Raw genomic sequence first — 65,384 nt, forward strand, 5'->3', positions numbered from 1 at the left:
CTCCTATATGATAGGAGGCCTCAGTCCAGCTTTCAACACCTTTGTGACAGTCCATTCCTTCACTACACAGGACCGGGAGCTGAGCTTCACTGACTTTCAGTCAGAATTACTCAACCATGAGATGCTACTAGAAAACCAGCAGCAACATTCTGCAGGAGCTGGAAACTTTGCATTCCAAGCCAACAAACCAGGTCAGTCAAGCATTCTCCATCAAAACTCCTTTGCATCTAGGAGACCCCGGTACCCTCCAAGACCCAATTCTCGTTTTCCTCCAAGAAACAACACTGCCTACCAACCTTTCTCACAGAGGAACAACCCAGCACCACCTCACCGAAGCAATTCTTCCTTTCCCACCAGAAATCACCCTGCTCCAAGTCACGAGCCTCCTCTCATAAACCATGACATTGGACAACAACCTGCAAACATGAATCCACCTCAGTTCAATGCTAGACCCGTATGCCAGATATGTGGTAAGAATAATCACACTGCACTTGACTGTTATCACCGGATGAACTACTCCTTCCACGGCAAACTTCCACCTAATGAACTGGCTGCCATGGTTGCACATCTGAATGATGAGTATGGAACTCAAAAGTGGCTTGCCGATTCTGGAGCTAATGCTCACATCACAGTAGAAGCAGCCAACATACATGAGCCTCAGCCATTTGAAGGTGCAGACATGGTGGGAGTAGGTAATGGAACAGGTTTGCACATCAGAAATTTTGGATCTTCGATTGTTCACTCCTCTTCTACTAATCATCCACGTTTGTTTCTTAAAGACATTCTACACTGTCCAAATGCATCAGCTAATCTCCTCTCTATTAACAAGTTTTGCAAAGACAATAACTGCTGGTTTGCCTTAACTGGTTCATGTTTCTTTGTGAAAGACAACCAAACGGGACAGGTGCTGCTCCAGGGACCTAGTGTGAATGGACTCTATCCTATTCCCTTACATCCAAAGCACCTAAATAATCTGAAGGGGTTTGCAGCCTACCTTGGAGTCAAGACCACAGACCAGGTTTGGCACCAAAGGCTAGGACACCCTTCTTCCTCCACTGTCCAGTACCTTTTGAAGAACCAAAGGCTTCCTTTGTCTGGTTCCATAGACAAGACTCGAGTATGTGAGTCCTGTCAGCTTGGTAAATCCAAGCAACTCCCTTTTGTTGAGTCAACAAGATGTACCTCTACCCCTCTTGAACTTATTCACTCAGATGTATGGACTTCCCCTATTCCTTCTCTAAGTGGGTGTAGATATTATGTAATCTTTGTTGATGACTATAGCCAGTTTACCTGTCTTTATCCTATCCTAAATAAAGCTGAAGTTTATCAATACTTTGTCAAGTTCAAGTTACTTGTTGAGAATTTGTTTGATACTAAAATTAAACAATTTCAATCAGACAATGGTGGGGAGTATACCTCCATTCAGTTCAAGCAACTTCTGTCTCAAAATGGTATCTTTCATAGGCTAACTTGTCCACATACCTCTCAGCTATGGCATAGCTGAGAGGAAGCATAGGCATATTGTTGAAGTTGGTCTAACACTACTAGCACAGTCGGGTCTCTCACCAAAATTCTGGGTTGATTCTTTCCTCACAGCCACATATCTTATCAATCGGCTCCCTACACATGTTTTACAACAAGAATCCCCTTTCTCCAAGTTAATGAAGAGAGACCCTGATTACACCAGCCTAAGGGCTTTTGGATGCCTATGTTATCCTCTCCTACGGCCTTATGCCAATAACAAGCTATCCTTTCGTAGCAAGCCATGTATCTTCATTAGATATGGGGGAAATCAAAAAGGATATAGATGCATGGATCCAACAACTCACAAGGTTGTACTCTCTCGAAGTGTTATCTTTGATGAAACACAATTCCCTGCCAAAAGCAAGTCCATCTCACAAGGTCCCTGAAATGTAACAGCAGCAGCACATGACCCCCTGGTCTTCTTGCCTAATCCTCAACACAGCTACCTAAATCCTGCCCCTAGACCACTCATCAATGATTCAACCACACAGCCAGCAGTAAATACTACACACCAAAATTCCATGTCTGAATCTGGAAGCACTGATAGTGATCACTCTCCACAGCCTAGTCCAGATGTTCATCTACCTGATCTTGCACCTCATCAACTTATGACCACCTCATTCACCACATCCAATGATCCTGATTCCTCAGATGCAGGAACAACTCCTGCTCTCTCCAACTCCCATTCACCCCTCACTCAATCACCTATTAACCGGATCATTACTCGATCTCATACTGGCAACCTGAAACCCAAGGAGTTCCCTGGCTTCAAACTCTTTCATACCCTCAAATACCCCATTTCAGCCCTGCAAGTCACAATGTTACCTCAAGAACCTTCTACCTACAAGCAGGCAGCTTCCTCACCCGAATGGATTGCAGCCATGGGCCATGAATATGATGCTCTCCTCTCCAACCAAACCTGGACTCTGTGTCCACGACCCTCTCATCACAATGTAGTGAGAAACAAATGGGTATTCAAGATTAAGCAAAAACCGGATGGCAGTGTGGACAGGTATAAGGCTCGGTTGGTTGCAAAGGGGTATGATCAATTAGGTGGTGTTGATTTTTATGAGACATTTAGTCCTGTTATCAAAACTGCAACTATCCGGCTAATCCTAGCTCTTGCAGTCCAATTTGACTGGCCAATTAAGCAAATGGATGTATCAAATGCCTTCCTACATGGGGTCCTTGCTGAAGAAGTTTACATGGAACAACCACAGGGCTTTGTCCATCCATCCTTCCCTGACCATGTTTGTAAACTGCACAAGTCCATATATGGTCTCAAACAGGCACCTAGAGCCTGGTTTACCTGGTTGTCTCAAGCCTTGCTAAACCTTGGCTTCAAGGGTTCTCAAGTAGATCACTCTCTCTTTATCTATCACTGTGGCTCTGTGCATGTATTTCTCTTAGTCTATGTCGATGACATTATCCTCACTGGAAATCATGCAGTCACTATGAACATGCTGATTGCCAAGTTGAAGATAGATTTTGCCATGAAAGACCTTGGGCCTCTTGGTTACTTCCTAGGCATCCAGGCCACAAGAGACACTAATGGCTTGCATCTTAGACAAACCAAGTATGTTCTTGATCTCCTTAACCGAACTCAAATGGCAGAATCTAAGCCTTATCAAGCACCCTGCACTGCTGGCTCTAAGATGTCCAAATATGATGGGGAACTTCTACCGGATCCATCTGAATACAGGCATATAGTAAGAGCACTCCAATATGTCACACTTACTAGGCCAGATATTGCCTATTCAGTCAACCAACTATGCCAACATATGCATGCCCCTACATCAGTACACTTCACAGCTGCTAAAAGGGTCCTCCGCTACCTCAAAGGAACTCTCAATTCCGGCCTAAACTACTGCAAAGGACCAATTAACCTCACTGCCTACTGTGACTCTGATTGGGCAGGAAATCCAGACTACAGAAGATCCACCACCGGGTATGGAGTGTTCCTGGGACCCAACTTGATCTCATGGTCTGCCAAGAAACAACATGTTGTCTCAAGGTCCAGTACTGAGGCTGAATACAGATCCCTCTCTCTCACCGTGGCTGAACTATTTTGGCTTCGAATGCTTATGAAGGAGCTCCACCTTACACTATCCTGCCCTCCTACAATCTGGTGTGATAATTCAGGTGCCTTAGCTCTTGCCTCCAATCCGGTTTTTCATGCCAGAACCAAACACATTGAAGTTGATGTTCATTTCATTCGAGAAAAGGTAGCTAATCATGACATTCAGCTGCACCATTTGTCTACACTTGAACAACTGGTTGACATTTTTACTAAGGGGCACACAGCCGATCGTTTCTGCTTCCTTAGAGACAAACTGAGGATTGTTCCTCCCCTCAGTTTGCGGGGGGGGGGGGGGGTGTTAAGGAAGAGAATCAAGATGATCCAGATGGTCCACACCTCACTCAGCTGGAAGAAGATCCTCCCAACAGCATGCCAAAACCAGTCCAACAACACTCCAACTTTCCCCTGCATCAGCAGCCGTATGCACAGCATACCATATACAGCATTCATCTTGGAAGTCAGCAGCCTCCTAATCAGTCTGCAATGAGCAATCATCTTGGAATTCAGCAGCCTCTTAATCAGCCTGACACTGTAGCTAGAAGCCGCCTACAATCCAGGATTCCAGGCCACATGGTTTCAGCTTAACTTCACCCAATGCATTCAGCATTGGATCCAGTTATTTGTTTGTTTATTATGTACACTAAGTTTCATACACTTGTCTTATTAATAAGCTCAAGAGCTAAACATGTAATGAATTCTATATAAATATAAACATAGCCTCTGCCTTGTCTTTTAATCAAGCAGAGTTTCATCAATCTTTTCAGAGAAGGGTCCGAGAAATAAGGGCAGGAAATAACGTGGCTCTCACTAGAAAAAGAAAGCAAACTGAAAAAGAAGTGGCTGGACTGGATGCTTAGGGGATTCAGCCAAAGAAAAGTAGGGCTATAAGACTAGGCTAGGATAATTTGGCATTGGGGTGGTGGCTATGATGCAGCCCCGCTCGCTACAATGATTCTGCTAAGCTGGAACTGCCGAGGGTTTGGGAACCCTCAAACAGTTCTCGACCTTCACCAAATGGTGAAAGAAAAGAAACTCTGCTTCATGTTTCTTATGGAAACTTTATGCACAAAGACGTATGTGGACAGATTAAGGATAAGGCTTGGCTTTCAAGACCCTACACACCATAGACAACCGATTGAAAGGCAAGGAGGGGTTCATGGCTTTAAAGTTCGATATGAGTAAGGTCTATCACTGTATTGAATGGGATTTCCTAAAAGCTATGCTCTAGAAGCTGGGGTTTGCACATAGGTGGATCCAATTATTAATGGCATGTGTGAGTACGGTATCTTACTCTATACTTATTAATGGCCAACAATATGAGGCATTCGGCAAGGAGACCCACTATCACCTTACTTTTTTTATCCTTTGTGCGGAGGCTATGAGTTCCATGTTGCATCATGCCGAGAGGGAATGACACATTACATGTATTCCTATAACTCGGGGTGGTATAAGGATTAATCATCTTTTTTTTTGCAGATGATAGCTTGTTGTTTTGCCAAGAAAACACCCAGAATGGGGTAGGATTCAGGCACTCCTTATCAAGTATGAGGCAGCATCGTGGCAGAAAATAAACTGAGAGAAAAAATTGGTCTTTTTCAACAGGAATACAAAGGAGGGTGATCGAGAGCTATCATCCTAAATGCGGCCGGGGTTAGTCACACCCAACAATATGAGAAATACCTAGGCCTCTACGCTCTTGTGGGAAGGTCTAGGGTTTCCGCATTCTATGGGCTAAAAGAAATAATTTGGAGCAAGCTTAACGGTTGGAAGGAGAAATTTTTATCCCATGCAGGGAAAGAGATTCTCCTAAAGGAGGTTATCTAGGCCATACCCACATACACTATGAGTGTATTCATGCTGCCTAAAACAATAATTCAGGAAATCAACTCTTTGATGAGTAGATTATGGTGGGGGTTTAAAGATAATACTCATAAGATAGCCTAGATGAATTGGACTGGGTAGGAAGGAAGCGAGACAGTGGAGGTTTGGGTTACTGGGAGTTGGAGTGCTTTAATCTAGCCATACTAGCTAAGCAGGGATGGAGGCTTCTACAACAGCCAAATTCTTTGGTAGCTAGGGTGATCCAGGAAAAGTACCATGCAGTCGGATCTTTTTTGCATTTTTAGCTAGGGAAGAGGCCTTCTTATGCCTAGCAAAGCATCAGGGGTGCAAAACAGTTATTACAGGAAGGGCTAATGTGGAAAGTGGGGGATGAAACCCACATTCAGATTTGGGGAGATAAATGGGTGCAATCTACACATTCTAATATGATTCAAGATCCAGCCAGAATACTAAACCAAGATGTTACAGTATATGAGATTATTGATCATCAAGCAAATTGTTGGAATGTACGTCTCATTGAATAAATTTTCCCCTCTGAGATTGTGAAGAAGATTTGTGGCATAGCTATCTGCCCTCGACTACTGACTGATAGACTGATCTGGAGTGGGATGACTACGGGGTTGTTATCTGTTCGAAGCGCCTACCATTGTACCACTTCCTTCTCTCAAGGAAGCTGCTCCTCTAACTTGGCTCTACAACCGACTTGGACTGCAATATGGCAAATGCAGGTCCCACAAGCAGTACAGTTGTTCATTTGGTGGGCATGTAACGACATTCTACCCACAAAAGAGAAGTTATTTAGGAGGAAAGTGGTGGAAAATCCGGATTGCCCAATGTGTGGGCAAGCAACTGAGTGTGGTCATGCCCTTTGGTGGTGCAGTGCGTCTCAGGTGATATGGGCAGAGGCTAGTAGAAGACTACAGAAGTGTACTAGTGATAAAACTGATTTTCTTACCCTTTTGGGGTATTTGAGCAGTCACTTGGAGCGCGAAGAGCTGGAGTTGTTCGCCATGGTTGCACAACAGATTTGGCTACGAAGAAACCGAGTTGTGTTCGAGGGGCTAGTCTCTAATCCACAATCACTGGTGAAATCTGCCACTAAGACTCTCCTAGAGTATCGGAAAGCTCAAGAGAAAAATCAATATCCACCATCGGCAACCACGACCCGCCAGCCCCATTGGTTCCCACCACCCTTTGGTTCCCTCAAGCTGAACTGGGATGCCGCTATTGATGGGCAACAAAACCTCATGGGAATGGGGCTACTAGTGCAAGATCGCTTGGGTCAGGTCCATGCAGCCATGTGTACTACCCAACCATATATTTTAGACCCAGCCATTGTTGAAGCGTATGCAGCAAGAAGAGGAGTGGAGTTCTGCAGGCAGCTGGGCTACCGTTCAATCATTCTGGAAGGAGATGCCCTGGAGATCGTCTCAGCTTTATGTAAAGAGGAGGGTTGGCCGATCAAATATAGCAATTTCATGGAGGAGGCGTAGAATCTATTGTCAAGTCTTGATATACAGGGGACTGCCCCTTCTTTTTATTAAATAAGTGATTTTTAATGAAAAGTGTCCTTTGATCCCATCAAAGGACATTTTGCATTAAAAATAATTTGTTTAATACAAAGAGGGGTTGGCGGACGGGTACTTGTCCCCACAAATCATTTCTCGTGCAAATTATGTGAGACGAGAGTGCAATGTAGCAGCACACTCACTTTCCCAATTGATTGTAAAGCATCGTCTCCACCACGTTTGATTTGACACGTGGCCACTTAGTGTATCTAGAATTATCTAGAACGACCAATGTAATTCACTCAATATATAAAAGAGAAATGATTTCTACACTCATTTCTCACAACAGCCCCACAACAAGCTGACGTGGCTGGTAATATTTTATTATTTTTTTACAAAAAGAAAAGAAAACAAAACAAAAAAAATAATAAAATGTTACCAGTCACGTCAGCTTGTTGTGGGACTGTTGTGAGAAATGAGTGTAGGGATCATTTCTCATATATAAAATGACAGTTTCTTCACAAAAAAAAAAAAAAAAAAAAAAAAAAAAAAAAAAAACACCATATTCAACCCCTCTCCAACAAATTATATAGAAATTTTATTAAAAATGTGATATTTGGGATATTCAATAGATATTTAATTGGCTTTTTTTTTAAAATACCTTTTCTTTTCTGTCGTTATAAAAGATTTTTTTTTTTTTTTTTTTTCGTTTTGCATTATACAGTTTTGAATAATGTTTGCTGCACAATATTTGTACACACTTTGTACAACAAAGTTGATGTGTCCAGAATTTTTTTTTTCAAAAAAAAAAAGTGAATGTTGGACACATCAGCTTTGTTGTACAAAATGTGTACAAATGTTGTACAACAAATATTACTCTACAGTTTTTATTAAGATACCGAGAAGAGTAATGTTTGCTGCACAACAAATGTACACATTTTGTACGACAAAGCGAGAAATTTTTATTTTTTATTTTTAAAAAAAAAACTGGACAAATCAGATGGGGGGGGGGGGGGAAATTAGATTTTTTTTTTTTAAAAAAAAAAATGAAAAAATATTTCCACATTAGCTTGGTTGTATAAAGTATGCACATTTATTGTACAGCAAACATTACTCTACCGAGAAATATAAAATTACATCTCCCACCACATTTTTTTAGGAAAAATGATACGGGTACATCATTTATACATTTTCATACAATCAAGTTTTAAATTCATAATTAAATTTGTAGGACCCATAAATTCAACAATAGATTTGAAAATAAAATGTATAAGAGATATATTTAAATCATTTCTCTTCTTTTAGTAAGAATAAAGAAATAAAGAAAAAAAAAATTACATAAGGAATCCTCCAGAGAAGATCCAACAAAAAAATGAACTTATTCAATGGCTGATTTGTAATAACACATTAATAAAATTGGATAAAAATATAATAAAAATGTGGTTTAAATCATTTTCCTTTAAGCAATGCCAACATTACACTAACAACAAATGCTCCAAAAAAAGATACAATATCAATTATAGAATAAATATTTAATATAGAAATAATTTTTTTTACCTTTAATTGTATATATCGTGTCATCTCTTTTTAAAATTATTATGTAGATCTCTAATAAAAGCAACGGTGAGTCACAATGCGAATCAACTTTAAGAGAAACAACTGGCAGCTGCCCGTTGAAGTTGACTGAATCTAACCGCAAATTTAGGTAGGGGAGATGACAACCTTGATAGGAATGTAAATGAAAATCCGAAAAGGGTAATCAGAAAAAAAAAAAAATTAAAGAAAAATATGTGGCTAAAATTAATAATAGTAACAAAAAATGTACTTCCTATGCAAGGAATTGTAAGGGCATGTTTGGTAACCTATAATTTTTTATTATTATTATTTTTGGAAAACTTGTTTGTGTGGATTTTTTAAATTCAAATTTTATCTAATTTTTTAAAATTTTATCTGAAGTTTTCTAAACCATTCAAACATAATTTTAAAAAATAAATTTCATTTGTATTTACAATTTTGAATATAATAAAAAATAGTAAAATATAATACAAAAAAATACACAACCGAACAAGCTCTAAAATTCTACTAAAAATTATCGAAATATACCAAATGATACCCGGGTCATTCTTGCTTTATTTGTTAATATGTTCTGGAATTTTTTTTTTTGTTATTTATTTGAAAATTTTTTTGCTGTAATATAAATATGAAAATAGTTTTAAATATTTTATAAGTGTTTTGTGTTTTAAGTTGTTTTTTAATATTTTTGTTATGAGAACAGAAAAAAAAAAAAAAAAAAAAATTACCAAATTTTCTGTGGAAATTTGTTATTTATATTAAAAGTTTAAATAGATATAAAAAAAAATTAAATTTAGATATTTAATTAATATTTTAATACTCTTATTCACGTATCGGTTTAAATTTCCATTAACAAGTGAGGCTTAATGTGTGGAATATTTAACCATTAAATCATCACTCATTCAAAAAAAAACTTAAGCTATTAAAAAAAGAAAGATAAACTTAATTAATATTTTAATGCTTTCTTTAAGTGGGGCTAATATATATGGGCATTGATACATGCACGTGGGTCCCCTCCAATGTGCCTTGAAGTTGTGCGCATGTAATGCACTTGTTGTAATTTTAGTATTTCCCAATATATATATATATATATATATATATATATATACCTAATTCATGGTAGGGGAATTTAATAGTACTGATTATATATTTGGGCTAGATATATATGGGCGAAAATTAAAAAATACGAAATTAGTGTGGAGGATTTTGAAATACTCATAAACTGTTAAGAAAACAGGTTAAAAACAGGTAGAAAATGGTGGATTGACAGCCTGTGGTGTATCTAATTTAAGGTAAATTCCAACAAGATTCTGAATCTACGTAGGTAAAGTGTCCCAGATTCAAATCCTGAATTTATGCCGTGAAATTAACTAATTATTCTCTTATATATATAATCAACAAATTAACCTCATTTGGAGCCTGCAGAGTCCTAACCTTGAAAGAGACACGTCTTGGTACGCTAATGCTTCTTTTCTTTTCGATCATTTTTCTTTCTCTATTTTCTTTATTCTCTTGAATATTATTATAATGTGTTGATTCAATGTTTTTCTTTTTATAATTAATATGATATGGAGTTCCTGTTCTAGTTTTGTTTGAGCAGATCGATCTTATAGTTTTATGTGTTTTGAATTTCTGCCAAACGAAGAAAGAAAAACCCTTCTTCTCTTCTTTTTTTTTTTTTTTTGAATAGTAATAAGAATTAATTGATGTGGTATAAAGATAAAAGGAGTTTCAAATTTTTTGTAAGAGAAAAATGAAGAAATTTGTTTGGTAATGGAAAAAAAAAGAAGTTTGATTTTCTTTTTTAAGAGAAAAAAGTGAAGAAAGAGTTTGACATTCTTTTTAAGAGAAAAAAAGAAAAAGAAAAAAAAAAAGTGGGTTGCCAAACGAGCTACTTACCTTTCCAACAAATTTAGGATTGAGAATGAGAGGCTATACATAATTTTAGTAGGGAAATGCAATATGTATATATTTCAAAAACGGAGGATCATGCCCCTCGGCCCTTGGTTCTTATTTGGATTTCCAATAATTTACTATTTGGATTGCTAACCATTCGAATAGTAAATGTAACATACTTTCTGTAATGTCCACCGACTCCAACAAAATTTACTTAGACAATTAGGTTCTCACATTTATACGAGCAACAAAATTACTCAGAATCTATTCATTTTGTATACTGAGAAAGTATTAGACAACCGATCATAAAATGCATACCATATTGCTATCACAATCTTAATGTCTTTGTTTCGCATTCGCTTTAATGATCATGTTCTTGACAATGTTTACGTTGACTCTTGCATGGATTTAGCATCCCATACAATTTGTCATCTGTGGGAGCATGGCGGTCACCGCAACAAACATGGCCGTTATTGTTGGCGTACTCGGCGTGATCTCTTTCATCTTGGGAATTTTGGCCGAAACTAAGAAGGTATTTGTATGATTGTATCTATCTCGCTCTCCGTTTAGTTTAGCAATTTCAAAACGATTTTATAGTAGCTTGCTTGTAAATGTTTCCGATCAGTTTTTGTATCATGATTCATACTTCGCGTGCGATTCATCTTACGTTTGCCCTGATCGAGGCACGTCTTACCCTTATAATTAGGGGCGTGTATCATAGATTGTGCCCAATACGTACAATAATTTAATATCCATGTAGCACGATGATGACTTTGGACTTGATTATCTATTACACGTGTAGGATGCACTCGGGGTTAACGGGATGATTTCGGGCTTAACCCGACCCTCATTGTTAACATATATAGTAACTGGATTTCTATCATCTTGTTCCTCTTTTTAATATTAATTTGATTTGTGTTTTATATATATAGCCTGCAGCTGGAACCCCAATTACTGGTAAAGGTGTGGTGATCTGCAAGTACCCATCCAGTCCCACAATTGCTTTGGGATATCTCTCATTTCTGTTTCTTGTAGCTACTACCATTGTTGGCTACTTTTCACTCTTTTACCCTTACAAAGGCAAATCCATTCCAAATTCCTTGCTGTTCAAAAGCACTACCTTCACCGTCTTCTTTAACATTGCTGTGTAAGTGACAATTCCTTTCTAAATTTTCATATATACCCTCTTCTATTATTAATTTGCTTAATTTATAATGCATTTTTCATTGCCCTAGCTTAAGGCTTTAGCAAAAACCGGGCAAAAAAGTAGCCCCATCCGACTAGTCATTTGAGCTAAAAAAAAAATGGCTAGTTGATAGGATGCTTAGCAAATTGTAGCTCATCAATGCATAAATAAACTAGTAAAAAAAATTAATCTAATTATCTTTCCTCTTTAAGAATAGTGAAAGTAGATAAAGGAATAATATTTAAAATAAAACAATGAAAATCGATAGTTAAAATAGAGAGTAGAATATAAATGCTTAGGAAACGTGAGTAGTTAAAAAAAAAATGATTCTTCGGCTAAAATTTGCTAAGGCAGGTGTAAATACTCGTTCATGTATAGAAACTTTATCAGTTGCTTGTTAAATCGACAATGGTGAAATTGTAAGTAATAATTCTTTTGTAAAGTTTAATATATAGGCTCTTTTATCATTCGCTTTATAATCCGCTCATATATGACTCTTTGTTTTATGAAACATTTTTTTCTACTTCTTAAAACTAAGTTGAAGGAAATTCTTTTAACTTAGTCTGTTAAATTGATAACTGTTTTTAGAGCACGTGATTCTTACGTGCATGTTTATCGGATGTTCGTTAAACTGATGATGGCGGTGAAATTGTGTAACCCGGCCAGGTTTACAACTGGTTTAGGAGCAACTTTTCTGTTGTGGCCTACCATTTCAGAGCAGCATCTCCTGTCACACAATGTACATAACGATCTGGACACAACTTGCCCCACGGCAAAAACAGGGGTCTTGGGTGGTGGGGCTTTTGCTTCCCTAGATGCAGCTCTCTTCTGGATGGTTGCCCTTATGCTTGCTATCAATGCACGAGAGGACATCTTAGAAGACATTGGTCAAGAATCCGTTAAGGATGATCATGGGGATGTTGTCACAAACTATATATGATGATGATGATGATAAATGACGACAATGGTGGACGGTGGTGATGGTGAAATGTGGGTCTCATTGATGCTTGTACAGAAGGCTGCAAGGGGTTGGGTTAGTTGTCATCAGGAAGCTAGTGGATTTGTAACTTTCATTGTTAATATCATTAATTATTGTCAGTTTGTGCTCTCTACAGATTTCTTTTGACGTTGTTATTGTTAAATTACCAAATTTCATAAAAGTTAATAGAAAGAGTTAAATTTAATCATACTTTAACAATTATTAGTGTCTTCATTGCTTTCTAAAACAGATTTCACATTAGATACTTGGTGGGAGAGGATTAATTGTTTGCCCAATTGCCTCATTTTGTTCTAATTTTAAGTACATTATTAGATTCTATTTAAATTAGATTCACTTGAGGGGTAGTGGTGGGGTTCATGGCGGAGCAAGAAGGACGGACGACAGGCGACAGTCGAAGGAGGGTGACACTGAGAGAAGGGAGTGATTAGGTTTCTTTGTAGGGATGACATTCGGCATAAGAGAGGTAGGTTAGAACGAGGTATAGGGTTGGCAATTTTTGACACGACCCGCGAACCCGACACGAACACGACACGAAAAAACCGGGTTTGGGTTTGTTATAATCGGGTTCGGGTCATAATCGGGTTGACCCGATTATGACCCGATTATAATCGTGTTTGGCAGGTCAACCCGATTATGACCCGATTGCACGGGTTGACCCGATAACACGATTACCCGCCAACACGATTATAACCCGATTACCCGGGTTGACCCGCCAACACGATTATAACCCGATTAAAAAAAAAAAAAAATTGAAGGTTGAAACATGTGAAAACAGTGAAATTGATGCCGTGTCGGGTCGGGTCGTGTCGGGTAAACGGGTGGCACGTTTTTTAGTCGGGTCGTGTTCAGGTTACCCGATTATTAATCGGGTCGTGATCGGGTCACGTGTCACAACCCGATTAATAATCGGGTCGGGTTCGGGTTGACACGTTTATATAATCGGGTCAGTCGGGTTGACCCGAACCCGACCCGTGAACCCGAATTGCCAACTCTAACGAGGTAGGGGGATGGTGGCTGAGAGGTGAGGGGAGTAGCATTGAGAGGGGAGAAGGGGGAGCAATTGAGTTTCTCTACGAGAATGGGTGGTGCAGAGTAGGATCCTCTTCGGTTCATTTAAACTGAAGAGTATCCAATTCCTTATAGTATAAGAATATTTTAATCCAAAAAAATATAAAAAGATAAATATACCCTAAATTATAAAGAACCAGAGAGGATCCGTTTTCAGGTGGTGCTATGGTTTGGAGAAAGTAGTGACAATGACAAATTTGTTGTTAACTCACAAATAATTTTTATTTACTAATAATTTTTGCCTGCATCAAATACAAAAAAAAATAACAAAAATGAAAAAACGTTTACACCAAAAATAAAATGCAGCCTAAGATTTGATAGATTTACATTCCTTTTTGGTAGACTACTTTAAAGTTAATTATTTAATAACGGGACGAACTCCATCTCCTTAAGAGTCCACTTTTTTGGTGTGATAAAAAAAAAAAAAATGGTATTTTGTGAATTTTGACAAGATTCAACAAAAAAAAAATATTGAAAGATGGATACTCTAAATTGACATTTTATAAAATTTGGGTATCTTTTTCCTAAAGTAGTAAAAAATCATGAGTTATAAGTGGAGTTCTCCCTTCTTTTTTTTTTTTTTTTCTTCCATATTTTCGTTTTAATGTACAAAGCGTCTTCATTGGAGAATGATTCTTTCCATTTAATTTAAAATGGATTTAAACTATTTTATGGTCTATATTAATTTTTTTTTATTTAATAGTATAAATGGTTTATATAATTGAAAACATTTAAATGATGTACACTATTAGATCTATAAAATTTAATCTCAATCGTGAAATGAAGGAGATTCCATTTCCATTTAAAATGACAAAAATAAAACCCAAGAGGAGTAAGGATCTGTTTGGATTTACAGTTTCAAAACGTGTAATTTAAAAAATAACGATTTCAAAAAGTGTAATTTAATAATTTAATTTGGTAAAATCTTAGTTAAGCATATGGTAAAATTACAGTTTAACCTTTAAAATTATACACTTCTTTACTCTTTTTTTTTTTTTTTTTTTTTTTTGAAAGATATACACTTCTTTACTTGCAATCGGCAAATTACAATTTTTTAGAAATGAATTTCCAAACTATATATAAATATGCTACACTTCTATAAACCAATTACTGGGGGAAATAATTTGTTTTTTTTTTTTGTTAAGTAATTGACTAGTGACAGGAGAAACGTCTTCATCCCCATTTTCTATAATGGTATATTCCTCTTTTGATTTGAATAATAAGTGTTTTTGTTATCTTTTTAATTATAGGTAGGGTAGGCAAGTGCTAGGCCAGTCCAACCTGCCTTGCCAGTTGGGTAATCTTATTAATAATTAAGTGAATCTAAAATGGTGATTGGCCTATTGACTGTTGGGGGTCATTTTGTGCACAATTATCTGTGTGTCATCGCTCAATTAGTTTTAGGAATGAGTAAGATTTCTATCTTATTTTATCATTTTAAATTTTTTAAATGGGAAATAGTTTTTAAAATTATTATTATTATTATTATTATTATTTTGACATGTTCACACAAGAGGGAGGGAGAGGGGATTCGCTTCATGAGACATGGTCCCTAGCCGATTGAGCTACCTCTTGGGGACATTTTTAAAATTATTATTGAATTTATGATGGATTATTATTAAGCTTTTATCTCATGGTGATTTTAAAAATTACGTCACATTTTAAAATAAAATGGGGATAGAAGTATTTCATATAGCATTACTCGGAACGGAAAATGTTAGAAACTATATTTTTATCCTGTCATTATTTTATTATGTTGATGTAGTTTTTAGGTTTTTTTTTCATTAATTGGCACTGCTACATAGTATGAGGAGATAGTGGTAGGATAAAAATGTGGTTTTTAGAATTGACATTCATTTTGGAGGCCTCAATTCATACACTCTTAAAGTAATGTTATAAACCATATAAACACAAAAAACTAATGAAATTATACTAAATTGTCATTGGTAACATGACACATTTTTAATAGGTAGCATTTTTCAAACCATTTGACGCAAGGAACATTGTGGATTAGGATTTACATAATTTTAGAATTTACAATTTCTTTAAAACAATAAGGGATTTTGATCCGGCATTGCGTGGGTCTTCAAATTTTTTTCCACACTATATACATATATATATATATATATATATATATATATATATATATATATATATATATATATATATATGTAGAAAGCTCTCTATCGTGCATGTTGCCTCCTGTCACCTCACCCGCTGCTTCCGCCTCTACTACAGGTCTCATGGAGTGGTCTTTTGTCATCCGGCCACTTTGAGCCGGAGCATCACCAGCTCGCGTCGGAGCATGGGACAAAAGGCAATGGCCTTATGTTGGTCCTTTATGATGGTCTTGCTGTGTTGCTTTTGTTTTTTTTTTTTTTTGGACTTTTTGTTGTAATTTTGTTCTTAAATTTCAATCTTTCCCTTTATTTATGTGTATTTGCTGTCTCTATTCCCTTTTAAGCATTTGGGTAGGGTTGAAGGGTATCACAAAAGTTATGTACCTATCTAAATCTCTTTATCTAGGAGTTTGAATAGGATTGAAGGGTCTTGTGACAGTCATGCCACTATCCAAATGCAATTCAATTGCCTTTTTGGCATTCTCATTTCTTTGTGTTCGTGCCAAAAATCAAAAAGGTTGCATCATTCCTTTGATGAATTCCTTTTTACTTCATGTTTACTTTTATTTATTTGGTACTTTTTGTTGGGTTGTCAGCCCTAATATGTTATTCTTAGTTGTAATTTTTCTTTATTTTCTAAGATCAAATAAAAAATAAAGCAAGTGGATTGCTTATAAATTGGTGTGGGTTACTACTAATCACATAATATATTCCTACTCTACAAATTTTCACAAAACCAATTCTTATTCCACAAGATTTGTTGCCAAATTTCACAAACCAATTCATATTCCGCTTCGCACAAGTTTACCAATAAAATAAGAATAATGTTATTTATCACAATCATGTCACTTCGATTAACTAAGCAATTAATTTCTGTTCTGTTTTTTATTTTATTTTTACGTCGGATTAGATATAAATTTTTAAAGACTCTTTTACTTTTGATGGATTTATCTATTTTAGTGGGTCACGACTTTCATATACTGCATTTTATAGTGTGTTTGGTTTGAATAAAATATAGAATAATATTTTATTTTAAAAAAAAATAAATCATATTTTATTCAATTTTTTAAAATTTTTTTCAAATTTGATCTCACAAAGTCAAACCTTATAATTTACGCAGTGAATTAAAAATAATATTCTGATTCAAAAAAATTCAACACCCAAACAGACCATAGTAACTTTTACCTTTCTGATTTCTCTCTAGACTTTGAGGTTTATTGAGTGTTATCTTGTTTCTGTTTTTTTTTTTTTTTTTTTTTTTTCTCTCTATTTTGTTTATGTAATTTGTTGGCAGTAAAAGCCAAAAAAAAATTGACGAAACGATTAATAACGTCAATTACTTGAAATATATGGGCTTGTTTGGCAAGAGTAAAAAAAAATTTCCTTCTCCTCTTTATTTATCCCAAAAAAATCAACTTTAAAACATTCTAACTTTATATCACATCAATAATATTTTTTTTATTATTTAAATAAAAAAAAATTATTACAATACAAAATTTTTTTACTTTTCTATACAAATTCATTTTACTTTATATTCCTTCTATACCTTCAAATTCTAACTATCGATTCTCCTTTCTCCCACCAATCAAGGCCATTATGTGAATAAGTGTGAGAGAGACGCGTACATCATTGCTCATCATATAAAATTCCACAACTTGCATCTTCATGATTCGCGATGCTGGTTCCTCAATTTAAACGCCTCTTCTCATCCAATGGGATTGTAGACGTTTGGGACCATCTCCTTCTACCAAAAAGTCAAAAGTATATATGATTACTCTATTTTAATATTTTTTTTACACGCATTAATTAGACTATTGAGGAGAAACCACCCCATGCCCTTGGGGTGGTCCAGCCAACCCCTAAACCCTTAATTATTTTTTTTTCTTTTGTTTTTTGACCTTTTAGAGGTGGCCGGACCACCCCCAAAGCCGACTGGGGTGGTTCGTCCACCCTAGATCGGCCAAGGGGTGGCTCCAGCCACCCCCTTGGTCAATAATGGGGTGGCCGGCCACCCCTTTAGTTTTTTTAAGTTTTTATATTTTTTGTTTTCAATTATTATTATCATTATTTTTATAATTTTTAAATTTATTAAAAAATTTGCAAACTTTTTTAAGTGGAAAATTGTACCGTTTCATGGAAAACGGTACCGTTTTCCACTACAGGACTCATGCAGTAGTTTTAAACTACCACATGGAAACCGGATTCCTTCATATAACCAAGTTTTAAATTTATCATTGAATTTGAGACTTAAAATTTTACGGTAGATTTGATAATAATATGGTTAGGGAATAAATGCTCAATATGTCCCATAATTTGCAGAATTTGAAGGTTTACCATGTTAAGTAGAATCTAAATGGTACGGCTCATTGACTTGCAAAAGAAGTTTTATCTTTATGTGAGTTTCAATGTAGTCTTGAGACAATTTCTCATTGTATTACTGATATTATTGTTGTTAGACGTTGTACTTAATTTGTCTTCCACTAAAACAAAATAAACCACCAGGACCAAGATTCATTTTCAATCTCAAACTATGTTGGTATTATCCAATAGAGATGTGAATGTAGGAAAGAGATATGATACATTTACAATTTTTTTGTACAATTCTTACACAACTTGAACAACTTTTTTTTTAAAAAATCAATCATTGGATATGTATATAAAACTCACATATAGGAAAACAGATCCAATGAATAGTTTGAAAAAAAAAAAAAAAAAATTATTGGAGTTGTACAACAATCATTTCTCTATAAGAAAACAGATCTAATGGCTAGTTTTAAAAAAAATTGTTAAAGTTGGATAAGAGTTATACAACAATAATTTCTCTGTCATATACCGATGACATGATAAATAGAAAAATGTTAGATTTACAATACCAACACAACAATTGTACAACAACCCCTCACATGAAGGTGAGTCCTACACACTGGGGCCCACCTTCACGTGAGGGGTTGTTGTACACTTGTTGTGATGATATAGTGTAGGAATCAAATCCCTGATAAACAAGAAAGGAAAATGTTAGATTTACAACACCAATACAACAACTGTACAACAACTCCTCACATGAGGGTGGGCCCCACACTGAGACTCACCCTCATGTAAGGAGTTGTTGTGATGGTGTAGTACAAGAATCAAATTTCAATAAGAAAATTTAACTGGTAGATTTAAAAATGAGATTTGATTCCTGCACTACACCATCACAACAAGTGCACAACACCTCCTCACATGGGCACATAAGGGTGGAGCCTATGGGAAAATGTTAGATTTACAACACCAATACAACAACTGTACAACAATCCCTCACATGAGGATGGGTCCCACATACTGGGGCCCACCCTCATGTGAGGGGTTGTTGTACAGTTGTTGTATTAGTGTTGTACAAGAATCAAATCCCGGAGCCTATGTGAGGAGATGTTGTACTCTTGTTGTGTTGGTGTTGTAAATCTCACATTTTTCGTTAAAAATAATAAATTAAAATCGAAGGAATTGAAAAAGATTCCCAAAGTGGACGCCACCAAGGGAGTACTTTCCCAGGAAGATAAGGAGACAGAGAGAGATTCCTGTGAAGACTTTTGAATCTCACAAACAACCAGAACCACACGACGGTTTCCTATTTAACCCGCCGTCTCTGAGCTTCTCTCTGTGTACTGACTCTCAGAAGCAAAGAGAGAGAGAGAGAGAGAGAAAAGGGGGCGATTCTCTTCAGTTGGCTCAGTGCGTTTCGGTTTTGTCCGATCTCAGGTCAGGTATAATCAATATTATTCTCCTTTGGAATTTGTTTCAAGGATATTTATTCATGGAGATAATTTTCCCGGGAAAATGAGAGGATGTAGAGCTAATTGAGGCGACATGGTGAATTTTCAGGAGAAAAACTTTGATTTTTCTGACTGTCAATTACTCATCCTTTGATATTTGATTTATTGCCATCAAATTCGTACTATAATCAGAAAAAAAAAAAAAAAAGATTAATGTTTTGTTCCCGTGATTTCTTAATTCCGGTGTCGAATCAAGTCTTTTGAATCCGCTGGATTGATAATTTTTTTTGTTTTGATTTTTTCTCGTCACTGTCCGATTTTTTATTTTTATTTTATTATTATTTTTAAAAATAATTTTTTCGTGGTCTGAACCTTCGATGCCTTCGTTTGCAGGTAGTCAGCGAAGTTTCTGTTAGAAACAATGGCTGTTTCCGTGAGATTAATGGGCATGATAGTAGCTCTTTGTGGTGTAGTTTCCTTCATATTTGGAGTTGTTGCTGAGAACAAGAAGGTTAAAGATTAATGATATTATAGAATTCATTATTGTGCTGCTTGTCACGCTATTTATTTGTTTGGTTATCAAATCGTGTTCTATGCGTGGAAGTTCGTTTAACTGTTTTGTCTGTGTAAAGAAGCTCGTATGCTGATGTAAAAAAATCATCATTTGGTTGTGCTCTTCTATGGATATGATCAGTGGTCGAGCCAGATATTATCTTTTCTTTGGGTGCCACATAAAATTAATATACGTAGTAAAGAAAACGAATATATCTTGGTATTATAGAGTTTTAATGTCAATATAGCAACCTCGTAAAAAAATTTGAAGCCAAGATTGTAGAATGCTCTTCTTTCATGAAAATAGATGGTTATTTCGTTTCTTTTATATAATTATCTGGAGTTTAATTTGTCAAAAATTTATTTCAGTTCAATATAAGTATGAAGAAAGATTTGTTCAAATATTTTGATCAATTCCTAATCATTGTTTTGATATTTTTTTTTATCTAATTAATTTCACTAAAATCAGTAGATCTTAGAGGGATTCATTAATATTGTTGAATTTCTAAGGGATATAAGAGAATTGTGGAGACTTTGGGTTTCCTGGCCTCCACGCCACTGGATATGATGGATATTCTGGTGATTTCTCTTGAAATTGATTAGTTTCATTCTTACATGGTTTGACACGAGTGTCCTAAGCCACAAGCATCAGTGATGCAGTCAGAACACAATGATAGATTTGTCTTCCAGTAACCGCCACAAATTTCTATAAAATTGATGTATCATCTTTCTACCACCCATAGTTTGCTGTCTGCGTGTTTGTTCAAGCATATAGATGGAGGCAAGATTTTTGTGCTTTTTACTTCCCTTTATCACAATTCAATTTTTCGGTAGTTCCTACTTTGTAGCCCCCTATGTCCTCTTTTTAAATTTATTTCACTTTATTTTGTTACTCAGAGAAATGCTTTAAAGTACATTTCATAGGAGTTCAAGAAGTGGAGCACAACTAGCTCTGACCTTTAGTTACTTATTTTTATGCTTTGAATGATTTGTCCATTGAAGCTAAATATTCTCCATTCTTTTAATGATTATATTGTTTCTTGGTTACTGTCTGAGTATTTGTCTTGTTCTCTGTGATCTCTCCAGCCAGCAGCTGGAACTGCAATAACAGGGAAAGGTGTTGTTATCTGCAAGTATCCCTCTGATCCAACTGTCGTTTTGGGGTATTTGTCTGTAGGATTTCTCATTGCTACTACTGTGGCTGGGTATTTGTCTCTGTTTTACCCTTACAAAGGAAAATCTGTTCCACAAAGTGCTTTATTTAGAAGCACCAGTTTTGTTGTATTCTTCAACATTGCTATGTAAGCATTCTTTTCTCAGTTCTCACTCTCCCATTTTTATTTTATTTTATTTTATTTTATTTTATGTTGATATCTTGAAGAGATAGGTGGTATCGAATATTTCGAATATGAATAATATTCAGAATCTGATCACGGATTTCAAGGCAATGAAAATGTGTTTGGATGTTGAATATAATTTAGATTCTTTTGAATATGTGTTTGGGTGTTGAATTTGGAAGATTGGAAAAAAGTGTTTTATAATAGTATAAAGTGATTGGAAATGATTAGATTGTATGAAAAGTTGTGTATAATGATTGGTATGGTAAAAAATAATAATAAAAAATATATGATGGGTTTTAAAAAAGTGTTTTATAATAGTATAAAATGATTGGAAATGATTGGATTGTATGAAAAGTTGTGTATAATGATTGGTATGGTAAAAAAGAATTAAAAAAAATATATGATGGATTTATTCAAACTATTCAAACTTTATTCAAGTGACCCATGGGTTTTATTCAACTTGGATCCGGGTATGGGTTTTTGAATAAAAACCCGGTTCGAATATTGAATATCACTACGAACCAAACGCACCAAAATGCTCATTTTTCACCCTTTTAACACATGCATGCACAGATATATGTATGCGGGTGAAAGTGGTCATTTATCAGCCCAGTTTCCAGTAGGTTAAGTGAAATTGAATCAAAAGGTGTTTCACATGGACACCTTTAAAAAGGAGAAGCTGCACTTCATCTGAATTATTACTACTTTTGAATGTCAAAAGGAGGTGCAGTACTAGAATTTCTTTATAATTAAAGTTGACCAAGTACTAGGAAACTGAGGTGGTCGTTTAATCTTGTCGGTCCATTGGAATTTTGGTGTCAGTTTCAACAAACAATGATACTAAGTTTTTGTTATAACATAGGTAAGGGAAGGTTGTGAAAGTTTATGTTATGGTTGTTTTAGTATGTCTTTGCAGCCTGTAACTGTCAAACTCTACAGGTAGGCGCCCTTCCCCTACTGGCCAAAAATTATATAAAAGAACATTGGTTTTTTTTTTTTAATTGCTTGCCATTTTAGTTTGGTGGCAAGCTTCTTGCAGCAAATCTACATTTATTGAAAATTAGAGACACTTATATCTTTCATTTTTGGAGATAATTATTTCATTAATATAAATGAAAAATATACACTATAAAAGTAATATATACTGCCGTTTGAATTCACTGTACTGACAACAGAACCTGACAAGGTGCTTGGACTGATGAACCAATCATCCAGCTGCTCCGCTTTTTGGATCAAGCCATTGGAAAATCTATCTTCGTAGACTTGCTAACTGTCTTTTTCATATTTGAAATCTATTGTTTTTTACATCAGTTATACCTTGATTCCAGTGAACCTTATAGCTTAAAATCCCCGTTGCTCACCATTTTACTATTAATTATTGAGTTATTGACCAATATTATTATCCCAATTTCATATGCATATTATACATCAAATGCAGATGCCTCACTTAAGTACTTGATTATATTGGAGATGCAATCTTTCTGTTTAAATTTCTTGCTATCTCTTTCTTTAATGAAATGGGTGGTGGTAACATTGCTCAGATTTACTACTGGATTAGCTGCAACAATGCTATTATGGCCAACAATCCAAGAGCAGATTCACCAAGCACGCAACATTCATAAGAATCTCGGCACGGATTGCCCGACAGCCAAGACTGGTCTCCTTGGTGGTGGTGCTTTTTTATCCCTTGATTCATCCCTTTTCTGGCTGGTTGCCCTTATGTTAGCTGACAATGCTCGAGAGGACTACCTTGATGAAACAGGAAAGGAGGGTGTGGTTGAACAAGGTCAGGTTTTCATAGATGATTATGATTCACGTCAACCTGCCAAGGGCAGTGTGTGAAGGAAATAATATGCTTTCGCTTTGGGTTTAGGCTTGACTACATATCATGCATAATGATCAACGTTATGTAATTGGTGTTGGATTGTAAATACTGTCTACTATCATTCTGCTCTCATTTGTCTTCTCTTTTAAGCCGTGGACTGGGTTCTACTTTGTTGCATAATAACTTTCTATAAGGTCGACTCTATATTGTTTCTTCATATTTTTTCCTCAATTTTTTTTTTTTTTAAATACTCATACTTATCCCGCGACTATCCCGCTATGCAAGGTCCACATCAGCGTCGTGGGATAGTCATAGGATAAAAGTGTGGTTCTCTAACACTTTATTTTTATGAGTAATATTATATATTATACTTACATCTCATTCGGCTGATGTTGAGCGCCCATCAGCAACGTCAGCCCTCACTGGGCTGTGTAATATACAGCATTACTTGATGGTGTAGGCCACTTTTTTGGGATAAGGTTTTGAGAATTTTTTTTTGATACGTTTAAGGGTGAATGTGTTGCTTAGAGAGGGTTGGATTTATCATTTTCTTCACCGGCAAAGCCCAGAAGAAATGAAGCAAACATTCAAAAAAAAAAAAAGAATTTTGCAAAAGAACCACCATATGGGTATGAGATTTTGTAAAAAAAAGTTTGGAATTTGTGATTTTGCAGAAGAACCACTCATTCCTCGTTCTCTCTTTCTCTCTCCTTTAATCGTGCTTCTACCTTTATTGATTGCCATATGAGCAATCTTCGAAAAGTTACTCAAATGCGAAGAAAGAACAAAAATAAGTTATTTTGTTGACTACCGGTTCACGTCACTTCATAGCTGAGAGGAAGCATATGGGTTTAAAAAAAAAAGGCAGCCAGTCAGGATGTGGAAAGATGGGAGTAAACAATGGGCGTAAGTGTAGCATTGCTCATTATACTTTAATACACCAGCCTAAACTTTTTTGAGTTCACAAATTTATAGGTATTATAGGGATATTTTGATAAAAGTAACTTTTTTTTTTTTTTTTTTTTTTTTTTTTTTTTTTTTGCATATTTTGATAGTTTGATGGGTCATTTCAGTGCAATTGAAAATTTAGGTGACTATTCTAAAATCGATTGTTAGTTCGGATGCCTTTTTATATATATATATATATTTACCTTATAATTTCGTTAGTTCATCTTTCAGATATACTTATTTTTATCTATGCCCCAAAAAGAAAGAAATTAGAGTTAAATACAAGCTGATATACTATGTTTATCTACGCCCTAAAAGGAAAGAAATTAGAGTTAAATACACTTAAGGTCTTTGGGCTAATAGCCATTTTAGAATAGAAAATAGATTTAGCCTCTCAACTAACAATCATTTTTTATAAAGTCTCACGAATTAACAGGTGTGACACTTAGGCCCGTCAAACTACCAATTTGTTTTAATTAAGCTCATTTGTTAGCGTTGACCCTCTATTTGGATGTAAAAGTCATATTTGACCAAAGTCTTCCAAAAATACTCTTGTTTTGACACTTAAAAAACCAAATTTACCTGTTACAATTTTTAATCAATAAAAAACAGGCAAAAAAATACACGTATTCCCCTCAAACTATCACCTTATTGTCAATGTCCCCCATAAACTACAAAAAAATGTCAATGTCCTCTAATTACAAAAATGCCCTTCATAAAATTATAAGAAAATAAAAATTATAAAAATGATAAATGTCTAATAAATCCTTGAGTCGAATCGCCATTTGAATTTGATTCCTCACTTTTTAAAAATCAGTATTCAGTGCTTAACTTTTTCGCGAATTTGAAACAGGTCATTTCGTGATTTTTTTCGTCCATTTTTGCAACCTCCATTAGTGCCACGTCAGCATTTTCGCCACATCTTCTTAAAATATTATTTTTTTTATTTAATTATAAATTTAAAAACTTCAAATTTATTTTATTTTTTTTTTTTTAAAAAAAAAAAAAGAAAAAAAGAAAAAGAAAATAAAGGGTTTGGGGGTGGCCCGGCCGGTGCCACCCCTAGATCCAAGGGGTAGATTTCGGGCCAGCCCTAGATGGATCTAGGGGTGGCCGCACGACTCCCCCCCGGTCCCTGGGGGTGGCTTGCAGAACCCCTTATTTTATTTTTCGTTTTTTTATTTATAAAAAATATAATAAGTTTTTAAATTTATAATTAAATAAATAATAATAATATTTTAAGATGATGTGGCACTAACGGAAGTTGTGAAAATGGACGAAAAAAAAAATCATGGAATGACCTATTTCAAATTCGCAAAAAAGTTAATCACCGAATACTGATTTTTAAAAAGTGAGGGATCGAATTTAAATGGCGCTCCGACTCATAAATTTATTAGACATTTAACTTTATAAAAAATATAAAATAAAACAAAAAAAAATATAAAATTAACAAAATTGAAAAAATGAAAAAAAAAATTAAACCAAAAAAGAAATGGGGGTGGGTGGGCTTGGGGTGGCTGCGAACCACCCCCACCTTTTGCGTTAAAAAAAAATCATTTTTTAATTTTTTTATTATTATTATTTTGTTTTTTTAAAAAAATGAAGAATATTATTGTTGTGAAATTTTATTGTAACTCGCAAGTGCACAAATTGTTTTGAAATATAGTTTTGCAAGTGCGAGGTCGAACTCACATGGAATTGAATTAATTTAAGAAAACAAAATTGATCTAAACCAATTAAATCTTAATCTAGATAGAAATATTGGTGATTTTTAATTAAACTAAAATTGATCTTAAAACATGCAACAAATAAAATGAACCAAAATAATTAAAAGATACATATTTAACAAAGACAATTGACTAAGGTTTAGGAATCCACGCTCATCAATTCATAGCAAAATATATTTATGTTCATCAATTTTCTGAAACTTTCTTCGTAACAATCTTAATTTTCATCACGTTGTTATGGATATTATTCTCATTAAGGCTCTATAAGAATCTCATGCATGTTCTTCTTAGCTTAAAAGAATAAAATGAAATCATCCAATGTATCTATTTATAAAACAAAGCACATTGGATATCCAATTTTAATATTTTTACATGGATTTCCAAGCAATTAACTAATAGAAATCATCCAAAATCATGAGTGATTGAACTCATATCCAGGACTCATCTCATTAATTAAATTGAAGTAAGAACATTAAAACATTGAAGTTCATACATTCTGCAAATTTTAACTCACACAAATACATAATTGATGATCATTGATGATGCTTCATCTTCAACCTTAGTTGGGGATTTAGCTTCTCATGGATATAAAAATAATCACAATCATCATTAGATCACACACACGTTCTTTTTTTTTTTTTTTTTTCTTTTTTCTTTTTTTTTTTCCCCTTTTTTGGCTATGCCTCCCCCCTTCCCCCTTTATTGCTACATTTGTTAAATTACCACTTATCACAGAAGCTTAAGCTGATAAGATGGGTAAATTTAATAATTTAATCAATATTTTAACATTCCCCTCACGTATGGGTTCAAAATCCATTTTAATAGGTGATGTTTAATACGTGAAATATTTAATTGAAATGAGAGGTAAATGAACGGAGTCAATGTTCGAACTCAAGATATTTGGTTCTGATACCATTTGTAATGACTCAGTAAAAAGCGTTAGCCACATATGCATTATCACCCCAAAATGACTAGTCAATTTGAAATTTTTCTAAAATTCCTTATAAAGCTCAATTTCATCTAATAACTAGGCAATGTGGGCCTTAGCATTTAGGACTATCTTTATAAACCACTCACTTTATGTGGGCTACTCATCTTCCCAATATAGGAGTGGAGTGTTACAAACTTCCCATCTTAAACTCCTGATGTCCTCGTAAGGGACAAGTCATGCACCGCTCCAATACCCCATGGCCTAGCGTTACTAGGTGACTCTGATACCATATTAAATTACCACTTATCCCAAAAAGCTTAAGCTAATAAGATGATGTAAATTTAATCATTTAATCAATATTTTAACAACGTTTGATCCTTTTCATAAGAGAACAAAACCTTTTATTTTTTTGTTTTAAGCTGCAACGTCAATCATTGTTTTATTTTATCAGACTTCTATCTTCTTTAGGCTTGCTTTCTTTCATTTTGTCTTATGCAGCCACGTAGCTAGTAGATTTAATATGGGTATTAAATCCCGAATTTACTTGGCTATATTTCACACTTGGTTTTGGCCCTCAATACCTTAAAATTGGGTATTCAACGTGAAATAACAAAATGGTTGACATCGTTTAACGCCAAATGACGAAAATTAACGTCATTTCACTGTAAAAACAACATTAAAAAAAATCTCGACCTCGGGTTTGACATCGTTTGATAAACAACATGAACTAAACGATGTCAACCAATTGACTTTGCTTATTCGACTGTTTATGATGTTATTCAAACAATGTGAAATGCTTTGTTTTTTGTAGTGATAGTTTTTCACTAACTTCTTGTTGTACCATAGTTGCTTTGCTTAGCTTAATGGTTTATCCTTTTCAACTTGATTGTGGTCTTAGGTTGAACTATCAATATCACTTATCAAAATAAAAATTAACTGAAGCTTAGCTTACTAAGTTCAAGCTCAAGGGTTGGTTAATTGTTTTGTTGTGGGTTTACAAGGTTCTTCAATTTTTAAAAGTTAAGGTTATAAAAACAATTGCATGTCGGTGGAAACCTGGTTTACTAGCTTTTGTGCCTTTTGAAGTCTGAAATATTTTATGTGCAGTCTCATGTTTATCATACTTGTAGGTCCTAGAAAGTGAGATAATGAACATTCTTATATTGCTGACAATCTTGTTTTTATATATCAACCATGTAATAAAGCAACACAATGCAGGTTACAAGCACAAGCACAAGTACAATGTTCAAACGTACTATCAACAATTTCTATCAGACCCTCCGTACTTTGACAAAAACGATTACATTTATTGGAAGATTCACATGAGAGCCTTCCTTAAGTCCTTGAATTATAATGTGTGGATTTCAATGGAAAAGAGATGGACAAGGCCACCAGATGCTTATGTTGACACATGGTCCAAGGGAAAACATGTTGAGTGTAATTGGAATAGTGAGGGGCTTAATGCAATCTTTAGGGCCGTATCGCCTGATAAATTCAACAAATCTCGTTGTGTGAAATCACCAAGGAAGCTTGGGAAATTTTATAAGTCACGCACGAAGATAAACAATATGTTAAAAAGTTAAAAACTCAAAACTTCAGATGTTGTCTTCCAAATTTGAAGAGATGGAATGCAAGAAGCTTTAAAGATCAAGAGATCGACACCACTTATCCCCACATCACCACGTAAGTTGCACATTTAATCTTCAAATAGCGCGTCTTGTTTCTTTTTTATTAGAAGCATAGCAATTAAGCACCCTTTAGCGTGTGAGGGTAGGGGGTGGTGCGTGAGGATCAGTGTGGAGGTCAAGCATCAGAATTCTGTTCGTCAAGTTAGCTTTTGGCACTAGTAATATCTTGGTGGAGAAATGGGTTACTTAGGTTTCTGTTATGTGGACTCTAAGTCCTTTGAATTTCGGTCTGATGTTAGCAGTGGAGTGCGACTGGCCGAGAGGAGTAGAAGCATTTTCCGGGCAGTCATCCCTGGGTGGCCAAGCATAGTATGGTTGATGAAAGCAAAGGAGGGATTCGCTAAGGGTGATGAGTCCAGTGAGAATTGGCGAACCTTTCGTCAAGGAAGCACTGCTTATGTGGTGCTGCGAAGGAAAAACAAGCATGGTCGTTATATTGAGTTGTTGGAGTATGGAGGGAGAGGAAGACGTAGTTTTGTTGCCTGTTATTGCAGAAGGCAGCAATGTGAAGGGTTGGATGGATTGTTGGGTTCAGTTGTAGAGGCTGAGAGTCTAAGAAGGGGAAGACTGGCCAAGTTATCAGGTGCCATAAGTGTTTAGGTTTTGGACATATTAGGATGAGTGTCTTAACTACCAAAGGTCCAAAGGTAAACCCATGAAGGTCACTTTAAGTGATGAGTTATCTGATGACTCTGATTCAATCTAATGGTAAGGAGGGTAACTTCATGGTATTCATCCCCTCTTTGAGAGGTGATAGTATACAACTTCAACATGAGTGCAACCACAACAATTCCTAGAAGCACAACATCACCCGCTTCCAAAGGTGTCCCACCTATGGTCACACTACCATTGCATCAAGCCAATCCAGCCCCACTAACAAGTGGTGGCTATGATAATCTCAATGCCAATGACAATGCCCAAGTAACTGAGACTAATCATTATCTTTGAGAAATTGGTTAGTTTTACTTCTGTCTAATAGCTATATGAACAAAATATTTAGTGTATTACAAATTTACAATGGTGCCTATGGGACACTAAGCAGTATGAGAATTCATTTCATACAAATAAATCATCAAGTTATGTTTCTATTTGATAAAATGAGACTCAAATTTTTTTCCCTGATCTGTCTCTGTCATTACACTTTTATGAATAATAATAATAGTAATAATGGAATTCAAATTTATCTTATTGAGTTATAATAGGAAAGAACGTGGCTGCCACAACATGTAATGGCCTCACCTAAAATTTGAATATATTAGAGAAAATTGACAAAATTGTGTCAACTTGAAAATTGAGAAATATATCGGTTTCTAAATTTATTAATGAATCATTTCAAGGGTTATACATAGATGCTAGTCTATATTTAGATTTTGTTTCTATGCTCTCCTGGGTGTATTATAGACAGAATTTTCCTACAAGCCGATTTGTAAGAAATTTTCTACAACTCACATATAAAAATAGCATGTGTACTTTAAACATGTAAGAAGCACAAGTTTTTTTATTTTATTTTATTTTATTTTTTTATTAAAGCTATTAAAAAAGCATGTGAGAAGTACATGCTTTTAAAACAACATGTGCTTCTCACATGCCAATAGACACATGTCAAAATTATATGTGGGATGTAGAAAATTTCCTACAAACCGATTTGTCCGTGTATTATTACCATGACTGTACATACATGATACTTATTGATGAAGTTCTTTGACTTGTTAATGTTGGAGTACAGGAGGATGAGGGAGATGGAGGATGGGGGTGAGGGAGATGGAAAGGAGTGCGTATTTTAATTAATGCTTGATAATAAATTGTAGATACAAATTTGTACATCACTTTGTTAGGCATTATTCTTGTAATCTAAGCAATGACCATGATGCTAAGAATGAGAATGAAATAGTCATGTCGCATAAGTGACTAAAGAAAGGTAAGAGTGAGGAAACAGATGAGAGAAGTTTCACATAAAAAACTGAACTTTTAGCAAAAGAGGTTGGATGAAGAAGAGAAAGAAGAAGACAGGAGGACTCTTAAGGCATTGTCAAATGAAATTCCCTACATTATTATTTTTATTCAGTGACTTTTCAAATGAACACCTCAGTTGAGATGTCCATCTCATGGTCTTGTAATTTTCACTATGTAATGTTCTTTAAGAGCTTGTTAGCTGATGCTAAATGGAAAGAATATTTGTTAAATATGATTTTTGTAAACATTATATATCATGGATACATTTCTACTTGTAGCCACATGAAAAATTTCGCTTCTGCAGAATTATTATTTAATTTGACTTGCTCTTAATGTGTAGGAGAGATTGTTGCTTGAAATATGTATTTGGAAAGCAATTTGCAAGAAAATTTTATTGTACTTCTCTTTGGCTCTGCCTTTTGCAACCTCCACTCTTCCCAGTAAGGACCATTTCCTTATTTATGAATGACACTAGGCCTTGAGAATAAATACTACAGTAAGATTCTTGGTAAGCTTGTGGCATGTTTTTCAATTAGGATCTAGAATACATTGAAAGAACATATATGCTCATGTATTTATTTTGGATATTAATTTTTTTTTAATAATAAAAAATGCTCTAATGGGCCTTTTGTGCTGATCAATAGTGCCTTATCATGCCTAGCCTTTTGTTTTGATCTTAATGATTCTTGGTGCAAAAAGGAGGAAGAGAATGGTCTTTTTGTTTTTTGCTTACTACTTTAACATTGATTTTGTTAACTTGTGGAAAAAATTTCATTAGCGCAGTTAAATCTTCTTGTTGTTGAAACTTATGTTCCAGATTTCAAGTATTTGTGTAAGGTCACTTTAATCGAAACTTGCTCATCCTAGTGGTAGAAACTATCATAAAACTATGACTCGATCAATTCATTGCATCTTGCAACTGATATTATGCTATAGTCAACATGCACCTTAGCAAGTGCTACATAGACTTTTGTGATTCTGTTCATCAGCTTAGCACCAAATTGGATCTATGAAATTTAATTTGGACCATAGAATTGATCCCAAGTAAAATGGAGAGGATCATCACATGTTCGGACATCATAATAGCTCTATAATTGATACTTTGATATTATTATATAATTTTGAGGAGCTAAGTTGTGGAGGACTACACTGCATCTTCATATGCTACGCTTGAATCATATCTTTCTTGCTTTAGTGTTTATTTTAGCATTTCTCTATTTTTTTTTTTTTTTGGTAGAAATCTCACAAAAATGGCCATTTAATAAGCTCTCTTATCTCTCTTAATCTTAATATTTGTCAGACTCACTCCTCAAATATCAAGAGCCAAAAAGTGAAAGCCATTTAATTTTTTAATATTCTTTCGTTTTGAAAGCTAATTAGTTTCTCTCAATCAAAAGTGAAGGCCAAAAAGTGAAAGACATGTAAGGAGAATAAAAAAAGAATATTTAACTAAAGTAAAGAAAGATGTAGAGAGTTTGATGTTTAGTTCATTTGAAAATCGTCTCTCCAAAATATAAAAAGTGCGTTTTCCTTCCTAAAATTAGAGAAAATTTAAGGAGTTCACTAAAAATGCTCTCAACATTGAATAGAAAACAGAATAAATGCACCATGTCAAACATCGTTGTTGTAGCTAGAGTTTGAGAGTAGAGATATGCTAGTCCTGAAGGTTCGATTGAATTGAGAGTTTAGCCTCATTCCTTTTGACACTCCTCAACCTAGTGTTCGACATGTGATCTTTGCCAATGAATTGAAGACTACTTGTTTCCCACTTACACGCCAACTGATGATATTGTAAATTACCGCCAAACCTAGGTTGAGAGAGTTTGCAAAGGAGAAGATAGGTGAACATGAAGGCTTGCTTGGTGTGCGGAATGTGATTCCTTCGATGCCTAAGTTAGCAAATGATACTAATATGAAGAAGACCTAGACAAAGTGTAGAAGAATAATGGCATAATGGATCATACATGCATAATGGCTATTCTCACCTTGCATATGCGAAGGGTTTATCCTTCTATATGGCTCAGGTCACGTGTCACTCACTTACGAGTTTGGACCCTGTTATGGCATGACATCAGTTGGTGTCCTTCAGTGGGGCGTGTCCCATGTAGGGTATTGGCTTTGCGTCTCAGCCACCTTCGCCATGTATGCCTAGTGTAAGGCTGTACCACACATTGTTTTGTAGCATTTATGATTGTTATATGCTTCCTCAACGGGAACACACTAGCCGTATGTTAAGGTGACATTAGGGGTGATTCTATACTTCAAGCCTCCTCCTACTCTTTTAATTTGAGAGATTAAAAGAGTTGGGCATGGTTGGTTGCTATTACTCGGCATAGTGCTTGGTTTTGATAGGAACCCTCAACTCAAGCCCAGTATGCTGGATATTGGTACATCAATAACAATTTTATGTTTTTTTTTCGAAAAATTATTAATAAACTATTTAAAACATAAAATACTCTTATAAGGATTCTATAAAAAAACACTTTTATATTTGCATCATATTAAAATATTTTTTCAAACCAAAATAAAAAATAAATTTTCAATGTCATTATCAAATACCCTGTCTTGAGACTCTCGGTGGGCTTTAATCCGATCCAACCCCACCCACTCGGGTCGTCACATTGTTTTGGTGAAAACCCGCCCGCAAGCCCCGCCCAAAACCCTAGTTCCCAGCTCCTTTTTATACGGAGCATAAACATTTCCAGTTCACTTGGCTTCAATAAAAAACCCTACCAAAACCCTCTCAGCTTCTCACTTTCACATACCTCACCCACCATTTCTCTGCCAAACGCATAGAAGCTTCTCTCTCTCTCTCTCTCTGTCTCTGTGGGATTACAGTTTAAAGAAAATGCCTCTAGGGGAAAGGGCAGGGAATAAGGAGTCTCGGTACTGCGGGGTGGAGACTGAGTTCAACGATGACGTGCCTCAGCTTTTGGCTTACAATATCTCTTCCGGTGGCTTCGATTTCGCCGTGGCTCCTCTGGTTCGTGCTACTACTGTTGCTAGCTACCATTGATATTCTTTTGTACCTTTTCATTTTAATAGAAATGTGCATTATCATTATTGTGAAATCATTGCTCACTTTGGTTTATTCTTCTGCAATCGCACTCTACACGCAAATGGAAGTTATCTGTAATGTATATAGTAGCGAATTAGTGTATATATAGATTTTTGATAAGTAAATTAGTGTATATATAGATGAGCGCATTGCGTTTGTATTTTTGGTATGGTGGCTAATTAGCCAGTCACATGGCAGCTTCATGGCTGTAAATTTTGTGTGAATGGTCAGTAAGCTCACCTAAAGGAAAGTTTTTGTTAGTGGCCTTTGACAGTGAAGCTGTTGGGCTATGGAGTTTCACTGTGGGGCTGTTAAGTACATTCATATCAATTTGTACTTCTTCTATGTTCTCCGTTAAGAGTAATTATTGATGTGTGTGATTGTAAGTTATGCTTTATTGATTACGAGTGATGGGGAAGAAGATAGGTTTATGCTGGATATAGTGGCGAATTAGTGTATATATAGATGAGTGCATTGCGTTTGGATTTGTGGTATGGTGGCTAATTAGCCAGTCACATGGCAGCTTAATGGCTGTAAATTTTGTGTGAATGGTCAGTAAGCTCACCTAAAGGAAAGTTTTTTTAGTGGCCTTTTGATAGTGAAGCTGTTGGGCTATGGAGTTTCACTGTGGGGCTGTTAAGTACATTCATATCAATTTGTACTTCTTCTATGTTTTCCGTTAAGAGTAATTATTGATGTGTGTGATTGTAAGTTATGCTTTATTGATTACGAGTGATGGGGAAGAAGATAGGTTTATGCTGGATATAGTGGCGAATTAGTGTATATATAGATGAGTGCATTGCGTTTGGATTTGTGGTATGGTGGCTAATTAGCCAGTCACATGGCAGCTTAATGGCTGTAAATTTTGTGTGAATGGTCAGTAAGCTCACCTAAAGGAAAGTTTTTGTTAGTGGCCTTTGATAGTGAAGCTGTTGGGCTATGGAGTTTCACTGTGGGGCTGTTAAGTACATTCATATCAATTTGTACTTCTTCTATGTTCTCCGTTAAGAGTAATTATTGATGCGTGTGATTATAAGTTATGCTTTCTTGATTACGAGTGATGGGGAAGAAGATAGGTTTATGCTGGATATAGTGGCGAATTAGTGTATATATAGATGAGTGCATTGTGTTTGTATTTGTGGTATGGTGGCTAATTAGCCAGTCACATGGCAGCTTAATGGCTGTAAATTTTGTGTGAATGGTCAGTAAGCTCACCTAAAGGAAAGTTTTTGTTAGTGGCCTTTGATAGTGAAGCTGTTGGGCTATGGAGTTTCACTGTGGGGCTGTTAAGTACATTCATATCAATTTGTACTTCTTCTATGTTCTCCGTTAAGAGTAATTATTGATGCGTGTGATTATAAGTTATGCTTTATTGATTACGAGTGATGGGGAAGAAGATAGGTTTATGCTGGATATAGTGGCGAATTAGTGTATATATAGATGAGTGCATTGCGTTTGGATTTGTGGTATGGTGGCTAATTAGCCAGTCACATGGCAGCTTAATGGCTGTAAATTTTGTGTGAATCGTCAGTAAGCTCACCTAAAGGAACACTTTGTTAGCGATGTATGTGATTGTAAGTCATGCTTGCTTGATTTCAAGTAATGGGGAAGAAGATAGGCTTACGCTTGAGGTGAGGACTTACACTGAATTGTTGATTGTGTTCAATAATGAGCAAATATACCATGTCAAACTTGGTATTGATAATAACTAATTATGTCACTCTATGTCACTTCAAGTAAGTTCTAGCTTTGTAATGATCATGTTGTGCATGTTTGGTTATTTACCCAGAGCTTGGAGATATTATATGCTTCTGGTGGCCAATTAGCCAATCACATATTGCCTTACGGCTGTTATTTTATGTGAATGGTCAGTAAGCTCACCAACAGCAGCACTGTGTTGGTGGCCTTAGATGGTGAAGCAAAAAATTGGTTTCACCTTTTTGGCTAACAACTACATTCTTATGTGCAATAATCATGCTATGGCTTCCTTTGGACCCACCATCTTTATGTTAGTGCCGTCTTCTTGAAACTATATATGTATTATTTTCATTAGCACTTCTGCCACAGTATCTGATACTTTGGATGGGTTATTGTAATGCACCAGTATTTGGAACTGGTTTATTTAGTCACATATCATTAGTGATGTTTTGGTCATGAATTGAAAATAATTGGTGGTGTATTCTAGATACTTTGCATGATTACAACAATATTTGGTAAAATGGTTCATGGTAGTAGTTGAGTTTCAAGAAGGTGATTTCTGTTTTACTTAGCTTCTGGTGGCTAGTTAGCTATTTACATGTTGGCTGAATGGCTTTCATTTTGTGTGAATGGTAGTAGACTCACCTATAGTAATTTGTTGCTAGCCTTTAATTGTGAAGTGAGCCTTTCATTTAACATATAGGTTATTTACTTCATTGTATGACTTTTAAAAAGTTGTATAGTTCTGCTGCATGGTCTGTTCTTGTCTAGGATTTTTTAATGCAATAAATTCTGCATGAATGCTAGTAAGTCTGCAATATGGGCAAAATTCTGCAGTTGTTAAAGCGTTGGTAGACAGAATTCTAAATCATTGTGGGTGGACCGAGGTGTTTACAAGTATTTAGTTTGTGGTGAATGATCATCAATACCTTTAACATGCAAGATCAGTTATGTACTACGAAGGAAGAAACAAAATCCAGAAAGCTTGGTTTTAAATACTAGTAGAGAGGTAATTCATAAAAATAAAAAAGTAATAGAGGAGTAAGATAGAAAAATTCTTATGCTAGTTCTCTAAATGTGGACATATAAATGGATCCTGCATTTATTTTTGACAGATGGTTAGAAAGGGTTCCCAAGCGTCTTTCCATGAACTTTATTCTATAGTTCTTGACAAAGATGTCTTAGTGTCGGATTACTTGGACTCCTTCGGCAATTATCAGGGTAGTTCAGGATTGGGACCTGGAGTCCCTTCACCTATTCCTCGACCTATTGTACTCCTTGAAAACCCATCCGGGGGAGCTGGACAAAATGTTGTGGACCCCATCATGCAATCACGGGTTCCTTCAGCGGTCTTGCCGGTGGCTGGAGCTCTTTAGTTCAGGTTGGTTACTCTAGTTTTGCAGTCGAAGAATGCGATCACTCCCCTCTTTGCAGATTTCACTAGGGAGGTGGTGGATTTGGTTCCCTTTTCTTCTGGGCTTTTAGACTTTCAGTGGTGAACCCTTGTGGCATTAAGCCTAATCGGGTCTGGCAAGGAGGGGTAGATGGTTCTGTTTCATGAGAATCCAAAGTGAAGGAGGTCTCCAATTTTTTCATAGAATTTCCTTTTGAAGAGTCTTTCTCTAGAGGTGATACGGGGGGGGGGGGGGGGGGGGGGGGGGGGGGCAATGCTAGGAAAAGGATAAAGGTGTGGAGTTTTCTGACGCCATTGGTACCTGGCCTTGTCTGGAGTTGGATATGTTCTTGGTGGTGGAGCCCATTCCATTGAACTATTGTCTAGCAGTAAAAAATAAGAAAAAAGCTGGAACGTTGCCTTTAGACTGGGTTTTGTAGATTGTAAAAGAGATCCGCTATTTTGTGGAGCTTTCGTGTGATGGTTTTGAAGAGGAGCTTCTGGCTCTGTTCGTGGCCATTGAAGTGAGCAATTCTTAGCAGGGAGCGGGTTCTTGTTCGAATGCCCAAAAAAAAAGGTATTAGTGAGCTGAGAAGGTTATCATGTTCCATTAATTTTGAGTGGACAATGGCAGTGCTTGTCGTGGTAGGAACAAGGGGAGGGTTGAAAGTGGTTTTTTATGAAACATAAGTTGCTTTTCTTGGAATGTGAGAGGGTTGAATGAGGGTGACAAGCGGTTGAGAGTCAGAAATCTCCTTAGGAAGTGGAAGGCATCCGTTATCTGATTGCAAGAAGCTAAACTGGAGCTCATTTCTAGTGGTGTTGTGCGAAGCTTGGGGGATGTCAACATGTGGATTGGTGTTACTCAGCTTCAAGAGGGAGAGAAGATTGATGAGTGTGTGGAGTAGTTTGTTGTTTGCTCTTCATTTAGAGATGTAGAAGATGGCTTCGCTTGGGCTTTTGCAGGGGTGTATGGGCCTAATTTTGATATCGTTTGAAGGTCTCTTTGGGAGTTTGGTTGGGCTAATTAGTTGGTGGGATATGGTGTGGTGCATTGGAGGTGATTTCAATGTCACCATTTTCCTAATGAAAGATTGGGGGATGCTTGTTATTGCCCTGCTATGATGTTGCTTTCTAACTTTATTTTTGAGCAAGGCCTCATGGATCTTCCCCTTGTAGGGGGTCTTTTACGTGGTCTATAGTCTAATAATCGGGATTCCCCCTCTTGGTCGAGAATTGATAGATTTCTTGTTTCTCCGGAGTAGGAAGTTAAAACTAGTCCGTTCCCGAAGATGTTACATAGATTGTGCTTAGACCGTTTCCCCATTCTCCTAGATTGTGGTAGTATGAAGGGGGGAAAAGACCTTTTAAGTTTGAGAATATGTAGTTTAAGGCTAATAGTTTTGTGGATAGGGTGAGGCGAAGGTGGTTGTCTTATTGCTTTCAAGGCTCTCCTAGCTTCATCTTGGCTCAAAAGGGTTAGGTTTTGAAGGCTAATCTAAAAAGATGGAACGAGTAGGTGTTTGGTAATGTGGAGTTGTCCGCCCCAGATAAGTTGGAGGAAGAGAGAGCATTAGTTGTTGAAGAGAAGTTGAGGAAAAGCTTGGTTATCAATGAGTTGGAAAAAACTCCTTTATTGGAGATTATTTGGAGACAAAAGTCAAGGGTTCTTTGGCTAAAAGAGAGTGATAAATGCATAGTTTTTCCACCGGGTCGCCAACTCAAATAGGAGGTTCAATTCCATTGAGTTGCTGTCGGTAAACGGCTCAATTTCTCCTGACCAACCGGTTATCACGAACCATCTTGTTTAGTACTATGAGAGTCTATTTTTAGAATTGTTTATTTGGCGGCCCAAGTTGGATGGCCTTGCTTTCTGCTCTATAGATGTTGAGGAGGCCTTTTGGTTAGAGCATCCGTTTGAGGATAGGGAGTTTAAGAGGTGGTGAAAGGTATGAATAGTGATAAGGCTCTATGTCCTAATGATTTTTCTATGGCTTTCTTCCAAGCTTGCTAGGATGTGATAAAGACAAACATCATGGGGGTGTTCCATGACTTTCATGCTTGTAGTAAGTTTGAAAGAAGCCTTAATGCCATGTTCATTGCTTTAATCCTAAAGAAATTTGGGGCTATTGAACTACATGACGTCCGGCTTGTTAGTCTTGTGAGTGGAGTTTGTAAGATCATTGTGGAAGTCCTTGCTAATAGGTTGAGAAGGGTTGTGGAGAAGAAGGGGTCTTAGTTTAGTTAATTGGTGCTATCTTTGCAAAAATAACCATTGTGAGTTTGCCTCCGATCTTTGGCACTTGATCCTAAATTTATTTGGAGTCTCGTGGGTTATGCCTAGCTCTTTTTAGTATAGTGAGGAACAAAGATGCGATGGTGCTGGATAATTTGGCTGTTCATAATGGTGTAATTCAATGGGATGTTCTCTTTACGCGTCAAATTCAGGATTGAGAAATGGATATTGTCCGTTCTTTCTTCGATCGACTATACTCCGTTTCGGCTCGATATGGAGAGGGCGATAGGTTAGTGTGGAATCCCTCCAAAAAAGGTTTATTTGAGGTGAGATCCTTCTATGAAGAGCTTATTAGGAAAGATGGCCCATCTTTTCCTTCTTTTCCCTGGAAGAATATTTGGCGTGTTAAAGGCTCCAACAAGGGTGACTTTCTTCGTTTGGTCAGCTGCTTTGGGCAAAATATTGACGCATGATAACTTGCGTAAGAGAAATGTTATAGTGATTGAGTGGTGTTGTTTGTGTAAGAAGAGTGGGGAGTCTATTGATCATTTGTTGCTTCACTGCGAAATCACTTGGGATCTTTGGAGCTACATTCTTATTTTATTTGGGGTAGAGTGGGTTATGCCACGATCGGTGTTGGAGTTGTTGAATAGTTGGGGGCCGGCGATAGGGTGTGGTCGTGCTAAAGAAGCTTGGCGGTTAGCTCCTCTATGCTTATTGTGGTGTATTTGGAGCGAGCGAAATGCGCGGCTTTTTGAAGATGTAGAGACATCTATGGTGGAGCTACGTAAGCGGGTGCTCAATATGTTATATATTTGGATAGCGTCCCATCATAGTTTGAATGTTTTTACTTATGTAGACTTTTTAAAATTATTCTCTGTTCGTCTTTTTTAAGGGTTCTCTTGTATACTTCCCGTGTATAAGGGTTGCGCCCCTCTGCGCTTTTTTTATAAATTGCAATTACTTATAAAAAAAGAAAATTCTAGAGTTGCTACATTGTTGGAAGACTCAAGGACGAGGACATTCCAACGAAGCAATATGGAAAGTCATTATTGCACTATTAATGTGGAGCATTTGGAGAGAGAAACCAATGCCTTTTTTAGGACTGCGAGTCTAATGTGATTTGTTTAAAATCCTTCTTCGTGAGTTCTCTTCTAGACTGTAGTGTAAGTTTCTAATTTTTCCTCAAGTCTTGTAGATCCTGTTCACTTTTTAGACTTCAGACACCATTAGGGTGATTGTTATCCCTAGTATACTTTTTGTGTACGAGGGCTTTACCTTTCTTTTGATAAATTATTATTCATAAAAAAAAATGTTCGGGTTTCCATATTTAATTTGTGTACCGTCTGTATGACATAACCTCGTTAGTTTGTGCATTACCCAAAAATTTTCTTTCGATGCTGATAGTTGTTATATTTGTCCTTTGTGATTCTATGTGGTTGTTTGAATGTGCCCTTCCCGGCTATATATCTCAAATAATTCTTTTGTTGGGTTATTTGGGTCCTTTGTTTGTTTGGGCTGTTTTGTGGGTGTTGGGTTCTTTTTAGTTCTTGTTTTTTTTTTTCCCCTTGTTGTATACTTTAGGGGTGCCTTACGCTTTTTTATAAAATGCGCTTACTTATTAAAAAAAATATATCATTTTCATTTCAGGATTTTGCTTTCTGTCCATAGCTTGGCTTCATGCCACTCAAATTAATCTTACTTATCTGCTGATATAAGGATAAAACATGGGAAATATTTTTTTTTAATAAGTAAAAACATGGGAAATACTTATTTGGGAAAAATATATTTTACCCCCCTCCCCCTCCTCAAGTTTCACCACTTTCTCAATTTTGCCACCAATGTTTAAAAATTGACAATGTACCCCAACCAAGTTTTAAAAATTTTCAATGTTGCCCATTTGTTACTTAAGTCTCTTTTTTTTTTTTTTTTTTTTTTTTCTTATGAACATAGACCCATGTGCGGCACACGTGGGTTTTTAGGGACAAATGTCCCCAAATTACTCCTAAAAACAACAATTTTTTCTTTTTAAAAAAAAACTTGGGGGTGACCGAACCACCCCATGGGCTATTTGGCCACCACCTTCGCCAACCCCCATAGCCTATTGGGTTGGTTAGGCCATCCCCATGTGGCCAAATAGAGCCACCCCCCATTCGGCCGGCCTGGTGGTGGTGAACCACCCCCAATATATATATATATATATATATATTTTAACAATTGCATTAGATGTAAACTTGTTACTTTTAAGTTTTCCCATCAATGAATAAATAATTTAATTGAAATTTGATGCCCATCAAAACCACATTTCAGTTTTTAAAGAACTATCAGGATTCCGTGCACTATAATTTCTGATTAATTTGCTATTTGGTCTGCGGGACAAGTATGGATTGGACATCTATTCCTATTGTGGGATTGTTAAAATGTGGATTTTGCAAGTGTAAACGTGATTTATGGTGTAAGAATAGTCAATTTACTCCTGTTGCATATTGATCACACATTTACACACTCACTCTTTGATCAAAGTCAAGATTAGTATGTGAAATTTGATTTTTGACTAGGGAATAAAAGACACATTTTCTTGTATATTTGAACTCTCAATGCCAGTTACATATTTATATGACATAATGGTGTAGATGGATCCTGCTTATCGACCAAGCTTAATGGAGAAAGACACTGGTGGATCTGGTGTTCTGCCATTTGCTGGGTCAGACTTGGTTTTGAGCCCATCCCAATGGAGTAGTCATGTTGTGGGTATGAATTGTTCTCTACCATTATTTATAGTTAGCAACATGGTGAGATCTTGTTAAATCATTGTTACTCGTTATAGAGAGATTATTGCTGATGAATGCCTTCTGAACTGTTTAAGCCAATAGTTTCATTTCTACGTATTTTATTTATTGCTCTTTCATTATGATGTGTGATGCGGAATAAATTGGACCTTTAGTTTATTTAAAGTATTAGTTTTATTTTTATTTAATTATGGGCTTGGCCCAAAATTAGTCATATTAGTTTAATTTATATGTAATCAAATAATGGGCTTGGCCCTTCGTCACATTAGGGTTAGAGTTAGGGTTAGGGTTTAGTCTATGAGTCTATTTAAGTATAATATTCTATTGTAATAGACAGTTGATGATAAATGAAAAATTGAGCGTGCACCACTATTGTTTTCTCCCTATTTTCTCTCTGCTTTCTTCTTCCTCTCTTGATTTCTGTTTCTTCTTCTCTCCTTAGGCTTGTTTCTCTCGGCTTCTACCTCTCTTCTTAGTCTATCTCTTGATTTATCTATTCTATTAAATCTGTCCTACATCAAATTTGGTATCAGAGCCAGGTTTTGATTGTTTCCTACCACAATCACGATCCACGTTCAATTTTGTCCCCTGTTTCAATTTTATTCCTGAAATACCCAAACACCCAAGAGCCTCCCAGAACTTGCACCACTTCTCATCTCCTCGTCAACCACTGAATCCATCTCATCCAACAGCCTCATCAAAACTCCATTCAACCAAAGACCCAACCAGAAGTAAAAGCCCCAAACATAGACCCACACCCCATGAAGACCCAATCCTTACCTTTGAATTTGCACAAATTTGTTGTGTTCTGCCTAATGCAGTAACTATCCAAACATGAATTATTGGTACTATGAAGATCCTGATCGTAGTTGATCTCCCGGGTATTCTCAATAGGGGGCAAAGATGTGTCAGATTTTTATGGCGGAAGGGATCCATATGCGTTCCAAGATTGGCTCGATGCATTGGAAGACTATCTTGAATGGATTGGTGTCCCTCCAAATCGCAAGGTGTGTTTCGTAAAGATGATGCTTAAGGATGAAGCACGTATTTGGTGGCGCAGTGTTGAAGAATAACATCACCGCCTTTGTCTTCCTCCTATCTTCGATTGGGAAGTGATGAAAATTAAATTGCAAGAGAAGTATGGGGCTAAACATTATTTTCAGGACCCCCAACCGCCTACCAGAAAACAGCCTACCCAAATCCACAGACCCTCGCCACCGCTATGCGACAACGTCCCACCCAAAAGCCCAGATTTTCACAATCCCAATGCTTCCATGGCTGAGTCACAATTTGAACGACTGCAACAACAGATTTCCTTCCTGGAAGAAACGAACTCCCAGATGGTAGCATTCCTCAACGAGTGTTATGCACAGCGTGAAACCCATTCCTATACGACCCTTCCACAACCGCTGCCATCGCTCAAAACCACAACCTTACCCAGTCAAAAGAAAACCCAACCCACCATAGCAGAATTCCAAACACAACCACAAAGCCCCAACCTTTTAGCACACCCGATATTGTCAAGGCCAAAAATCCATACCTATACAACACCTGATCCGATATTAGAGCCACCGCCAACCCCGTGCCGTGACCCCTACAGAACCGGCCATAGCCGCCACAACCCACCGCTGCGTCTCCAACCACTCCAGCCAAAGAGTCTGGCCGAATCTGTCCGATCCACGCATTGGCCGGCACACCCAACACCCAGACACACCGCCATTCACAAACTCATCCTGATAAGGCAAACCACCATCACACTAGAGTTCTTGTCTCATCCTCAACCCGAATCACCACCGTCACCACCCAACGATCTAAAGCCCACCACCACACAAGAGCAAACCAAAGAATCTAGAACCACCGTCGCACAACCCGACCCACCGCCAACCCGGCACCGTGACTACTACAGAGCCGACCCAACACCCCTGCCTTGCGTCGCCGTCATCAACCCACCATCGGATGGCTGTGACACCGGCCACAGAACCATCACATCGAAAAATTTTTCTTTGTTGCCAGTGATCTGCACCATCAACGGGTCCTCCGGTGATCAACCCAAACCCGTTCCCCAATCGGTCCTTCGGCGATCTGGGCCGCTAACGGCCATATTCAGTCGCGCCACTCCGCCAATTCACCACCTACGAGCTGCCTCGGCACTGCATCGCCACCGTGTTCTTGACCCTTGCCACTCCTCCTTTGTTGAGAAAGATCCGCATGAAGTTTCAAGAAGTTCCTCTTTTGTTTGGCTTAAACAGAAGGGAAAAAGTCGTGACTTTGTATGTTTGGGTCAAAAAGTGAAGAAAAGAATGTTGGTTTCCTACGTCTGGTTCAAAAAGAAGAAAATAAAGCTGGTCTGGTCAAAGAGGAAGTAGCTTGTCAAACGAGGACAAAAAGTGGGAGCATGTGTCACTGTTTCAAACTTTTGCCAGAGATTCCAGAAGCAAGGCAAAGAAGGGCTTATCCTAAACTTTTAGTTTTGCAATTTTGAAGGCCCATACCAGCTATAGTTCCTGGTCCACGTTGAAGCCCAAGTCAGCAACAACCCATTCACATTCTTTTCAAAGAGTAATTGGTCTTGGCCCAAAGCATTGTCGTCTAAACTCAAGGACGAGTTTTTTCGACGAAGGGGAGAATGATGCGGAATAAATTGGACCTTTAGTTTATTTAAAGTATTAGTTTTATTTTTATTTAATTATGGGCTTGGCCCAAAATTAGTCATATTAGTTTAATTTATATGTAATCAAATAATGGGCTTGGCCCTTAGTCACATTAGGGTTAGAGTTAGGGTTAGGGTTTAGTCTATGAGTCTATTTAAGTATAATATTCTATTGTAATAGACAGTTGATGATAAATGAAAAATTGAGCGTGCACCACTATTGTCTTCTCCCTATTTTCTCTCTGCTTTCTTCTTCCTCTCTTGATTTCTGTTTCTTCTTCTCTCCTTAGGCTTGTTTCTCTCGGCTTCTACCTCTCTTCTTAGTCTATCTCTTGATTTATCTATTCTATTAAATCTGTCCTACATCAATGTGCCTTCACTATGAAATCTTAGTGTGGATGCTGCTCGGTTAAATGATAAGCTAATTTGTTAGTTTTTGTTGTATCCATTTGGCATTGTAAATCTTGGAACTCCCTCAGAAAGTGGGCTCTTAAATTTTTTCAGGAAAAACTAGCTCATGGATTGACTTGGACTCGGAGGACGAGATTCTTCGGATGGATTCTGAAATCACTCTGAAGCAAGAAGTAGCTTGGGCTTCTCATCTTTCCCTCCAGGTTTGGGACATATTGATAATTTTGCCATGCTGGATGAACTTCAATGAGCACAATGAACTTGTGAACTATTTCTCGTTCCCACAAAATTGTCTTGCTCACCTAATTATCTGTCCATAATATTTTCCCATTGCGGAAAGTGCACCAAATTATTCCTTACTCTGATTGAACAACATATTTAAGTATTGCTCCCTGCATTCTAGCCTCAAGCTATGGGTGGACAATTTGGGGAAAACTAAATGCATGTATGTGACATGTGAATTCTTTACTTGGGTCCTAAATATATTAGTTTTCCCAAAGAAAGTCTTTTAGCCTTTAGGGGCTCTAAGAAATACTTGTGTTTGTGAACTGATTAACATGCAACTAGAATCAAGTATAGTGGCTAGTTTTTTTTTGATAGGTAATAAACAAAATAGAATTGAAAAAGCGTAAATGCGCCCCTAAGCATACAGAGAGTATACAATAAGGACACCAAAACAAAAGAAAAACAGAAAACAAATGAAGAACACCCGAAAAAACCCAAAAGACAAAGGAAGGCCCGTCGTTTCTTTCCTAATTCTAATACTGAATATTTGATTAAAGCTTCCGTATGGAAGTACCGTAATATATTCTATTTGTTTGAGTGTGCATTTATGGTGGTTGTAGTATGTCATTCTTTGACATGTGGTCGTTACCTGAAAAACCCTTCAGGCATGTCTTCTTCCTTCTCCCAAGGGAACATCATGTGCTAATTATGCTAGGTGTGTTAATCAGATATTACTGGGCCTAAACAGTATGCAGGTGCCACTCTAAACCAAATATGTAATTTTATTTATTTATTTTTTTTTTCTGTCTCATTATTTCTCTTTTCTTATTACTTCTGTTTTAAAGTTGTGGCTTAGGATTCCCTTGTTGAAGACAGATGATGACTCTATGGATGTAAACTCTAATCATTTGGTGAGTAGTCACCTTCAATTGCACTTAATCTTACCTTGAAAGATCTTTCTATCAAGCCTAAGCAAGAGGAACAGTTATTTCTTTTGATTAAATATCTTTTTAGCTTCTTGAAACTCATTTTTGCACCCCCCAGCCCCCCGCTCCTTTTTTGTGTGGCTGCCGGCTGGTTTGTACTCAATCTTGGATATCAAATCAAACTCTTTAGCGGACAGTTTATGAGCTTGACCCATCTCACTGATAAAATCATAAAATGATTCTTTGCCTGCTACATGGTGGCCAAAGTAAATATTGAAAATGTGGCCTTTGGCCCACACTGACCCTCGAGTTTGGTGAGTTTAGGGCCATATGACCGACAAAGCATGACTATAAATTTGTAGTCCTTTGTGTTGTCTTTGGCATTATTTGTGTAAGGAAATAAAGAGAGGTGCCTTTTGTGGGGAGCTTGCTTTGTGCTTAAGTTGGTGTGTTTGGACTGAGTGAAGTAGCCAAACGTTTTGGTCTGTGCAATGTCCTCTGGATGATCTCGAGGATTTTGTTTTTCCTTGTGTGTGGATGATGGAGTCTACTTCATTCACCTCCTCGCATTCTTTCTTGATCTTGTTGGACTCTTATGAGTGTTATGAGACTGTTTTAGCACCCTTTTTGGTGATTTTAATGGTTATTTTGCATAATGTGAAAAGTGAAAAAGAACCGTCAGAATGATGATTGACTTACCTAACGATGATCTTTTTGATTTGGACAGTGAGAACTGAAGGTCTTAGAAATTGTCAAGAAAGGGCTGTTTAAGTGCATGCTATATTGTTGTTTACCTCTCTGTTTCTGCCACACAGGTTGATTCCTGGGAGCTGTGGAATTCATTTCGTATGCTTTGTGAACATCACAGTCAATTGTCAGTTGCCCTTGATGTTTTGTGAGTTAAATAAGGCCTAAGATCCATTGTATTTCTATAAAGCTACCATTTACAAGACATTGCGCAAGAATGACCACTTATTATTCTCAGTACTTAATTGTATTTGCTTGTTCATAGGAGTTCACTACCTTCACCAAGCTCACTTGGACGTTGGTTTGGAGAGCCTGTTAGAGCAGCGATTATAGATACTGATGTCAGTATTTCTTTAAGGTTTATTATCGTGTCTTTAGAAGATTAAGCATACTGCTTTTTCCTTCACCTATGTGATGAGGTTGTTGTTGCTTTGGCAGTCTTTTCTAACTAATGCAAGGGGTTATCCATGCTTGTCAAAGCGCCACCAGAAGCTAATTACAGAGTTTTTCAACCATTCTGTTCAGGTATCTAGAACGGAACTCAAACTTCCTTGACTCTCATGTTCCTGTGGTGATTTTTTCTTCACTGCTCATCCCTCACCTCGAAGGTTAAAAAACCCTAATAAAATGTTGTAAGGAACTTTTGTATCTCAACAAATGGCCTTAAATGATTTATTTCTCAAACTTCATTGCACAATATTTATCAATTTATATTTTCTCTTTGGGTGATGCTCAATTGCATATCAACATGTATTTGTTTCCATTCTGGAATTGACTGGTATTAATTGGCTTTTTTCATCATGGTTCTATATCCAGAAGGTGTTAGTGTAACATGCACTGTAATTGTTGCATGGGAAGAATCATTATTTGGATGGCTTGTGAAATTTAGTTATTGCATCAAAGTACTTCAAATTTTACGCAGTCTTTGTATTGAATTGAGCGTGATAGTCCAAATCAGCAGTCTGTATTATATCTCGCAATTACTTCTCATCTTTCAAATTTTAGTAATCTTTGTCCTTGGAAATGTCTATTCTCAGATTGTCATGTCTGGAAAACCAGTACATGGTCTTCCAAAGGGGAGTGCAGATTTGGCTGCCAATAATAATGATAGTAATTTGGATGGTGAGTTCCTACCTCTGGCTAGTAAGTGTATGATGCTGAATCTTGTTGGAAATTGGTGTAGTGATTATTTTTTGGAGAAAGAATTAGAAATGGTCGAATGGGACAATTGATATTTTCTTCTGTTTTCTTTAGAATGCTAATGATTGAGCACTAGTACCATGAGTTGTAGTTTATGACTGCACATGATATGGTGGTTATCATGTTGTAGTATCTTTTTTGTTTCTATCCATGATAATCTGTCGTACATCAGATCGGGTCCTGCAGAAGGTGATGGATTGTGTGGGATTATCGTGTGAGGGGTTTGAAGAGGAAAACAAGGCTTTGTTTACAGCCATTGAAGCAAGTCATTATGAGGATAAGTTGGCCTCCATTTCCAAGCCAACTAACAAAGGTAAAAGAGAATTAAAAAGATTGGCATGTTCTTTTAATTATGACTTTAAAGGTGGAAGTTCTAACCGAGGGAGAGTTAAGGGGAAGGGTTTTTCGGTTCTTTATGAAGCCTAGATTGCTATCCTGGAATGTAAGAGGGTTGAATTTGGGGGATAAGCACCTAAGAGTCAGAAATTTGCTCAGAGAATGGAAGGCTTATGTTATTTGTTTTTAGGAAACTAAATTGGAGCATGTCTTGTAGCGTTGTGCATAGTTTTTGTGGGTTGCCAACATGTGGATTGGTGTTGTTTAGACAAGTGGGGCTTTTGGTGGGATTTTGCTCATTTGGGATAGGAGGGCGGTGGAAAAAATTGAAGAGTTGTGTTTTTTTTTTTTTTTTTTTTGGGGGGGGGGGGGGGGGGGGTTATTGTTGCATGTTCTTTTAAAAATGTCGAAAATCAATTTACTTTGGTTTTTTTTTTTTTTTTTTTTTTTTTTTTTTTTTTTTTAAATAAGTAATAATCAAGTTTTATTAAAAGTGTAAGGCGCCCCTAAGTATACCGAAAGTATAGAAAATGAATCACCTAATTAAAAAGAGAAAAACGAACAAGAAAATCAACATAACTAAGCGACATTGGGGACACAAAAGCCACCGTCCAAAGATACGAAGTATGAAAAAATGAAGCTAAAATATACTCCAAGGATTCTCCAAGTACTCAAAACACCTATTATTTCTTTTCTTCCATAGGCAAAAAAGGCAAATCCGCACCATCTTCCAAATCGCAGCACTCCTCAGCTTTCCAGACGTTCATCAACAAGTAGACAAGTCTATGACTCTTCTAGGTATAACCCAAGACATACCAAAGCCACATTGCAATGAAGAAGAAGGTGATCCGCTGACATGCAACATCTATCCACCATGTGTCGCAGATGGATAAGAGTTTCATAGTGGAGTCGAAGTCCTTCACCTTCTCGGTCTTGGGTGGGGCGTCGACGTTGAGGGTGGAGGAGAAGAGGAGAAATTTCCTGGGTGTCGTCATATTGAGTTCGCAGAGCTCCGAGTGGCTTGCGTCCACGTTGGATGGGTTGTTGGGTATCCCGGCAGAGCAAGATTTTGTTAAATCGTTCAGAGAAGGTTCGAAGGTTCTAATAGCTTAGAGAGGTGGGAATAAAGCTGGGAATTACTTAGAGGCAACAACGTTCGGGTTGGGCGGTCGGAAATGGTATGGCTTAAATTTTTCGACGAGCTGAGAAAGATTGTAGAATTTTTCTCTGTCTCGGAGGGTTGTGGGCTTTGGTTCTTCATCTTCGTCGGAGAAGAAGACTGTGAAGGATGTTTGGCCGACTCTGGGCTTGGCTCCAAAGTGGACGGGGCCTTCTTTTGCGGAGGTGTTGAGATCGGGTTCGACCTCTGCTGCGAAGACGATGGCCATAGTGGGTGATGGTCATTCCTGGATAAGGGCTTCGGTGGCAACACCTTGCGATTTTGATCTTCTTTCGGCGGTGTGGCATGCTGAGGCTGATCCGAGAACGGCGGTAGATTGTTTCTCAATGGAGTCTCACACGCTTGATCTGCTAGACAAAGACCAGATTGTACGTCCACAGGGAAAGCATCCTCGTTTGAATTTTGAAAATTCGAGATTGCGGACGTGGTGTAAGTCGGGGCACGCTTCTTATTTGGAGTTGGGCCGGGCTGTGTGGAGAGTTCTGACCCGTTTTGTCGGGTCGGGGCTGCTTCGAAAACCCTTAGGTTTTCACGTGGCCCGTCTCAAGCAGAAACCTAAAGTTTCCTGTCCGCCGCCTTCCTCGCCGGAGACGACATCGGAGGGATATTCTGGGTTGATTTTGAATCGGTTTCCTCCTGGGGGTTCGGAGGTTACAGCATTGGGAGCCAAAGAGGGCGCGAGTCCAGCTTCATCGGCCTTTGTTGGGGGCTCCTCTAGGTTGGAGCCCACGTCGGCGGCTGGCACTGGGACTGTTACAGGTACGGAGTCTTTGTTCGGGGGGGAGTTGAGTTGCTCCCAGGTGTTTCCGGGTTTTATTGGAGGGGGTCCTCATCTTGGGAAGTTTGGAGGTTCTCATGGGGTCTCAACTCCTCTTTTTCAGTGGGTTGTGTTTCCTCCGTGGCCAAGGCCGTTCTCCCCTATGTATGGGTGTACCCAATTTGTGTCGTCTGAAGTCTTTGAGGTGGGAGAATCTTCAAAGGGGGCCGGTCAGGAGGAAAGAGATGTGGTTTACCCCAGGGTTGTGCAGCATGCCAGTTCGTGTTTTCGCACGATGGGGGTTTCGTTCTTGGGAACTGATGAGAAGGGTTTTTTGGACTTCTTGACTTGGACTGAGAATCAGCGCTATGACTCTGATTCCCCTCCTAAGAAGGACAAGAAGTTAAATAGGAAAAAGGGGAAAAGAAAGGTCAAGAATTTAGAATGCTCGATTAATTTCGATGCTAGGGGTGTGGGTTCCAGTCGGGTTAGAGGCAAGAAGTTGGGGTTTTGATGTAACTTTTCTTCTGTTTTTGGGTTTTTCGGGTGCTCTTCTTTTGCTTTTTTGTTTTTCTTTTGTTTTGGTGTCCTTTTTGTATACTTCCTGTATGCTTATGGGCGCCTTTACGCTTTTTTAATGCAATTTGTTTACCTATTAAAAAAAAAAAATATGCCTCTTTTTGATATTATCCACTGTAAGGATATTGCCTAGGGCCGCTGGCCATGCAAAAAAAGCCGCCCTCAAAGCCTGAGTCGGCCATATACTCTTCTATGGGAAGCGACTACCTTTAGAGCAAGCCAAGGAGCTAAAGAAGGACTTTGGTTTTTGCGGGTGTTTATAGTCCTAATTTTGATTGTGATAGAAGGTTTTTATGGGATGAATTGGCTGGTTTGCTTCGTTGGCGAAACTTGTCATGGTGCATTGAAGGAGATTTCAGCGTCACTTGTTTTCTTAGTGAGAGACTAGGAGAAGCCCATTTTTGTCTAGTTATGGTGGAGTTCTCATATTTCATTTTTTATCAGGGGTTCATAGATATTCCTTTTGTAGGTAGAACTTCTATGTGATCCATTAACTTCAACATAAAGAGGGTCAAACAAACCTCTCTTAAAGAGCCCCCAACAAAGCTTATCTTCACCTCCTTTCCCAAATCTAAAGGAGTAAAACAAATTAAAAAAAAAAAAAAAATCAAAGCAAAGACATTTGGAGTTATTCATTATTGCTCGCTTTAAGGGTGCATCTGTGGTAGACCATTTAGAGTTTTCTAGTTCAGTGGAATATTAATTTTATTAGAGCAACGCATGATTGGGTGATGGATTTCTTTACCTCGTTCTTCAATTTGTGGTACTCTTTCTGACTAAGATGGGGGGAGAAGACAAGTTTTGTTAGGCTCTTTACAAGAGAGATTTATTTGATGTCATATCATTTTATAATGTCCTAATTCCCCATGATAGTATTCGTTTTCTTTGAAGGAGTGTTTGTTGGAATACGGTTTTCTTGAGAGAGACGTTCTTTGCTTGGTTGGCCGCATTAAGGAAAATCCTTGCTGCAGATAACCTAAGGAAGCGGCATATCATTTTGATAGATTGGTATTGCATGTGCAAAAAGAATGGGAAATCTGTTGATCACTTCAATATTTTTGGGTTAGATTGGGTCATGATTAGACGAATGGTAGACCTCTTCGCCTGTTGGAGAGGGTAATTTGGTAGTCTTCATAGTGCAGAAATGTGAAAGATGATTCCGTCCTGCCTAATTGTGGTATATTTGGAGAGAGTAATGATCGAAGTTTTGAAGACCACAAGAGGATGGTGGTGGAATTAATGGATTTTTTCCTCAATACCCTGCACCACTAACGATTGCCTTTGATTGCTTTCATTTTTCTAGCTTTCATGATTTTCTTGATATTTTTTCTTTTTCTCGTCATGTGTTTTTCTTGTATACTTTTTGTGTACTTGGATTGTGCCCATGCGCTTTTTAATGAATTTTGATTACTTAGTAAAAATAATTTTTTCTTACCATTTAGGTGTACATAGACACCCTCTGAGGTCATATTTGGACTATGTTGGTTATCTTTATCAAAGAATGGATCCACTTCCTGAACAAGAAAGATTTGAGGTAGCTTGCTCTCTTTCTCTCTCTCTCATATGCACAGAAAATGGTAGTAAGTCTTTCCCTGTTATTGTTTTGTCTTGAGCAATTATCTTCATTTGTACTGCAGCTTGGTTACAGGGATTTTTTACAGTCGCCCTTGCAAGTAAGTTTTCTCTGCCTGGTGCTATTTTCTAATAGTGTTTTTAGTAGTGTATTCCATAACAATTTTTTCTTCTCGTTCAAATAGCTAATCCTATTTTGTCATTCTGGTGGTGTGTTTTTTTCACACTCTTATAGTAATTACAAGCTGGGCCTTTCTGTTATAATGCAGCCTCTGATGGATAACCTTGAGGCTCAAACCTATGAGACATTTGAGAAAGATGCAGTGAAATATATTCAGGTATGACTGCATTCTGTGATTTTGTTTTCGGCTCTTCTATTTTCATTCTTTTCTCCCTGTAATTTATTTTTTTTCTTTCTTTCTTTATTTTTTAAAGTTGTGATGGATGGCAATCCTGTTGATAGGCGATAGTCTATATCATTAGTAGGTGTACAGACTATGGTTGGCAGTTTTGTGGTTCTGAGATGTACTATTTATATGGCATGATTGCTACATAATGGCAACTAGTGATGTATTTATTTGTTTGAATTAATAGTCATGTTCTTTATTATTTGCTAGTACCAAAGGGCAATTTGTAAGGCTTTGCAAGATAGAGTCCCTGATGGAAAGGCATCGATTATAACCACTGTAAGTGATCCACTGATTGCTTTTGCAATTTCTTTGATTTCATCCATATACGTACATGATTTATTTTTGTAGTCTAAAACTATGATTTGATTTGATTTTTCCTTACTTGTGTGGCAAGGTATTGATGGTTGTGGGAGCAGGACGTGGACCTCTTGTTAGGGCGTCATTGCAGGTACATTCTTCTACCTGCTGCTTATTTCTCTTTTGACGGCATTCTGCATGGTGAAACTTAATTTCTTTGTTATTTATGTTTTATTTTCCACCTTTTCATGCATAGGCTGCCGAAGAAACCGGGCGCAAGCTTAAAATTTATGCTGTGGAGAAAAATCCTAATGCAGTTGTTACACTACACGTGAGTTGCAGATCTTTTTGTATTGCAAACTGTGGTACCTTGCCAGTACTTGGTTAACATGCCGGAAAATGTGCGATAATTGTCATATTGGTTTATAAACTACTGAAGTCCATTAGACTAATTCTTTTTAATTTCTGATTTACAATTTTAATCATTTAACCTAGGTAAGCTGATAATTCAAATGCTTGGTTTTCCTTGTTCTTTTTTCTCCTTCTAGCTAGGTGGTTTCTCTTATATACTTTCTGTGTATTTGGGGCTCTTACGCTTTTAATGATATTTTGATTATATAAAGTGATCTTTTGAGCATTGCTATTGCTCACCTTTTACTAGCACTGTAACATTTTTTTTTTTGGAGCAGAGTCTAGTGAAGCTTGAGGGCTGGGAAAACATTGTTACCATAGTTTCTAGCGATATGCGTTACTGGGATGCTCCTGTGAAAGCTGATATTTTGGTATGTGCATATTGCCATGGTAAATCAATTTTATATCATTATACCCCTTTGATGCCTGCTTATTTTCTTTGCCTTTTTGTTTTCTTAGGTTAGTGAACTGCTAGGTTCTTTTGGTGACAATGAACTGTCTCCTGAGTGCCTTGATGGAGCCCAGAGGTTTTTGAAGGATGATGGGATTTCAATACCGTCCTCGTAAGTATATTCTTTTCAAGGCATTGAATTTTCACTTATATAAAAAATAGTCTAGGATTGTTATACTTACTGAGGAATTTGGATGGGCGATATGCTTGTTTACTTAATGGTTGGCATGCATATAAGGAAAGATCAATGGCTGCCATTTAATGACTTATGGATCTCCTGTGCCTAGGGATGCTTACATAGACTGTCAAAAAAAATTATTAAGTAAACTAGAATAATATATACAACAGCACTCCTTTATCTTTGTTTCTGTTTCTGTCTCTTTTCTTTCTCCTTCTCTTATTGGCTATCTTTCAATCCTATGGTTAGGCTTTGTGGTCAACTGGCATTAGTTTCATTCAGTTCATTAGCCTTTCAATAAGATCTATCCTCGTGAGAATCAGATAAATAGAATTCATTCCCATGTTTAGCTTGATTTGATGATCTGAGCCATTTGACCTCATTTTTTTTTTTAACATTTTTGGATGTCTTGTAAGAATACTCTAATTTGATTGTGAACCAAGCTTATATTTGGAACATTTGTTTTACTAGATGGACCAGTCAGATGTGTGTTAAGATTATATTTTTTATTCTTTTTAATTTTTTTCTTTTATAAGTAAGAGAGTTTTATAAAAAGCGTAAGGCGCCCCAGAAGTACACTAGATACACAAGAACACCAAAAACAAGAAATAAAGAAAAAACTGGAAACAAGCTACAAAGAAACCCATAACCCACAAAACAGCCCAAACAAACTAAGGACCCCGCAACCTAAAGAAACAGAACCCACAAAACAGCCCAAACAAACTAAGGACCCAGCAACCTAAAGAAACAGAACCCACAAAGACACTACTTCTTTTTGCCTTTGCCACGACTAGATCCCTCATAATTAATAGAACATTTCAAGTTAGTCAGTTCCCTCTGGCCTTTTGGCTTGGAAGCGGAACCCGCCTTCGAAGGAAGGAGAGGGACCCGAGACAACCCATTCAAAACCTGGGTGATGGACCAAGCACCCGAAAGATACATAGCAACAGCTGCATCATCCCTTGCCTTCTGATCCTGAGGGAAGACTCCATCACCCTCCCATGGAAAATCATCACCCTCCTCAACCCAAGCAATACCTTCCTCCTCATCCTTCTCATCCGATTCAAACCCAAAATTCCAATTAGTACGACTCGAAGACGTCGTAGCTTCATGAATCTTCGAAGTAGACACCATAGAAACAGTGGCTTTGTCTACTACTAGCACCGAATCGGAAGCTGAAGGCTGAGGATTTAGCGAGAGACACCCATTGGGTACAGCTGACCTGTCCAAGACAGAAGTAGGCGAGAAACACCCATCGGAAGGGCTGAAAAAAAAATCATAGCAGCAAAGGACGAAAACCTGGGCTTCATCCACCCTCAACTCCGGAGTAGACCCACCACAAAGACCATCCTTACCCAAAGAAGCCGCAATCACCTGAGGAAAATCCTCCGTCGGATGAGAAAAGGCGATCCTAGTGAACGACGGAGAACAAAGGCTTAAAGGTTTCAACGCCTTAAGCTTGTGCAGGTATAAGAACAGAGGCTTTGACAGTGTCAGGGAGAGAGAGGCTGCCGACGTTACCGGTGAAGCAATCAAAGAAGTCTCCGCCCGAGGCCCATCCTCGAGGACAAAAACAGAAAAGTCACACTCATACAACGACGAAGAAAAACCCAGCAACTTCGGTGACAAACACCGATTGACACCCAGGACAGGCCCCAACCCACCATTAACTCTCATGGAAGGAGGAGAGTCTCCAGCACCAGCCTGAGACGACGGACCACACCCACCGCGACGTGAAGAGCTTGGGCCCGGTGACCCACATCCACAGCCAAGACAGAACCAGTAATAGTCTTTTTTAGGGCGCACCGGAAGATGGGTTTGCACTTAGTCTTGCGCCAAGGCCTCCTCTTAGAACGCCCAAGGCCCAAAGACTTAAGAATCTTCCAAGGCCAACTCCCTTCAAATCTTTCAGAAGTTCCCTAAGTGCCTGTCCAAAAGCCAAGACCTGACTCGTCCACGCCCCAAGAAGAGCCAGCGTCTCCTTCACGCATGCCTGTGCCTGTTCTGCAAAACCAGCAGAACAAGCAGCATCATTTCTTCATTTTGATTCTTCATTTCTTGTTATTATCCTAAAGAGTAATGCTATATGCAAGACTCCTATCCTCCTCTTATCCCCTAAATGCGACATGGCTTTTAAAATCACCATTGGATTTGGGATGGATCGCTATTGAACTTTGCTTCAATGGTGATTTTAAAAGCCATGTCACATTTGGGAGGATAAGAGGGTGATAGGAGTCTTGCATATAGCATTACTCTATCCTAAAATATATTTTCAGAACTTGCTGCAAGCTGAGCTTAGTGAGCTAAGCACTCAAAATCTGTATTAGTGAATGGCAATGGTGAAAATGATATTGGTCTTGATGTGTACATTGCACTGCCAATAAGGGTTTACATGGTAAAACTCCCATTGAGCAGTTGCCCCTTGTTTGTTGTCAAGTGGTTGAAGAAGTTACACAATTCAGTTGCCAAGGTAGGTTGTTCTCTTAAGTCATTTTTTTTCTTCCAATAGGTGCTCTATGGTTTGATTTATCTCCCAGGGAGCGGTTTGAAAGCACAGTTATAGACCAACTATTAAAGAGTCTAGTTGAGCAGAATAGAAGTTGACTCGTGTTATTGATTCCCCATTAATATTTTTTATATAATATGCTTCTTTCATGAAATTGTTATATGTCTCTTTCAGATACACGAGTTTCATTCAACCAATAACAGCTTCAAAACTGTATAATGATGTATGTCCCTTGTCTTTATGCTCTAAATTAAAATTACATCTGTTTCCTAATTAAAACATTTCGTTTGAACTGTTTCGGGTTACCTCGCAGGTTAAGTCACATAAAGATGTTGTGCACTTTGAAACTGCTTACGTTGTCAAACTGCACAATGTAGCAAGGCTTGCTCCTTCTCAACCTGTGAGTTTTTCTTTCAGATTACCTATCCTAGTTATCAAAAAAGAAAAAGGCATGCTAACCCTAATGTGAAAACCTTATTTGGTCTATGCTCGTCTTTTAATATATTGTTAGTTGTTTGTTATAGTAATTTAATGGACATGTTCTTAACATGTTTGATGTCATCTCATGTGCCAATATTTTCTTCTCCCTAGGAAACTTGATATTTTTTGTGCAACTCCTGTTGTTTTCCACTTCGATAGGTCTTTACATTTACTCATCCAAATCGATCAACTAAGAAAAGCAACGAACGTTACAAGAAGCTTCAGTTTGAGATACCCAGTGAGACTGGATCTTCCATGGTGCATGGTATGTGATGGCTGAGTTTTATTTCTGTTCTGTAGTTGAAAATGAATGGTCCAGATCTATCATAGTGCCCATGAACTTGTTTTTGGGGATATTGTCCTTTTACTCCTATGAATATTAGGCTGGTGCTCATACAATTATCTTGAACCACAGTGTAGGAAATTTTCAAGTATTAGCATAGGATATGAAACATACTGTTGGAGTCCAGGTGATAAATTTAGAAGGGTTATACATTTTACCTAGCTCAGCTTAGTTTAACCTTATCATTTGATGTTGTCGTAAGTTTAGGATAAAATGTGATGTGCATTTCATGATTGGGATATGTAATTTGATTTTTATTTTTATCTTTGTTGTTGTTGAAGAACTTCAGAGGAGTGTTTGTTTAGAGAGGACGTGAAGATGAATAGAATACAGAGTGCAAGATATCTTTTGTATGCATATTAGTCTGAAACATGCTGAGGAACATGATTAGTAGAGATAATTTGTATTTGTCTTCAATGGTTTTGGATAAAGTCATGCTAATTTTTCCCTGAATGCTGGGGAGAAAGAGTTTTTATCTTCATTTTCCTGTGGGATATTCAGATTGACCTCTTTTGCGCACCTAATTCACAGGATTTGCTGGCTATTTTGATGCAATATTATACAAAGATATACATCTTGGTATTGAACCAACAACAGCAACACCAAACATGTTCAGCTGGTATGGCATCTGATTCTCTTCTATTTTATGTGCACGTTACTTTTTCACTTCAATCCTGTGATCCTTAATGTAGTAGCCGGCAATTGCTATTAATAGCTCAAATATGTTTTGGGATCTCCTCTTCTTTGTTTCCAACCATATCATGTAATTCAGATCCCTCTCTTCTTCTCTTAAGTAAAACTGTATTGCTTTTTATTTCTGGGCTATATGACGTGTGTGAGGGGAGCTCAGTTCTTAACCAGTTTAGTTGAAATATTGTCCACAGTTTTCTTTAACAAAAAAAAGAGAATTTATTTTTTATTTTGTATAACATAGGCATTATATGCTGAAGATGAACCTGAGCCTGAGGTGAATTATGTGATGGCTCTTTTCTGAATGCCTGGCTGTTGATTTTCTCCTTATGTTATTTATTCAGGTTTTCAATATTTTTCCCGCTGAGGACACCAGTTGTTGTGCATCCTGGTTCTTCTCTAGAAGTACATTTTTGGCGTTGTTGTGGTCCTAACAGGGTAAATTCTTTTACTACATCATGTCTAGGATTTATTAATATATTTTCTAGATTTATTATTTGGGAAAAATCAAATTTAGTCTTTATATTTTCATGCGGGTTCAATTAAGTTTCTAAGTTTTCAATTTCGATAATTATGTCCTTCAGTTTTCATAATGGTTTCAAATAGATCTCTTTGTCAACTTACCGTCCAATTAATTAATGCCATGTGACTTGTTTGAAACGTCATGTGGCAACTATAGGTGTCATGTGGCCAACTACTTTAAATTATAAATATACTCTAAATGACAAATTTAAGAGCAATTTTGTTTTTCTAAAGAGGTTGCTGGGCAACTTTGTCACATGGCACATACAGTTGGTAATGTGTCAAATGAGAGTTAGTGGCATTAATTGATTGGTCTGATGTGACATACCGTTAATTAATTAGACGATAAATTGACGAAGGACCTATTTGAAACCATATGGAAACCTGAGGACTTGATTGTCGAAATTGAAAATTTAAGGATTAAATTAAAATCGTATGAAAACCTGAGGACTTAATTTGATTTCCCTCTTATTATTAATGTAACGATGGAAACTTAAATCGCAGCTTTTGTCGTTTGTTGTTATATATTGTTATATATGCATAATAACTATTTTTGTGGATGAGCAGAAAATTTTGGAAAATTCCTGATGATGGTTGTTACTTGTGGAATGGGACAGGTTTGGTATGAATGGTGTGTTACATCTCCCAGCCCGTCACCCATTCAAAACAGCAACGGACGTTCATACTGGGTCGGCCTCTAGTATTGATTGTTGCATGTTCAAGGTTTGATCTCTCTCAGTGTTGGAAGGACGTTTTCATGGTTCCATTGGTGAAACTTCGTCCAGACAGTTTTCATGTGACATTTACATACCGCCAGAGGTCATTCTCTCAATCTTGTATTCATAATGTCAGTCAATAGTGATGTGTACAATATAATGTTGAGATTGTTCTCTTATGGGAAGGTGGTTTTACCTTTACCTGGCGTTTTTAAAATGCACGTGAGAATCACATGCTCTCGAAAGATATATCAATTTTACCTCAAACCTTATTTGAAGAAAAGCTTTGCTCCGAAATATGTGGCCATAGGTCTTGATATGTGTTATATATGAGAGAGAGAGGCAACCAATTAGCTTTCAGAAAGATGGGTATATAAAGTTAACCTTTACCTTGTTAAATAGTCTTTTCGTCCATTAGAATATACAACTTTGCATGTCAAAACGAACCGAAGGTTAAAACCCTTCTCTATCTCATAATTGATCTTGCAAGGGGAATCTATTTTTGGGCCCAAAAAGTCTCGTATCCGCAAAAAGCCATCAGATATCCCAAACGAGAGTCTAAATAGCTTATTTCCATCCTACTATGTTGACGTACATTGTCAATTTATTATTGGTGTTTTATTTGTTATTTTTAATTAAAAAAATTAATTTAATGGTGAATTGACAATGCAATGCAAGTATAATGGGATGGTGGTGGGATGAGAGTATGCTATTATATATAGCATTACTCTTTCAATATTGACCAATGACACGTTTCCACGATAAAAAATTAGTTTAGGTATCTTTCGTTTTGACGCAAAATGTTTTTTGGCGTTTGGTTCGTACGAAAAATTAGTAAATATTTTTATATAATTTGACGAGATGTGAGGAAGAGAGACGAGGAAGAGGAGCTGCATAGGAATATAATGTGATGATAGAAGGCCTTCCAGCGTTGTATTGAGATTTAGTGTAATTGTACGTGCATGTTGTTTGTAATTTGGGAAGACAATTAACGCAAATGAGAAGCATAAACAATTTTACGCCTCATGAATGTTATTTTCTTTGGTCAATTAAAAATATTTATAAGTTTGACCATTATTTACGCCACGCCAAAAATTCATAATATAGATTAAACTTTGAACAAAAAAACATTTTAAGCTGAAACAATCAAAGCTTAAATTCATTATGTAGTAGAATCAATAAGATTAAGATCATTTAGGGTTAGTTCATTAAACCATGATCATTGTTTTTATATGGGAAAAGTACACATACCTTGCTTAAATTATTGCCCAATTGTCAACGTGCCTCCCAAGGCTCAAGTTATTAATTGTGTCAATGTGCCATACAATAACAAAAATACCCTTCATAAAATTAGAAAAATTCTTAAAATCATATAAAAACTAAACAAAAAAATTGAAAATTATTTAAAAATAAAAATAAAAACCAAGGTTTTCATTTATTTTTTTTTATTGTTTTGGTTATATATATATATAATTTTCAGTTTGGGCCACCCCTTGGATTTTCATTTTCCCCCTTTTTTTTTTTTTTTTTAATCTTTCAATTTTTTTTATAAGGATATATTTGTTTTATTGAAGCTTTTTAGATTTATTTTTATCTTTTTGTTGGTTTTATGGAGACATTGACATTTTTTGGTAGTTTTGGGACGGCATTGACAGAATTAGTTGTTTGGAGGGCACGTTGACAATAAAGTGATAGTTTGAGGGGGCTATGTATGCTTTTCCCTTTTTATTTAAGTAGTTTAGATTTTATTATCTCAATACTTAAAAATATGAGGAATGCTAGAGCATCTTCTGGTGTTCTTAAAAAATTACATCTATGCCATCTAAAAGGATATAGATGTAATTTTTTAATTACATATATGCCATTTCAGGAGAACACTAGGAGAACACCAAGAGATGCTGTAACATCCCGGTCCCATATTGGGAAGAGATGAATAGTTTACATAGAGTGAGTAGTTTATATAGATATTCATGGGTGCTAAGTCCCACATTGCCTAGTAACTAGGTGAAACTAGGCTTTATAATGGATTCTAAGGAAGCTTCAAATTGACTAGTCCTTTTGGGGTGATAGCGCTGATGTGGCTAGCGCTTTTCCTTGGGCCGTTATAGATGCTCTAGCATTTCTCTAAAAATATACTTTAGAATTTATGTGCTGTACTCTATTTTGATTTTTAGATCTTAGTTTTCAATTTTGCAAATTTTAGATTTGAGTTTACGAAAATTCTAAATTAAGAATTTTGTTTTTTTAGTTTTTTTTTTCTTTCTCAAATTAAAAACAAAAATGACATAAAAATACTGTCTATGTCATTTTTATTAAAAAAAAAAAAAAAAAAAACGAGACGAGGGAGGGTGGTAGGCTGGTAGCAAGTCACTCATTACATTTTTTTTTCGATTCGTTTTAATAAAAATAGCATTGTTATAATTTTTTATGTAATTTCTATTATTTATTCGTAAGGAAATGTTTTAAATTTATTTTGTTTTTTTTTTTTTTTTTTGTAAAGTTAAATCTTAAATTTATAAAATTGAAAATTAGGATCTAAAAAATCAGAATTACACAAATTTTTTGAATATTTATTCCAATGCTTATTATATTTATTAAATTCAATATTAGTAATTTTTTTATGGGATAAATACCCCATTGGTACCTGAGTTTTACGTGTTTTTAAATTTAGTACTTCAGTTTTGTTTTGTATCATAGGTGGTACCTGAATTAAGGGTAAAAACCCATTTGGTACCTCTGTTAGATTTTCCGTTCGAATTTTAACGGCTCGCCACGTGTCAACCGCTGAGGTTGACACGTGGCACTACATAAAAAAAAATTAAAAATTAAAAATTAAAATCTTTAGAAAATGATTAAAAATAATAAAATTTTAAAAAAAAAATTAAAAAAAGAAAAAAGAAGAGGGGTGGCTGAGCCACCCCCTTGGCTACCATGGGGGTGGCCGGCCACCCCCATTTTGGCCAAGGAGGTGGCCCAGTCACCCCCTTGGCCGGTCTGGGGTGGCCGAACCACCCCATAGGGGGTGGTTCGGCCACCCCACAGTTGAAAAAAAAAAAAAAAAAAAATTTTTTTGAAGGGTTTTGGCCCTAGGGGGTGGTCGAACCACCCCCTAGGGCCATGGGGGTGGCCGAACCACCCCCTAGGGCCATGGGGGTGGTTCGGCCACACCCTAGGGCCAAACCCTCAATTTTTTTTTTGATGGGTTTTGGCCCTAGGGGGTGGCTGAACCACCCCCTAGGGCTTCTTTTTTCTTTTTTTTTTTTTTAATTTTCTTTTTTAAAATTTTATTATTTTTAATCATTTTTTAAAGATTTTAATTTTTTTTTTTATGTAGTGCCACGTGTCAACCTCAGCGGTTGACACGTGGCGAGTCGTTAAAAATTGGACGGAAAATCTAACAGAAGTACTAAATGGGTTTTTACCCTTAATTCAGGTACCACCTATGATACAAAACAAAACTGAGGTACTAAATTTAAAAACACATAAAACTCAAGTACCAATGGGGTATTTATCCCTTTTTTTATCAATTCAATTCACTATCTATATCATATGTATTGCGAATTAAGGTAATGTAGTTTGGAAGGTGTTGTTGTTTGTTTTTATTTGAAAAAGTGTTACGATGTGATATAAAAATGAAAATTATGAAAAAGAAGAAGAAGAAGGAAAGTAAAGGTGAGATTTGAAAAATTGTTATTTGAGCGTAACGAGATAAAAATGAAATAAATTTGTGGTATATAACATTTCTTTTTTACAAATAGAGCCTAATAGATTTTGTCACTTCAGTACGTGAAGGGATAGACTTGGCCGGAAAAACATAAAAAGAAGAAAAAAAAAAAAACTAGGCATATAGTAAGTAATGCTAAAAATTAAATTTTTATCCCTCAAGTATTATACTCCGTTGAAGTGCATGCCAATTAGCCTTTGATTTTTTTTATTTTTTTTTTTATTTTTTTTATTTTTTATTTTTTTTAACAAAGTATGATCCAATGACTTATTTTTTTTTTTTTTGAAGGGAAATAAGATTTTCCATTAAACAATATCGGAGCATACAATATCCAAGATAGCAGAAGGACAAACTCCTATCCAAATTCTACTACTGAACTGGGTAACAGCAAATTTAGCTAAACAGTGCGCTGCTTTGTTTCCCTCACGCCCCACGTGCGCAATTTTCCATTGAGGAAAAGAAGAGAGCAGAGCCCTAGCATCAGAAATTAAATTGCCATAAGTGACACAACAATCCCCTGAATTACCTAAAGCTAGGACCACCTCACGAGAGTCTCCTTCAATAACGATAGAGGAAAAACCCCTTTCTCTGGCGAATTCCACTGCCCTTCTAGCTCCAAAAGCTTCAGCGACCGACGGATTCTGAATGTAAGGCAGCGTAGTGCTTAAAGCTGCCCTCACCTTGCCCAATTCATCCCTGGCAATTATGCCCACGCCCATCCGATTCTGCCTAACGTCCAGGGCCGCGTCCCAGTTTAGCTTGATAAATCCGACGTCCGGTTTGCTCCACCTCGAATTAGCTCTAGGACCTTCATTCTCCCTGCAATTAGCCTCCTCTAAGGACTTCCGAAACTCTTCCATCGCTTCTTTAGCGCCTTTCACCACGATAGATGGGGGCGGAGTAGACCCCCCGAAAACCATCGAGTTTCTCCTCAACCAAATTTTGTGGGCTACAATCACCGCAAATTCCATCTCCTCCGAATCCAATCTGTCGGATAGGTAGCAGAAGATGCCGAAGAAATTATCCTCCTTGGCCACACTTTTGTTGATAGACCTCCCACAGCAACTCCATACGGCTTGAGCAGCAGGGCACCGCCATAGAGCATGGCTCGTCGATTCTTCGTCCACGCCACAAAGCGGGCAAACAGGTGCCGGAACTTATTGACAATGCGACGTCAGTATAGTACGACAGTGGTGGAATAAAAATATGATTTATACGACCGTTACTTGAGATATTATAGTATAGAAAGATAAATTATATATAGGGACAAATACACATAACCCCTTCAAATTACCACCCCATTGTCAATGTACCCCTCAAACTACCAATTATGTTAATGTTCCCCCGTAAACTACCAAAAAATGTCTATGTCCCCCTAATGACAAAAATGCCATTCATAAAATTATTAAAAAAAAATATAACTAAAAAAAATATATAAAATAACAAAAATTTCTTCCAAAAAATAATAAAAAATTTAAAACTGTTTTTTATTTTTTATTTTAAAAAAAAAATAATAATTTTCAGTTTTTTTTTCTTTAAAAAAAAATTGTTCTTTTTCGTTTTTTTATTTTAATAAAAACTGGTTTTTTTTTTATTTTTAACTTTTTTTTTTTATTTTTTAAATAAATAAATAAATTTATGTTATTTTTCTTTTTTTCGTTTTTTTTCTTTAAAAAAAAATTGTTCTTTTCCGTTTTTTAATTTAATAAAAATAGGTTTTTTTTTTTTTTTTTTTCATTTGTTTTATTTTTTGTTTGCCTTTTTTAATTAAAAAAAAAAATTTGCTCCTTTTTCGTAGTTTTTTTCTTAATTTTTTTTTTTTTAGTTTTTAATTTTTAAATTTTTAATTTTTTAGTTTTAATTTTAATTTTTTGAATTTATGAGGACCTTTTTGTCTTATTCAAAAAAAAAATTAAGGTCATTTTTGTCTTTTTGTTGGTCTTAGGGGGGACATTGACATTTTTTTGGTAGTTTAAGGGAGTACATTGACAATTAAGTGGTAGTTTGAGGGGGTTATGTGTACTTTTTCCTTATATATATTACACCCCTATCTCATTAGAATTATGTAGCATGCCCATCTGTCCTTATTTATTTATTTATTTATTTTATTAACAAGAGTTGATCCAACTACCACATCAACCCGGTGAAATGTGGGTGTAGTTTGTAACATTATATATATAGTTTTATCCAACTATACAAATGTGACATAGTTTAAGAGTTATTGGATGAGCTATTATTTAAAAAAGGTATTTTATAATCGCTAGATTTTATCACATCATCATAATAAAATAAAAGAGTAATGCTATTTAATAGATTGCTATATAATTATCATACACCTAAAAAGACATCTCAGTAAAAATTGACTCTTATTTTATTTTATTTTTCAT

At 36.7% G+C, this 65,384-nt stretch overlaps 3 protein-coding genes across 5 annotated transcripts; all 3 read left to right on the forward strand.

Annotated features, from left to right (window-relative positions):
* Window positions 1-9,865: 9,865 nt before the first annotated feature.
* LOC133870179 (uncharacterized) lies at window positions 9,866-12,580 on the forward strand. The gene is made up of 4 exons (XM_062307241.1): window positions 9,866-9,980; window positions 10,835-10,954; window positions 11,355-11,569; window positions 12,275-12,580. Exons 2-4 carry the CDS (start codon window positions 10,865-10,867, stop codon window positions 12,546-12,548), a joined length of 579 nt encoding a protein of 192 aa, XP_062163225.1. The 5' UTR covers window positions 9,866-9,980; window positions 10,835-10,864; the 3' UTR covers window positions 12,549-12,580.
* Window positions 12,581-19,306: 6,726 nt separating this feature from the next.
* Window positions 19,307-23,482, forward strand: LOC133871075 (uncharacterized). 2 transcript variants are annotated; one of them, XM_062308433.1, is made up of 4 exons: window positions 19,307-19,534; window positions 19,942-20,059; window positions 21,187-21,401; window positions 22,982-23,482. In XM_062308433.1, the coding sequence occupies exons 2-4, from the start codon at window positions 19,970-19,972 to the stop codon at window positions 23,280-23,282; spliced, it is 606 nt and encodes a 201-aa protein (XP_062164417.1). In that variant the 5' UTR covers window positions 19,307-19,534; window positions 19,942-19,969; the 3' UTR covers window positions 23,283-23,482. The 2 variants fall into 2 exon arrangements, with proteins under 2 accessions (XP_062164417.1, XP_062164416.1); XM_062308432.1 differs by having other exon boundaries at window positions 19,308-19,539.
* Window positions 23,483-33,211: 9,729 nt separating this feature from the next.
* Window positions 33,212-59,672, forward strand: LOC133870887 (protein arginine N-methyltransferase 1.5). Of its 2 annotated transcripts, XM_062308152.1 has the most exons (24): window positions 33,212-33,495; window positions 41,531-41,648; window positions 44,841-44,950; window positions 45,638-45,727; window positions 45,818-45,883; window positions 46,714-46,793; window positions 46,911-46,986; window positions 47,084-47,170; window positions 47,683-47,767; window positions 48,018-48,158; window positions 52,140-52,231; window positions 52,335-52,370; window positions 52,539-52,607; window positions 52,887-52,955; window positions 53,074-53,127; window positions 53,233-53,307; window positions 53,666-53,758; window positions 53,847-53,950; window positions 56,697-56,745; window positions 56,836-56,922; window positions 57,162-57,267; window positions 57,877-57,964; window positions 58,380-58,473; window positions 59,175-59,672. In XM_062308152.1, the coding sequence occupies exons 1-24, from the start codon at window positions 33,361-33,363 to the stop codon at window positions 59,256-59,258; spliced, it is 2,088 nt and encodes a 695-aa protein (XP_062164136.1). In that variant the 5' UTR covers window positions 33,212-33,360; the 3' UTR covers window positions 59,259-59,672. The 2 variants fall into 2 exon arrangements, with proteins under 2 accessions (XP_062164136.1, XP_062164137.1); XM_062308153.1 differs by lacking the exon at window positions 48,018-48,158 and having other exon boundaries at window positions 33,213-33,495.
* The last annotated feature ends 5,712 nt before the right edge of the window (window positions 59,673-65,384 follow it).

The sequence above is a fragment of the Alnus glutinosa genome, chromosome 6 (assembly GCF_958979055.1).
Source record: "Alnus glutinosa chromosome 6, dhAlnGlut1.1, whole genome shotgun sequence".
Taxonomy (NCBI): Eukaryota; Viridiplantae; Streptophyta; class Magnoliopsida; order Fagales; family Betulaceae; genus Alnus; species Alnus glutinosa.

What these genes read in the sequence shown, in the direction of transcription:
- LOC133871075 (XM_062308433.1), top strand. Translation starts at nt 19,970, where the DNA reads ATGGCTGTTTCCGTGAGATTAATGGGCATGATAGTAGCTCTTTGTGGT. An exon ending in TTGTTGCTGAGAACAAGAAG is followed by an intron (nt 20,060 to 21,186) that starts GTTAAAGATTAA and finishes TGATCTCTCCAG; the next exon opens with CCAGCAGCTGGAACTGCAAT. An exon ending in GTATTCTTCAACATTGCTAT is followed by an intron (nt 21,402 to 22,981) that starts GTAAGCATTCTT and finishes AACATTGCTCAG; the next exon opens with ATTTACTACTGGATTAGCTG.
- LOC133870179 (XM_062307241.1), top strand. Translation starts at nt 10,865, where the DNA reads ATGGCGGTCACCGCAACAAACATGGCCGTTATTGTTGGCGTACTCGGC. An exon ending in TTTTGGCCGAAACTAAGAAG is followed by an intron (nt 10,955 to 11,354) that starts GTATTTGTATGA and finishes TTATATATATAG; the next exon opens with CCTGCAGCTGGAACCCCAAT. An exon ending in GTCTTCTTTAACATTGCTGT is followed by an intron (nt 11,570 to 12,274) that starts GTAAGTGACAAT and finishes TAACCCGGCCAG; the next exon opens with GTTTACAACTGGTTTAGGAG.
- LOC133870887 (XM_062308152.1), top strand. Translation starts at nt 33,361, where the DNA reads ATGCCTCTAGGGGAAAGGGCAGGGAATAAGGAGTCTCGGTACTGCGGG. An exon ending in TCAGTTGCCCTTGATGTTTT is followed by an intron (nt 46,794 to 46,910) that starts GTGAGTTAAATA and finishes GCTTGTTCATAG; the next exon opens with GAGTTCACTACCTTCACCAA. An exon ending in AGGCATCGATTATAACCACT is followed by an intron (nt 52,956 to 53,073) that starts GTAAGTGATCCA and finishes TTGTGTGGCAAG; the next exon opens with GTATTGATGGTTGTGGGAGC.